We start from the raw sequence: 72089 nt of genomic DNA on the forward strand, positions 1-72089 counted from the left end.
CCTCATCATCATCATCATATATAGCGTGAAGCTACTGCCTGATGCCCATTGATTTCAAGTCTGCCCTTGCTTTCGGCCCATCTTTGGTCCTCTCTGGCATGTTGAGCAGGGTACCAAGCAGACTCTCGCACACGTTCTTCGTGATATGCATGACATCAAGGCTGTGAGGCACATGGTGGATCTTCCAGTACGGCAAGTCCCAGAAAACAGACCTCGTTTTCCATACCTTCAGCAGCGGCTCTGGCGCCTTTCGCTTCTTTCCCAGCTCTGGCGCCTTTTGCTTCTTTCCCGGCAGTGGGCAGTCTTTCCAATTTTTCAACAGCTCGTCTATTTCCTCGCCGCTCCTCGTACGCGGGCGTCCTCGGGGTTCGGTTTCACCATCGAATAGATCCTTGCGTTTTCTCCACGGGTCATCGTCGCGAAGCCACCTTCGATGTCCCATGAACACGGTTTTCGAAGACCCGGGATCTCTATCTAGCTGGCGATACGTTGTGTCATCCATGCACCTGACGCATCCAGAAAATCCGTGGACCACCTGCCCCGCGAGATATCCGTAACCGAGATAGTCGTGCACCGTCGTGAGCAGCGCGGCTCTCATAGGGAAATATTCTTTCTCTGCGGCGTCCCACGTATTGGCTAGCGTTTTCCACAGCGTGTCAAGCTCCTCTTTCAGCAGCCCCAGATACAGATTGATGTCGTTCCCTGGTTGTTTCGGTCCTTCAATTAGCATACTCATGTGAATGTACTTCCTCTTCATGCACAACCAGGGGGGAAGGTTGTACATCCACACAAACACAGGCCAGGTGCTATGTGTGCTTCTCTGGCTGCCAAACGGATTGACTCCATCGGTGCTCGCACCCAGCACGATGTTCCTTGGATCGTTCCCAAATTCTAGGTCTTCGAAGTTCAACGCTTGCCACTGGCTCGCATCCTTAGGGTGACTCAGCATCTTGTCTTTTTTATCTATCTCTGGATCATTTGCGTCATCTTCTCGCTTCTTCTCCTCCCTATCCGCGTGCCAACGCAGGAGCTTTGCTACCTTAGGGTCCGCGAAATACCGCTGCAGAAGAGGAGTGATCGGAAAGTACCACACCACTTTTCGAGGAGCTTTCTTCCTCTTCTTGTATCGAGTGACGCCGCACACCGGACATATGGTAGACTCCGCGTGCTCGTCCCGATAAATGATGCAATTGTTCATGCACACATGGTATTTCACGTGCGGTAAATCCAGAGGACACATGATTTTCTTCGCCTCCTCCAAACTGGTCGGGCACTTGTTCCCCTTGGGAAGACGTTCGTGCCAGAATGACATGTTCTCGTCGAAGCATGCGTCGGTCATTTTGTGTTTTACCTTCATCTCCAGAGCCATGAGCGTTACTTTCAGGCGGGTATCCTCGGGCCTGCATCCTTCATACAATGGAGTAACCGCGTCTAACTCAAGTTGATCCATCTTGGCTTTCTCTCGGGCGGCAGCTCTTGCGTTATCCGTCTGCTTGAGAAGCAGCTCTTGAATATGAGGGTCCTGCACCCAGCCCATCGATGGTCCAGCGTCGTCTGCTCCGCCGGCATCATCATCTTCATGATCATGCCCGTCGTCTGCTCCGGCATCTTCCTCATCATCATGTCCTGCATCTTCTACATGATGACTGTGTACAGCATCACCGTCGTGATCATCTCCTGGGGATTCTTCGTCTTCTCGCCCGCCCGAGCCGCGGTGGTTGTCTTGCTGCCCTTCCTCATTTCTTGCCCGGCCCCCATGGACGACTTCGTAGTCATCTTCATCACCTTGCCACCGATAGCCATCCATGAAACCACGCAAGAGCAGGTGGTCCCGCACCTGCCAGGATTCCGGGTCCGCAATAAGGCTCTTCAGCTTGCATCTTCGACACAGACATCTTATCTCCGTCTCGTTCTTTTGAAGCATCTCGGCCTTTGCGGACCTCAAAAACCTATTCACGATGCCTTCGGTCATCATGCGGACCATGATCGCCTGCGGGGTAGAGCAAAACGATATTTTAGAACCAACAAAAAATTTAGCATGACTTTCCCTAAAAATAGGACCAAAAAGAATGCTTAATGCCAAAATTCTCGCCGAAACGGAAATGAATCAACATTCCGGCAAAATATTGGCAACTATCGCATTTCAAATACCGGTACACCTCCAAACACAAACACATATGCAACACCACAAACATATGCAACACCACGAACATACATAGATCTAGCTAGGCCATAAAAAGTGCATGTGCACATTGTTGTAGGGAGAACAATATAAATATAGCTTCCCCCCTTACTTACCTATCAAAACAAGGTAATTTAACCACTTAAATTGAATGAATCTATGGTGGAAATGAGGTGAAAAAGAGGAGGCACCCGAGACAAGGAGGAGGTGGAGAGAATGAAGTGGGGAGAAAGTGAGTGTGGGTAGGAGAGGCTGTCCAAATTATCTTGTTGCTGCCCACTTACTAATGGCGCACCAACTCTAGATGCGCCATTAGTAATCCAGGTTACTAATGGCGCACCTTCTGGTGGTACGCCATTAGTATGTTTGGACAGGCGCACTAGTTAAAAAAAACTTTTTATACTAATGGCGCACTGTGTCTGGATGCGCCATTAGTATGTTTGGACAGGCGCACTAGTTTAAAAAAATTGATACTAATGGCGCACCCTGGGACAGGTGCGCCATTACTAGTTACAACTAGTAATGGCGCACTGTGTCTGGATGCGCCATTAGTATGTTTGGACAGGCGCACTAGTTAAAAAAAATTGATACTAATGGCGCACCCTGGGGCAGGTGCGCCATTACTAGTTACAACTAGTAATGGCGCACTGTTTCTGGATGCGCCATTAGTATGTTTGGACAGGCGCACTAGTTAAAAAAAATTGATACTAATGGTGCACCCTGCGCCTGGTGCGCCATTAGTAGTTTCAACTCTAATGGCGTATCAGAAGGTGGTGCGCCATTAGTATATACTAATGGCGCACCGCTTGTCTGGTGCGCCATTAGTGTCAATCCCATCTATAGCCCTTTTTCTAGTAGTGTCCCTGAAGGGCTTATACTTCCAAATCCAAAAGCAAATCGCAACAAGTTTTGTATAAAACTTCATAAGTCACTATATGACTTGAAATAGTCGAAAATCATATGGTGCTACCGACTAAATGAGTTCTTTCTTCAAAAGGATTACTCGAATAGTGATGATTGTTTATGTGTTTTAATAAAGAAAGCAGAAATTTTATTTCCTTACATCACCTCAGTGTATATCGATGATTTCGTCATCAATGTCTCTAAAGGACCTAAAAATACATAAAATCATCACAAGACGGAAAATTTGGATTCAACCAAATTTAACTTAAGCTTACAACTTGAGCATTCTCTCAAGAATACATATATCAATCTACATATATCCAAAACATATACAAGAAGTTCAATGTGGATATATCATATCAATAAAAGACATGTAATATGGTCATACTACCCCTGATAGGGTACAAATCCATTCATACCTAGGGGTGTTAATGAAGTGATATCAGGACCTAAAGTTCTATATCTCACTAATGTCAAAGCACTCATATAATTGCAAACTACGTCAGGCCTGACACTGTATTTGCTATCTTTGTTCAGAATGCAACCCCCAACAAAAGGTATATGGTCGATATAAGAAATATCAGCTTATATCTCAAGCTCACCATAAATCTTGGAAATTTCCATCAGGAAATACAAGATATGGCCATGATATGATATAATGATATTGGCTCTTTCTTTGATCCCAACAATGCCATGTCAATGACTGAATTTGCTGCAATAGCCTTCATATGGAAGTCATCTAAATGGGCTTTAATGGCTATTTCCAATTATCATTCTGACATAATTGCTCTATCTAAAAGCATTGCAAAATATGCATGGTTTAGCAGAATGATTAGCCACACTCAAAATCATGTGGTTGAGATTCAGCAGAATCACACAACTTGATTTATCAAGACGCTGCCACTTGTGTTACTCAAAAAACTACATGTTATATGAGGAGCAATATCATAAAGTACATTGCTCGAAAATTACTTATCTCACAAATTATAGAAAGTGAGGAAATAATATGCAAACAACATACATTGAAAATCCTACAAATTATTCATAATGTCATGATCATATCAATGGAATTTGTATTACACATTCTCCAGGTTTGCAAAGTTCAGGGGGAGTAATTTCCCAAATCTATAACCTATTAACAATCCTAAGATTGCATATATTGTACTCTTTTTCCCTTCATGAGTTTTTCCTAATGGTTTCTCATAAAGGTTTTTAACGAGACAATATAAACACAAGTGCCCGTATATGTCATACACTTTCTCCTTATATTTTTCCCACTCGGTTTTAAAGGAGTTTTCAATGGCATATCATATCGCACTCTTTTCCCTTATGAGTTTTCTATCAAAGTTTCTCATAATGGTTTTTAATGAGGCAATATCTTCTCAAAGATCATATGTCATACTTTCTATTTTCCTTATCGAGGTTTTTAAAGAAAGTACTCAAGACATATTAATTGTTCTCTAACTCACCAATGAGTTTTCTCCTTCTTCAAAGGTTTTCTCATACGAGTTATCAAGAGAAAATAATCATTATATGTTGTATCATTTTCTCCTTATTTTTCCCACTGGGTTTAAAGGAGTTTTAACAACATATCAACTACTATCATCCTCATATTTTTTCCCACAGGGTTTTTGGAGGAGTCTTTCTCAAGATGGAATGATGAACATTCTCAAGGACGAAGCTATTTCTAAAGAAGTCCTTATCAAGAAGATGGCTATTTACAAGATCAAGAATTGATTAGGGGGAGTGTTAGGAATAATTAATATCTAGTAATTATGTAATTAATCAATGCTATGTCGGTACCTTTTTGGCAACCACCCCTTTTGTAAACTGCCATGTACTGGGTATAAATACCCCTAATTTCCATCAATGAGAAGATGATCGTTCATTCCAATCGTTTGCTCCTCTCTCTCTTTCTTTTCCTCTTCACAGCTCAATTGATGATCTTCCTGTACGTGGCCAAGGCCTACTAGACTTTACGCGGCGTATGAGCTGACATGGCTAAAACTTGAGGTCTCGCCGTGTTGGGCAAGTCTATCTATCTAGTAGCTGCTTCTGTTTAGGTCGGAAGTTTTTCCCGAGGAAAAAAAGATGCCCACAAGGCTCTCCTACTACTAGCTTTCAGTTTACAGAACGCGCAAGAAATAATTAACTGTGGCATGGCCAGAGCTAGCTGCCAGAAGAGCCTTGGCTTAGCTAGCTAGCCGTATCATCATATCACCTGCTTGGATGTTGTCCCGATCGAGCTGCTGCACTCCAAGCTAGGTTCATTGGACTTCGTCTGTCTCTCGGTGATCTGACTGCGCCCGCCGGTCGATACGAGAAATTAAGGCGCAGCTAGAGCTGTCGTATACATTGACTTATCGTCCTTGAGTTGGCTATATCGTGCAACTTGTGAGCGCAGTGACAATTAGCTAAGCACGTCATGCATCCGTTTCATGGACTTATCGTCCTTGAGTTGGCTATACCATGGGTGGCCATGTATAACTCTCCTCCTAGTCCCCCGGATGGCTCACATTGTCACCACGATTCTTGTTATCGCTCATGGTTTAGCTTGTCGAACAACTCTCCACAGCTGGGAGTGCTACGGACTGAGATTATAATAACTTTCTGGTACATCGAAAAGAATGTCTAGGGACTCGACAGTGGCGGAGCTATGGCAGGGCCAAACATGGCTATGGCCCGCCCAGCTAAACAAGAGTTCAGTGTAGAGTGGAGCTAATTTCGGGCAAATTTTCAGGCGCATATCTTAATCTAGCCCTTTTTGGCCCGCCCAGTGATGTGTGTAGCTCTGTCACTGGTCTCGATAGTTAAAGACTGAGATTTGCTCCTCTAACGATGAAGAGATACTTCTCCGGGCCCTCTCGGTACTACGGTATCCATCATCGACCAAACCATATGTCCGTGTTGAAGGACATCCCCTGACCGGAGGGTCAATTTTGCTTGGCTCCACAAGATGACACAAACTTTTAATGGAACTCTTGTATGCCACAACTTAGTCCATTGTTGAGCACCCCTTACAATTGTGAACAAGCCAATGCTCGACCTGCATGCCACTAGTGAGCCCAATACTATTATATTGTTGCCGAGCCTACGCTAGCTATGACTTGGATGAACAAGCACCCCCTATCACCCATCATGCATGCCAACTAGATAATTTTGCTGAGATGACATGTCTAATCAGAATAAATGATGTATTATTATTTGTTGTGGAATGATAAGAAAGTCCGGTCGTGGCCTATACTAGCTAGACATGCATATGCGTTGAGGTCTATTGAAGCGTACGAACATGGGTCACTGTTGCTTATTGATGTTCATGTATGTGGCCATGGCCTATACTAGACTTTCCGCGGCGTTTGAGCTACATGCATGGCTAAAACTTGAGGTCCCGTCGTGTTGGATATCTAGTACGTACCAGCTCCTGTTTAGACCATGCCTACTAGGCTCCTAGTAGTAGCTAGCTTCTGTTTGCACAACGCAGGAATTAATTGTGGCATGGCATCTCCGGCTAGAGCTGCCAACATTTTGTTCAGCCTCTGCTTAGCCGTCTCATCGTACCACTTGCTAGAGACCCCGTCGTCGCGCTGCTATGGATGCTGTCCCGATGGAGCTCGTAGGTTCAATGTACCCCGTCCGTGTCTCGGTGATCTGACTGCACGTCCGGTCCGGAGGAGAAATTAAGGCGCAGCTAGCGCTGTCATACATGGACTTTATCGTCCTTGTGTTGGCTATATGTGCAACTTGCAAGAGCAGTGACAATTAGCCAACAATAATGCTACACGCACGGACCTGTGACGGGCGTTTTACGAATTGGTTAACGCTAATTGGCCTCCCCCCTGATTTTCAGGGGATGGGCCCCTGTCTCTCCCTAATTCCAATTAAAAAATACCACCTGTGCTGGTCCGTGAAGTACATAAAAACTTCTCCGTGTGTGTAGCATCTCTCATTAGCCAAGCACGTCATGCTCATCCGTAGTATATATATATATATACAGATATTGTGACTCGTGCGGTTCGCTATAGGAGTATCGACCTTTCACGTGCGGGGGCCAAAATTAGTGCATATGTAGTCGAGACAAGAGAACTTCGATATCGAAAATGTATGTGTACAGAATACAAGTGGTGAGCCCTACAGATTTTGCCCTGGCCTGGACGGTACCGGCGACCGACCGACCGACCGCAAGTCGACGATAAGCACGGCCGCCGGAACGCGGTGCAGCCTTAGGCGCCAGCGCCAGCGCTGGCCGCCGCCCGCACAACCACGGGGTGCACTGTAGACGGTCGCTCTCCGGCGAGTGGTCGCACGGACTGCATTCCGGCAGCCTTCGCGAACGCGACACCGACTTTTATCTCGATCTCTCCTTGTGGACACCGTGCAGTAACAGCTTTCTTTCAGCTGCCGGTAATCCACACGGTATCTTCTTCCTCTGATTTGCTACGACGACGAGCATGTGGAGTCAGGGAGAGGAGGAAGGGCGTGCACATGCAGTTCCGTTGGGTTGGCTGAAAGCTAATTTGAAGTCAAACCACAAACGGCGCCGACGACGTACACCAGAAGAAGGGATTGTGTATTCGGGCTGGCTTAGCTCCATCGTTGACCACCCCACGCACCGGCCGTCTGCATGCTGCTCGTGTGAAGTCAAAGTCGAAGCGCCCGTGCCGCCATGAGCTGCATGCACGCGCGCACCCATGACCCGTGTGATGGCTGCCACGAGCTACAGATCTCACCTAATTTACGTCGGCGTGTACCGTTGCGTGTTGTGCAAGTGTACATACACACGTGGGAGTAGATTTGAAACGTACTCCCTCCGTTCGGAATTATTGTCATAGAAATGGATGTATCTAGACATTTTTAGTTCTAGATATATTCATTTCCGCGACAAGTAATTCGGGACGGAGGGAGTAGGAGGTTGCGGGAGGATGGCTTCCGCTGCCAAAAGATGCCCGCCAATTAGCACGAATCTCACCGTCAACCACAAATGAAGTAGCGCGAGATGACTTAGCTCAGCGCAGTTTATTTAGACCGAAATAGCTGCATTTCAGTCGACTGAATTTTCGTAGTTCGGTTAGTCGATTTTGATCGAAGGAAGAAATAGTCGGAGGGGAGGAAGAAGCTCGTTCGGCAGGCTACCCCGGTGTCTATCTTAGGGTTCAGGGTGGGGCGGTGGTGGACGGCGGTGGTGGGGGCGATGGTGCAGCGGTGGTGGGGGGATTCACCGGAGAAAAAAGTCGGTGCGGCGGGGCCTAGAGGGATGGCCGGGGCAGTGGGAGACAGGCGGTGGGGGGTGGTTCTGGGGAGGCCGGGGCGGCGAGAAGGCGCGGGAGCGCCGCCGGCCGCGGGCGACGGGGGCCAGCGGTCCGGCCGGTGGTCCGTGGCGGCTGCTGGGTAGAGATTTGGGGGAGGAAGAAGAGAAAGAGGTGGAAGATGATGCTTGGACATTGGATCTTGATCGGATGGCTGGAATGAAATTGACTGACCACTTCAAAGTTTCAGTCGACTGATCGGAAGCCACTCCCTATTTAGACACAAGTTGGTCTCCAGCCAAGTAGCACTCAGCATTATGCATCAACGTACGGCCACCTCCTCGGACGCTCGCGGCGCTTCATCACCATCGTCGGAGTCTGAGCTATGCGTCTCGGCCATTCTCTGCTCGATCGTAGTCGTCGCCGCGGCCATTCCCTTGCTTTTAGACCAAACTCCGGATTCGAGTCCTTATGTCGCGCGAAATATTAAGCGAAGATTAGTTTGACAAAAGATCAACTCCAACATATCCTGTTTTCGTAAAAAGCCTACACCTATTCGGCGCCTTAAGAGCCGCTTAAAGGCAATTTCCTAGCGGGTTGGCCCATATTCTTCCTGCTTTGATATTTTTTTTACATTTTCTACTGGGTTTTTCTCTGTTTCCTTTCTCCTTTTTTCCATTTCTTTTTACTTTTTTGTAAAATTCGAATGTTTTTTCAAATTTGAGAGCTTTTCTCAAATATGTGTACCTTTTCAATTTCACAAAGTTTTTTTCCAAATCTCATGATTCTTTTTTAAATTAGTGAACTTTTTTCAGTTTTTGCTAACTTTCTAGTGAACTTTTTTCAAATCCATTGACTCTTTCACTATTTTTCAAAATTTTCCGTAAAATTTTTGGTCAAAATCTGTGAACTTTTTCAAATCCGTGATTTCTTTTAGAAAAATGATGAACATTTTTCAAATTCATGAACTGTTTTTAAAAATGTGCAAAAATATTGATGAACACTCTCAAAACCGTAAATTGTTTTTTCAAATTTGTTAACTTTTTTCAAAATTCATGAACTTTATTTTATTTTGCAAATTTTTCTCAAATCCATGAACTTTGTCCTTTTTTGTTATTTTTTTTCTTTTCCAAAAGTCAATTGTTGATCGATCAAATGGCCAACCGTGACGAAGCGAACCAAGGCGCGTCCTAGGCGAGCGACCTCATCACCATGATGTTGGGCCCGCCCAGAAATGCGGCCGCGTGGGCGCTGGTTTCTCCAAGTCAGGGAGTACTTATATTAGAGGCGCCTTTTTCTCAAAAAAAAAAACTTATATTAGAGGCGCCTGCTAGTTAGAAAATGACAGGTTAATTCCTGACTCCCAAGCTATAGTGGGATCAAATTTGTCGAGGCTCGTGCTATAATTTATGCCTGGGCAGCTTGTATAAAAACTTGCATAACTTTTGCTTCTGTAATTAATTTGGTTTAGGTGGGAAGTAGCAGCGGAAAAATTGATATAGATGATGGTTCTGCCCACAATTTTTGAGCTAGCAACCTCACTCGTACACTAGCACCATTAGAGAATCTACAGTCGGGCATCCCATACCGCCGTTCAACGCCCGAGTGGACGACTCGGCCAGTGACCGGTAAAAAAACCCGACCTAGACAGGCACCTCAAACGGGTCTGAAACGCCGGGCTGACCGGCACCCCTCATATCCAGCCCAAGTCTGAAGTGGACATGAGGAAGCCCAGGCACGTTCGTCACGTCGGACTGACAATAAGGTCCCCCAGAAAAACACTTCAATTTCTGGCGGTCCAAAACTCATCTCCACTATCGAATCAACGGCACCATTCCGGCGCGACGCGTAGTTCCCTAACCCGGCTATTTAAGCCGACCATCGGCACCTATGTCCGTCTATATTTCATCCTTCCCGTCCGTCACCGCCGCCACTTTTCACTCGCGGTCCGCCACCAGCCATGCCACCACTAGCACACAACGACAAAGGCATACTGAACAATGAACAAGCGAGTGGGTTGCGCAGCTGAGTGACAACGGGTCGATCCGATAGGATGACGAGAAACCCCAATCTCTACACGCAGGTGAGCAGGTGTCCGTGTCACTTTCTCCAAGCCGGGATTAAACATATCAATCCATCACCGTCACGCGCCACTACTTCGCCGACGCACAGATCCACCGGCGAAGCGTACGTTTCACTCCTCACCCAACGCTGCCGAAATCGACCTTCCAAGAACAGCGTGCCCGGATCACCGATCGACCGCGAGCACTCCGTCGGCTGCGCCTGTTTGACGCGGCGATGAGTTCGGAGGCGCACCAGCTGCGGCAGCCGCACGCGGTGCTGATCCCGCAGCCGGCGCAGGGCCACGTCACGCCGATGCTGCACCTCGCCAAGGCGCTGCACGCCCGGGGCTTCCGCATCACCTTCGTCAACTCCGAGTACAACCGCCGCCGCCTGCTCCGGTCCCGCGGCCCCGGCTCGCTGGACGGCGCCGACGGCTTCCGCTTCGAGGCCGTCCCGGACGGCCTGCCGCCGTCCGACGACCACGGCGACGACGTCACGCAGGACATCGCCGCGCTCTGCCTGTCAACCATCAAGCACAGCGCCGCCCCGTTCAGGGAGCTGCTGGCCAGGCTTAACAACAGCACGCCGGTGAGCTGCGTCATAGCCGACGGCGTCATGAGCTTCGCGCAGAGGGTCGCCGAGGAGTTGGGCATCCCGGCCTTGGTGTTCTGGACTACGAGCGCCTGTGGCTTCATGGGTTACCTCCACTTCGCCGAGCTCATTAGAAGAGGCTATGTGCCACTCAAAGGTGTGTGCCGAGTACTATATGGCTAGTACAGATTGACAGCTCAATCTGACAGCAGATGATTCTTCTTGTTCTGTAAATTTCGCAGATGAGAGTGACCTGACTAATGGGTACCTGGACACTCCAATCGACTGGATCCCCGGAATGGAAGGCATCCGTCTGAAAGACATACCCAGCTTCATCAGAACGACCGACCCGGACGACGTGATGCTCAACTTCGACGGCGGCGAGGCGCAGAACGCGCGCGGCGCCCGCGGGCTCATCCTCAACACGTACGACGCGCTGGAGCAGGACGTCGTCGACGCGCTCCGCCGCACGTTCCCGCGCCTGTACACCGTCGGCCCGCTGGCCAAAGCCGCCGCGGGAGGCGCCGAGACCGAGCTCGACGCGATCGGCGGGAACCTCTGGAAGGAAGACACGAGCTGCCTCCGCTGGCTGGACGCCCAGCGGCAGCCCGGGTCGGTGGTGTACGTCAACTTCGGCAGCATCACGGTGGTGACCGCGGCGCAGCTCGCGGAGTTCGCGTGGGGGCTGGCGAGCTGCGGCCGGCCGTTCCTGTGGGTCGTCCGGCCAGACCTCGTGGCCGGCGAGAAGGCCGTGCTTCCGGAGGGGTTCGTCCGGGAGACCAAGGACAGGGGAGTCCTGGCGAGCTGGTGCCCGCAGGAGCGCGTCCTCTCGCACCCGTCGGTGGGGCTGTTCCTGACGCACTGCGGGTGGAACTCGACGCTGGAGAGCGTGTGCGCCGGCGTGCCGATGGTCTGCTGGCCCTTCTTCGCCGAGCAGCCAACCAACTGCCGGTACGCGTGCGCCAAGTGGGGCATCGGGATGGAGATCGGTGGCGACGTGGCGAGGGAGGAGGTGGCGCGGCTGGTGCGCGAGGCCATGGACGGCGAGAGGGGCAAGGCGATGAGAGCGAGCGCGACGGCGTGGAAGGAAAGCGCCAGGGCAGCGACGGGGGCAGGTGGCTCGTCGAGCGAGAACATGGATCGGCTGGTCGAGTTCTTGCGTGCCGGGTGTGATGGTGCTACCTGAATGAGTTATACGGGTGTGTTTGGTAGCATGCATGGACCTAGTCTAGTTGTTCTTCTCTGATACATGTTGAACGTAGACATGCTCAGTTCATGTATACTAGATCGTTATCACGCCTTGGCGCGAGGGTGCCGGTCCAACCGACATGACCAAGCGATGGAAGATCAAACCACATGATGCATTAGCAAAAAGCATTAGTAGGAACGCATGATGCACAACCGATTTTTTGTTCAAGGAAAAGAATAAATATTTCAAAAGAGTAACATAATCAAGTTCAACAAAGTGATGAGGTTATAAAAACTAACCCGCCCCAAAAGTAATGCAACATCAAGTTCAGTGCAGTCATGAGAATACAAAAGCTAATTAGCTGACATTAAGTTCAGTAACACGAGCAGGAACATAAGAGAGCAAAAGCCAACAGTGGCAATGGAGGCGATAAAACTACGAAGCCGTAGTTACACACACTAATAGATAGCTTGGTTCAACTTCCTCCATGAGTGCCATTCCATATGAATCTGATGTGAATAGTTTGTAAGATAGATGACCACATAGTGGTTTTGTATAGAAAATGCACTTGTGATTTCCTTCTAAAGCATATATGTACAGTGAGCTATGGTTTCCCCTTCTAATGTTGAAGGCGACGGCCCATATCTGACTATATGTTCTTCTTTTATTCCTGCCGCCTTGACAAAGTCTGACCAATTGGTATTGTGGCCCTCTTAACCGTAGGAAAATGTTCCAGAGTAGGCGTAGGCCTGAAAATGAGCGCACGGAAAATAATTAGTGTATTTTTGGGTGACATTGTTAAACATGACTTCATCTCTTAATCATGAAATACAGAGAACTTTGTTGATCCGGTTATAAAAGACGATTTATCAAGAAGAGTATGCCTAGCTTTCAATTTGAGACCTCTTGAGCAAATATATTAGCAGCATTAGTATGAGAATTCTATATCTTAAGGAATTTCAATGATGGTGATGCCTACAACACATGAACTAAATTATATTGGTAGAATAGGACCAGTGTATTTTTGCTAATAGTGAGACTTCTTTCTGTTAAAGGTGCTAAATACCTGATGTTAATAAATAACAGTCCTCGTACTCGAAAAGACTTCTAATGTCTTCCATTAAAATTATCACTAAGAATGCTAGGTTGAGATACAAATTTTGAAGTACAAAATATAACAGAAATACAAAACATGATATGAACCATTAATTTCTGATATGCGATGGAAAACACTAATTTAGAAGATATGAGCTAAAAAACATCCACTTCTTGTTGATATAATATGCTAAGACGTAACATCTAAAACTATTATGAGAGCAAAAATATTTAGCGGCTCCGAAAATGAATAACAAAGAGGTTGATGGTCAATACCTTCTTGTTGGAAGATTCACCTCTACTATTGCCTTTTTTTATGTTTTCTTCTTATGGGGCAACATGGCATTAGCAATTAGAACCCAACTAACATCAAAACTGGGGCTATACGGTACTTGTAGCTGGCCGCAATCTAAATGGTATGCCAATCAAGAGAACATATAAATGAGGCAACGAATACTGAAAGCATAAATGAAGAACACCAAATGCACAAACCATATGACCTTCAGACCTTGTAAAATCCAACAGCAAGGCATTAGCAATTAGAAACCAACTAATACAAAGGTAAATTGGGGCCATGGTCTATGTAGCTGGCCGGAATCTAAATGGCGTGCCAATGAACAGAACATATAAATGGGCAGTGAATATAGGAAGCATAAATGAAGAACACAGAGAAAATCTCACTGTATGTTCACTAATTTATGCTTCCTATATAACAATTATATTTTGAACATTGGTCCATGCAACATTAGTAGAGCAAAACATAACCCTCCCTAGTCTGTCCATACACTGACAAAATCATTCCAGTTTTCGCAGGTAACATCCGCGAAGTATCTATAACCAATCTCCGGAAAGTGAGGAAAAGATTACAAAATTTAAATACATATTAACATTAAGAACAATCAAAATTGACTTGTTGCCTCTTGTAGATAAGATTTCACAATAAATGAATAAGAAAATTGATCTTGGTTGCGCGGACAAAAGCATTATGCAGAGATTTATAGCTTTGCGGTCAACAACACCCATAGTCTGATGCAGTTGATCCACTGAAGAACATACAGTAAAAGCTGATAGAAACACACAGGTGTGGCTAATCTAATATAAAATCTAACAGGTTAACGAAGCTCGCTTCCAATTGATAGAAAAGTTACACATTATGCATGTATTTTTTTGAGCAAAAAAATAACATTTATTGAACAGAGAACTTCGGGTCAAAATTAAATTTAGATATACCTCGAAGGAAAAATGAATTGGCAAAGGCGATGGATACTATAAAGCAAACAAAGAATCGTTTCGAATCAGCAAAATCAATCAACAAAAGGCAGGAATCATGCGGTCTTCGAGAGCAGAGCAGCATCCTTCTCTCTATTATCACACTTGATTCTATTTCCCACCTGATAGAAATAGACTACTTTCTGAGGCTTCATAGATGAATTCTGATAGAAATAGATAAATTGAGAATCACATTTGTGCAAAATTGAAAATGACTACGAAAAGAATACATGAATACTGTGAATTAGGGTATTGCTAAAGGAAGTTTTGTCAAATAACTAAAAGGTCTAGGGGGGAAAACACAATCATGTTGCTTCTGTTTATTGATTCACAGTATTGCTGCGTAATTAGTTGCCACCAAGAAGAGGCTAATTCATACAGCCCCAACCAAACCATGTTCCGGCCGCCATCAGATCAAGCAACCTCTAACAAAGAATGTAAGCAAGCAACACCACAGCGGAAATCAGTGTAATCTCTCTAGGGGTGCTGTAGCTACTACTCTGCCTCTGTTTTCAGCAAATGGAGTTTAGATCTTTTCTGTCCATGCCTATAGAATCACAGGTCTATTTATCTCTACTCTTTCACAAAATTGGCAACTTTCAGCATCAAGCAACTTCTTATGTGATTAGTGTTGGACAGAGATTACACTACTTAGCAGGAGGTGATGTAGATACATCTTAGCCTGCTAACACACATGCTGGATCAATTTTTAGGTATCGGCGTAGATCAAAAACCATGAAGTTTCTCCAATATGCAAGTACTTGGTTTGGCCTGGTACAGATTGTGTCGTGCTCCTAGGAAAATAAACGATAAGATTATAAGTATGAAGAAAGTATTATTTGTTCATTGACTCGACAAAAAGGATAATGTACTTCTCGACGACTCTGTGTAAAAACAAAACCAACAACATCCTCTTTTATAATCATAGAAAGCCTAGTTGGACTACAAATTTGAATAGTATTTTCAACATGTTGCTGAACTATTCCTTTTGGTAGGCACATACTGAAGAAACAAGAACATAAATGCATTATTTATTTTCTCCACCCACCAACCACCACTTTTGGTATGTGTTAGAAAGATAAGACATATAGAAATTGGGGATATGTTAGGCCAAGTAATTACCAGGTTCTTGCTGCAGACCCCGTCAATACCCATCAAACATACTTGGGCTCATGACAACGACAGTCGTGGAGGAGAGAATGACGGCACAACGAAAGGGCATGCTCCAACTTTAGATCGCGGCTCCACCGTCAACCTAGATGGGCAGCATGACAGACTATTATGAACATGATGGTGATACAGCTCCTTTTAATCATTTTATCAAGAACCCTTTGAACAAGACCATAGTCATGGAGTAAAACTATATATAGCTATATAATACACAGAACAACATAAACATGCAACCATCGTTTCTAGGAAAAAACACATGGATATACAAATGGAGAAGCTTACCACTTTGCCTTATCTTGCAAGAAATAGAAATCTTAAATGAAAAAATGCACATTGCCAAACTTTTACAGAGTATACAGCGCACAAAAATAATCCACGCATCAGCGACGAATGGACAGAACTGGGAAAGAAACAGGACGTCAATGCATTGTTTAGAGCAAGTAGAAACTAATAATAAAGAAAATAGTTCACGACTGAAAATTTAGTTGTTTTGATGACATACACTAAAGAGCACATCATATACAGTCACTTAGTAATTAGTAGTTGCTATTCTCCAGAAACTTTGGAAACAGTAAACAACTAAAAATGTGAAATGGAAAGTATGATAAGAATACAGAGGCAAAAAGATCGTGTTAAATCATCACATATATAAATAAACAACAGGGTGACTATAACATAGACATGTTAACTGGTAAGGACTCATGAGAATTATCCGGTGGTGCTAATTACGGTTCAATATACTACTCCTTCGGAACACCACGCAGAAAAAATTAGTACAGACTAAACAACATCAATGAGCACATTGTTCTTCCAAAAGAAAAATTGTTGCAAGCAAATAACTATGCAATGGATTGTTCTGCCCTATCCCGACATCAAACAGAAATCTCATCCTTCATCTTGAACCTCTCCCTCTCACCTCAAAATAGAATTATTTTTTTGATCCATAAGATGAATATGTTGAACCTTGGTAAATAGCTAAAGTGAATCTAAATCAGGAACGGGTGCAGATCTTGATATCATGAAGATTGATAATTGTACTCATCTGAAGAACATGGTACGAACAAAATTGAGACATAAAGCAACTAACATTTATTTCTATTGCCTGACATATAGCCAGATGTAAACTCAGAATCAGAACATATAGATTAGGGCTTAGGACAAGCACCACCTTCGTTGCTTCATACTCAACTATTCTCTGAAACAAAAGGTATAAGTTTTCAGTGCTAAATGAACACTTTCTATAGCTTTGTAATTGTCTAAATTTATCTGTTGCAAGAGGAGGGCATGAAGCCATCAGATGACACTAAAAAGGATCAGTCGTAAAAAAATTAATGAGAAAATGTTCAAATATCACGTCTATTGCAGGGCCATGGCCTCATGGGCAAGATGGGGAGGGGGAGGGTGTTGGGGAACGTAGTAATTTCAAAAAAATTCCTACGCACACACAGGATCATGGTGATGCATAGCAACGAGAGGGGAGAGTGTTGTCCACGTACCCTCGTAGACCGAAAGCGGAAGCGTTAGCACAACGCGGTTGATGTAGTCGTACGTCTTCATGATCCGACCGATCAAGTACCGAACGCACGGCACCTCCGAGTTCAGCACACGTCAACTCGATGACATCCCTCGAACTCCGATCCAGCCGAGCTTTGAGGGAGAGTTCCGTCAGCACGACGGCGTGGTGACAATGATGATGTTCTACCGACGCAGGGCTTCGCCTAAGCACCGCTACGATATTATCAAGGTGGATTATGGTGGAAGGGGGCACCACGCACGGCTAAGAGATCCAAGGGATCAATTGTTGTATCTATGGGGTGCCCCCTGGCCACGTATATAAAGGAGTGGAGGAGGGGGGAGAGGGCCGGCCCCTATGGCGCACCCTGGAGGAGTCCTACTCCCACCGGGAGTAGGATTCCCCCCCCCCCCTTCCAAGTAGTAGGAGTAGGAGTCAAGGCAAGGGAAGAGAGAAGAGAAGGAAGGAGGGGGCGCAGCCCCTACCCCTAGTCCAATTCGGACTAGGCCTTGGGGGGGCGCGCAGCCTCTCCTCTCTCTTTCCCCTAAAGCCTAATAAGGCCCATATACTCACCGGCGAATTCCCGTAACTCTCCGGTACTCCAAAAATACCCGAATCACTCGGAACCTTTCCGATGTCCGAATATAGTCGTCCAATATATCGATCTTTACGTCTCGACCATTTCGAGACTCCTCGTCATGTCCCCGATCTCATCCGGGACTGCGAACTACCTTCGGTACATCAATACACATAAACTCATAATATAACCGTCATCGAACTTTAAGCGTGCGGACCCTACGGGTTCGAGAACTATGTAGACATGACCAAGACACATCTCCAGTCAATAACCAATAGCGGAACCTGGATGCTCATATTGGCTCCCACATATTCTACGAAGATCTTTATCGGTCAAACCGCATAACAACATACGTTGTTCCCTTTGTCATCGGTATGTTACTTGCCCGAGATTCGATCATCGGTATCTCAATACCTAGTTCAATCTCGTTACCGGCAAGTCTCTTTACTCGTTCCGTAATACATCATCTAGAAACTAACTCATTAGTCACAATGCTTGCAAGGCTTATAGTGATGTGCATTACCGAGAGGGCCCAGAGATACCTCTCCGATAATCGGAATGACAAATCCTAATCTCGAAATACGCCAACCCAACAAGTACCTTCGGAGACACCTGTAGATCACCTTTATAATCACTCAGTTACGTTGTAACATTTGGTAGCACACAAAGTGTTCCTCCGGTAAACGGGAGTTGCATAATCTCATAGTCATAGGAACATGTATAAGTCATGAAGAAAGCAATAGCAACATACTAAACGATCAAGTGCTAAGCTAACGGAATGGGTCAAGTCAATCACATCATTCTCCTAATGATGTGATCCCGTTAATCAAATGACAACTCATGTCTATGGCTAGGAAACATAACCAACTTTGATTAATGAGCTAGTAAAGTAGAGGCATACTACTGACACTCTGTTTGTCTATGTATTCACACATGTATTATGTTTCCGGTTAATACAATTCTAGCATGAATAATAAACGTTTATCATGAAATAAGGAAATAAATAATAACTTTATTATTGCCTCTAGGACATATTTCCTTCAGTCTCCCACTTGCACTAGAGTCAATAATTTAGATCACATCGCCATGTGATTTAACATCAATAGTTCACATCACCGTGTGATTAACACCCATAGTTCACATCGTCATGTGACCAATACCCAAAGGGTTTACTAGAGTCAATAATCTAGTTCACATCGTTATGTGATTAATACCCAAAGAGTACTTAGGTGTGATCATGTTTTGCTTGTGAGAGAAGTTTAGTCAACGGGTCTGCCACATTCAGATCCGTATGTATTTTGCAAAATTTCTATGTCAACAATGCTCTGCACGGAGCTACTCTACCTAATTACTCCCACTTTCAATATGCATCCAGATTGAGACTTAGAGTCATCAGGATCAGTGTCAAAATTTGTATCGACGTAACCCTTTACGACGAACCTTTTGTCACCTCCATAATCAAAAAATTGAAGGAAATATGCCCTAGAGGCAATAATAAAGTATTATATATTTCCTTATATCATGAGAAATGTTTATTATTCATGCTAGAATTGTATTAACCGGAAACATAATACATGTGTGAATACATAGACAAACAGAGTGTCACTAGTATGCCTCTACTTGACTAGCTCGTTAATCAAAGATGGTTATGTTTCCTAGCCATAGACATAAGTTGTCATTTGATTAACGAGATCACCTCATTAGGAGAATGACGTGATTGACTTGACCCATTCCGTTAGCTTAGCACCCGATCATTTAGTATGTTGCTATTGCTTTCTTCATGACTTGTACATGTTCCTATGACTATGAGATTATGCAACTCCCGTTTACCGGAGGAACACTTTGTGTGCTACCAAACGTCACAACGTAAATGGGTGATTATAAAGGTGCTCTACAGGTGTCTCCAAAGGTACTTGTTGGGTTGGCGTATTTCGAGATTAGGATTTGTCACTCCAATTGTCGGAGAGGTATCTCTGGGCCCACTCGGTAATGCACATCACTATAAGCCTTGCAAGCATTGTGACTAATGAGTTAGTTGCGGGATGATGTGTTAGGGAACGAGTAAATAGACCGGCCGGTAACGAGATTGAACTAGGTATCGAGATACCGACGATCAAATCTCGGGCAAGTAACATACCGGTGACAAAGGGAACAACGTATGTTGTTATGCGGTCTGACCGATAAAGATCTTCGTAGAATATGTGGGAGCCAATATGGGCATCCAGGTCCCGCTATTGGTTATTGACCGGAGACGTGTCTCGGTCATGTCTACATAGTTCTCGAACCCATAGGGTCCGCACGCTTAACGTTACGATGACAGTTTTATTGAGTTTTGATGTACCGAAGGAGTTAGGAGTCCCGTATGAGATCGGGGATATGACGAGGAGTCTCGAAATGGTCGAGACGTAAAAATCGATATATTGGACGACTATATTCGGACTTCGGAAAGGTTCCGAGTGATTCGGGTATTTTTGGAGTACCGGAGAGTTACGAGAATTCGTATTGGGCCTTAATGGGCCATACAGGAAAGGAGAGAAAGGCCTCAAAAGGTGGCCGCACCCCTCCCCATGGTCTGGTCCGAATTGGACTAGGGAAGGGGGGCGCACCCTTCCTTCTTTCTCCTTCCCCCTTCCCTTCTCCTACTCCCACAAGGAAAGGAGGAGTCCTACTCCCCCCTATGGCGCGCCTCTCCCCTTGGCCGGCTGCCTCCCCCTTGCTCCTTTATATACGGGGGCAGGGGGGCATCCCAGACACACAACAATTGATCCTTGAGATCTCTTAGCCGTGTGCGGTGCCCCCTCCACCATATTACACCTCGATAATACCGTTGCGGAGCTTAGGCGAAGCCCTGCGTCGGTGGAACATCATCATCGTCACCACGCCGTCGTGCTGACGAAACTCTTCCTCAACACTCGGCTGGATCGGAGTTCGAGGGACGTCATCGAGCTGAACGTGTGTAGAACTCGGAGGTGCCGTGCGTTCGGTACTTGATCGGTCGGATCGTGAAGACGTACGACTACATCAACCGTGTTGTGTTAACGCTTCCGCTGTCGGTCTACGAGGGTACGTGGACAACACTCTCCCCTCTCGTTGCTATGCATCACCATGATCTTGCGTGTGCGTAGGAATTTTTTTGAAATTACTACGTTCCCCAACAGTGGCATCCGAGCCTGGTTTTATGCGTTGATGCTATGCACGAGTAGAACACAAGTGAGTTGTGGGCGATATAAGTCATACTGCTTACCAGCATGTCATACTTTGGTTCAGCGGTATTGTGAGATGAAGCGGCCCGGACCGACATTACGCGTACGCTTACGCGAGACTGGTTTCACCGTTGCGAGCACTCGTTGCTTAAAGGTGACCGGCGGGTGTCTGTCTCTCTCACTTTAGTTGAACCGAGTGTGGCTACGCCCGGTCCTTGCGAAGGTTAAAACAGCACCAACTTGACAAACTATCGTTGTGGTTTTGATGCGTAGGTAAGAACGGTTCTTGCTAAGCCCGTAGCAGCCACGTAAAATATGCAACAACAAAGTAGAGGACGTCTAACTTGTTTTTGCAGGGCATGTTGTGATGTGATATGGTCAAGACATGATGTGATATAATGTGTTGTATGAGATGATCATGTTTTGTAACCGAGTTATCGGCAACTGGCAGGAGCCATATGGTTGTCGCTTTATTGTATGAGATGCAATCGTCATGTAATAGTTTTACTTTATCACTAAGCGGTAGCGATAGTCGTAAAAGCAATAAGTTGGCGAGACGACAACGATGCTACGATGGAGATCAAGGTGTCGCGCCGGTGACGATGGTGATCATGACGGTGCTTCGGAGATGGAGATCACAAGCACGGTGCTTCGGAGATGGAGATCACAAGCACAAGATGATGATGGCCATATCATATCACTTATATTGATTGCATGTGATGTTAATCCTTTATGCATCTTATCTTGCTTTGTTTGACGGTAGCATTATAAGATGATCCTTCACTAAATTATCAAAGTATAAGTGTTCTCCCTGAGTATGCACCGTTGCGAAAGTTCTTCGTGCTGAGACACCACGTGATGATCGGGTGTGATAGGCTTTACGTTCAAATACAACGGGTGCAAAACAGTTGCACACGCGGAATACTCAGGTTAAACTTGACGAGCCTAGCATATAACAGATATGGCCTCGGAACACGGAGACCGAAAGGTCGAGCGTGAATCATATAGTAGATATGATCAACATAGTGATGTTCACCATTGAAACTACTCCATCTCATGTGATGATCGGACATGGTTTAGTTGATATGGATCACGTGATCACTTAGAGGATTAGAGGGATGTCTATCTAAGTGGGAGTTCTTAAGTAATATGATTAATTGAACTTAAATTTATCATGAACTTAGTCCTGATAGTATTTTGCAAATTATGTTGTAGATCAACAGCTCGCGTTGTTGCTTCCCTATATTTATTTTGATATGTTCCTAGAGAAAATTATGTTGAAAGATGTTAGTAGCAAAGATGCGGATTGGATCCGTGATCTGAGGATTATCCTCATTGCTGCACAGAAGAATTATGTCCTTAATGCACCGCTAGGTGACAGACCTATTGCAGGAGCATATGCAGACGTTATGAACGTTTGGCTAGCTCAATATGATGACTACTTGATAGTTTAGTGCACCATGCTTAACGGCTTAGAATCGGGACTTCAAAGACGTTTTGAACGTCATGGACCATATGAGATGTTCCAGGAGTTGAAGTTAATATTTCAAGCAAATACCCGAGTTGAGAGATATGAAGTCTCCAACAAGTTCTATAGCTAAAAGATGGAGGAGAATCGCTCAACTAGTGAGCATGTGCTCAGATTGTCTGGGTACTACAATCGCTTGAATCAAGTGGGAGTTTATCTTCCAGATAAAATAGTGATTGACAGAATTCTCTAGTCACCATCACCAAGTTAGTAGAACTTCGTGATGAACTATAGTATGCAAGGGATGACGAAAGTAATTCCCGAGCTCTTCGTGATGCTGAAATCGACGAAGGTAGAAATCAAGAAAAACATCAAGTGTTGATGGTTGACGAGACCACTTCAAGTGTTGATGGTTGACGAGACCACTAGTTTCAAGAAAAGGGCAAAGGGAAGAAGGGGAACTTCAAAAAGAACGGCAAGCAAGTTGCTACTCAAGTGAAGAAGCCCAAGTCTGTACCTAAGCCTGAGACTAAGTGCTTCTACTGCAAAGGGACTGGTCACTGGAGGCGGAACTGCCCCAACTATTTGGTAGATAAGAAGGATGGCAAAGTGAACAAAAGGTATATTGGATATACATGTTATTGATGTGTACTTTACTAGTGTTTATAGCAACCCCTCGGTATTTGATACTGGTTCAGTTGCTGAGAGTAGTAACTCGAAACGAGAGTTGCAGAATAAACAGAGACTAGTAAAAGGCGAGGTGACGATGTGTGTTGGAAGTAGTTCCAAGATTGATATGATCATCATCGCACACTCCCTATACTTTCGGGATTAGTGTTGAAACTAAATAAGTGTTATTTGGTGTTTGCGTTGAGCATGAATATGATTTGATCATGTTTATTGCAATACGGTTATTCATTTAAGTTAGAGAACAATTGTTGTTCTGTTTACATGAATAAGAACCTTCTATGGTCATACACACCAACGAAAATGGTTTGTTGGATCTCGATCGTAGTGATACACATAATCATAATAATGAAGCCAAAAGATGCAAAGTTAATAATGATAGTGCAACTTATTTTTGGCACTGCCGTTTGGGTCATATCGGTGTAAAGCGCATGAAGAAACTCCATACTGATGGGATTTTGGAATCACTTGATTATGAATCACTTGATACTTGCGAACCATGCCTCATGGGCAAGATGACTAAAACGCTGTTCTCCGGAACTATGGAGAGAGCAACAGATTTGTTGGAAATCATACATACAAATGTATGTGGTCCGATGAATATTGAGGCTCGTAGGAGGTATCATTATTTTCTGACCTTCACAGATGATTTGAGCAGATATGGGTATATCTACTTAATGAAACAGAAGTCTGAAACATTTGAAAAGTTCATATAATTTCAGAGTGAAGCGGAAAATCATCGTAACAAGAAAATAAAGTTTCTACGATCTGATCATGGAGAAGAGTATTTGAGTTACGAGTTTGGCCTTCAGTTAAAACAATGTGAAATTGTTTCACTACTCACGCCACCTGGAACACCACAGTGTAATGGTGTGTCCGAACATCGTAACCGTACTTTATTAGATATGGTGCAATATATGATGTCTCTTACCGATCTACCACTATCGTTTTGGGGTTATGCATTAGAGACAGCTACATTCACGTTAAATAGGGCACCATCAAAATCCGTTGAGACGACGCCTTATGAACTGTGGTTTGGCAAGAAACCAAAGTTGTCATTTCTTAAAGTTTGGGGTTGCGATGCTTATGTGAAAAAGTTTCATCCTGATAAGCTCAAACCCAAATCGGAGAAATGTGTCTTCATAGGATACCCAAAGGAGACAGTTGGGTACACCTTCTATCACAGATCCAAAGGCAAGACATTCGTTGCTTAGTATGGATCCTTTCTAGAGAAGGAGTTTCTCTCGAAAGAAGTGAGTGGGAGGAAAGTAGAACTTGATGAGGTAACTGTACCTGCTCCCTTATTGGAAAGTAGTTCATCACAGAAATCTGTTCCTGAACTTCTACACCAATTAGTGAGGAAGTTAATGATGATGATCATGTAACTTCAGATCAAGTTACTACCAAACCTCGTAGGTAAACCAGAGTAAGATCCGCACCAGAGTGGTACGGTAATCCTGTTCTGGAGGTTCTGTTACTAGACCATGATGAACCTACGAACTATGAAGAAGCAATGGTGAGCCCAGATTCCGCAAAATGGCTTGAGACCATGAAATCTGAGATGAGATCCGTGTATAAGAACAAAGTATGGACTTTGGTTGACTTGCCCGATGATCGGCAAGCAATTGAGAATAAATGGATCGTCAAGAGGAAGACGGACACTGATAGTAGTATCACTATCTACAAAGCTAGAATTGTCGCAAAAAGGTTTTCGACAAGTTCAAGATGTTGACTACGATGAGAGTTTCTCACTCGTATCTATGCTTAAGTCTGTCTGAATCATGTTAGCAATTGCCGCATTTTATGAAATATGGCAAATGGATAAACAAAACTGCATTCCTTAATAGATTTATTAAAGAAGAGTTGTATATGATGCAACCAGGAGGTTTTGTCAATCCTAAAGGTGCTAACAAAATATGCAAGCTCCAGCGATCCATCTATGGACTGGTGCAAGCATCTCGGAGTTGGAATATACGCTTTGATAAGTTGATCAAAGCATATAGTTGTATACAGACTTGCGGTGAAGCCTGTATTTACAAGAAAGTGAGTGGGAGCACTACAGCATTTCTGATAAGTATATGTGAATGACATATTGTTGATCGGAAATAATGTAGAATTATTCTGCAAAGCATAAAGGAGTGTTTGAAAGGAGTTTTTCAAAAGAAAGACCTCGGTGAAGCTGCTTACATATTGAGCATCAAGATCTATAGAGATAGATCAAGACGCTTGATAAGTTTTTTCAATGAGTACATACCTTAACAAGATTTTGAAGTAGTTCAAAATAGAACAGTCAAAGAAAGAGTTCTTGCCTGTGTTACAAGGTGTGAAATTGAGTAAGACTCAAAGCCCGACCACGGCAGAAGATAGAAAGAGAATGAAAGTCATTCCCTATGCCTTGGCCATAGGTTCTATAAAGTATGCCATGCTGTGTACCAGATCTATTGTATACCCTACACTGATTTTGGCAAGGCAGTACAATAGTGATCTAGGAGTAGATCACTGGACAGCGGTCAAAGTTATCCTTAGTGGAATAAGGATATGTTTCTCGATTATGGAAGTGACAAAAGGTTCGTCGTAAAGGGTTACGTCGATGCAAGTTTTGACACTAAATCTAGATGACTCTAAGTCTCGGTCTAGATACATATTGAAAGTGGGAGCAATTAGCTAAGAGTAGCTCCGTGCAGAGCATTGTAAACATAGAAATTTGCAAAATACTTACGGATCTGAATGTGACAGACCCGTTGACTAATATCATCTCACAATCAAAACATGATCACACCTTAGTACTCTTTGGGTGTTACTCACATAGCGATGTGAACTAGATTATTGACTCTAGTAAACCCTTTGAGTGTTGGTCACATAGAGATGTGAACTATGGGTGTTAATCACATGGTGATGTGAATTATTGATGTTAAATCACATGGCGATGTGAACTAGATTATTGACTCTAGTGCAAGTGGGAGACTGAAGGAAATATGCCCTAGAGGCAATAATAAAGTATTATATATTTCCTTATATCATGATAAATGTTTATTATTCATGCTAGAATTGTATTAACCGGAAACATAATACATGTGTGAATACATAGACAAACAGAGTGTCACTAGTATGCCTCTACTTGACTAGCTCGTTAATCAAAGATGGTTATGTTTCCTAGCCATAGACATAAGTTCTCATTTGATTAACGAGATCACCTCATTAGGAGAATGACGTGATTGACTTGACCCATTCCGTTAGCTTAGCACCCGATCGTTTAGTATGTTGCTATTGCTTTCTTCATGACTTATACATGTTCCTATGACTATGAGATTATGCAACTCCCGTTTACCGGAGGAACACTTTGTGTGCTACCAAACGTCACAACGTAAATGGGTGATTATAAAGGTGCTCTACAGGTGTCTCCAAAGGTACTTGTTGGGTTGGCGTATTTCGAGATTAGGATTTGTCACTCCAATTGTCGGAGAGGTATCTCTGGGCCCACTCGGTAATGCACATCACTATAAGCCTTGCAAGCATTGTGACTAATGAGTTAGTTGCGGGATGATGTGTTACGGAACGAGTAAATAGACCGGCCGGTAACGAGATTGAACTAGGTATCGAGATACCGACGATCAAATCTCGGGCAAGTAACATACCGGTGACAAAGGGAACAACGTATGTTGTTATGCGGTCTGACCGATAAAGATCTTCGTAGAATATGTGGGAGCCAATATGGGCATCCAGGTCCCGCTATTGGTTATTGACCGGAGACGTGTCTCGGTCATGTCTACATAGTTCTCGAACCCATAGGGTCCGCACGCTTAACGTTACGATGACAGTTTTATTGAGTTTTGATGTACCGAAGGAGTTCGGAGTCCCGGATGAGATCGGGGATATGACGAGGAGTCTCGAAATGGTCGAGACGTAAAAATCGATATATTGGACGACTATATTCGGACTTCGGAAAGGTTCCGAGTGATTCGGGTATTTTTCGGAGTACCGGAGAGTTACGAGAATTCGTATTGGGCCTTAATGGGCCATACGGGAAAGGAGAGAAATGCCTCAAAAGGTGGCCGCACCCCTCCCCATGGTCTGGTCCGAATTGGACTAGGGAAGGGGGGCGCACCCTTCCTTCTTTCTCCTTCCCCCTTCCCTTCTCCTACTCCCACAAGGAAAGGAGGAGTCCTACTCCCCCCTATGGCGCGCCTCTCCCCTTGGCCGGCTGCCTCCCCCTTGCTCCTTTATATACGGGGGCAGGGGGGCACCCCAGACACACAACAATTGATCCTTGAGATCTCTTAGCCGTGTGCGGTGCCCCCCTCCACCATATTACACCTCGATAATACCGTTGCGGAGCTTAGGCGAAGCCCTGCGTCGGTGGAACATCATCATCGTCACCACGCCGTCGTGCTGACGAAACTCTCCCTCAACACTCGGCTGGATCGGAGTTCGAGGGACATCATCGAGCTGAACGTGTGTAGAACTCGGAGGTGCCGTGCGTTCGGTACTTTATCGGTCGGATCGTGAAGACGTACGACTACATCAACCGCGTTGTGTTAACGCTTCCGCTGTCGGTCTACGAGGGTACGTGGACAACACTCTCCCCTCTCGTTGCTATGCATCACCATGATCTTGCGTGTGCGTAGGAATTTTTTTGAAATTACTACGTTCCCCAACAGAAATATATCCTTATTCCACTAAGGATAATTTTGACCGTTGTCCAGTGATCTACTCCTAGATCACTATTGTACTCCCTTGCTAAACACAGTGTAGGGTATACAATAGATCTGGTACACAGCATGGCATACTTTATAGAACCTCTGGCTGAGGCATAGGGAATGACTTTCATTCTCTTTCTATCTTCTGCCGTGGTCGGGCTTTGAGTCTTACTCAATTTCAAACCTTGTAACACAGGCAAGAACTCTTTCTTTGACTGTTCCATTTTGAACTACTTCAAAATCTTGTTAAGGTATGTACTCATTGAAAAAACTTATCAAGCGTCTTGATCTATCTCTATAGATCTTGATGCTCAATATGTAAGCAGCTTCACCGAGGTCTTTCTTTGAAAAACTCCTTTCAAACACTCCTTTAATACTTTGCAGAATAATTCTACATTATTTCCGATCAACAATATGTCATTCACTTATTTCGAGAGAAACTCATTCTCTAGAAAGGATCCATTCTTAGCAATAAATGTCTTGCCTTCAGATCTGTGATAGAAGGTGTACCCAACAGTTTCTTTTGGGTATCCTATGAAGATTTACTTCTCCGATTTGAGTTCGAGCTTATCAACCACAGTTCATACGGTGTCATCTCCACGGATTTAGGTGGTGCCCTATTTAACGTGAATGTAGCTGTCTCTAATGCATAACCTCAAAACGATAGTGGTAGATCGGTAAGAGACATCATAGATCACACCATATCTAATAAAGTACGGTTATGACGTTCGGACACACCATTACACTGTGGTGGTTCCAGGTGGCGTGAGTAGTGAAACTATTTCACATTATTTTAACTGAAGGCCAAACTCGTTAACTCAAATATTTTACTTCTGCAATCATATCGTAGAAACTTTTTTTCTTGTTACGATGATTCTCCACTTTACTCTGAAATACTTTGAACTTTTCAAATGTTTCAGACTTGTGATTCATTAATTAGATATACCCATGTCTGCTCAAATCATCTGTGAAGGTCAGAAAATAACGATACCCGCCGCGAGCCTCAACACTTATTGGACTGCATACATCGGTATGTATTATTTCCAACAAGTCTGTTGCTCACTCCATTGTTCCGAACAACGGAGTCTTAGTCATCTTACCCATGAGGCATGGTTCGCAAGCATCAAGTGATTCATAATCACGTGATTCCAAAAGCCCATCAGCATGGAGTTTCTTCATGCGCTTTACACCAATATGACCTAAACGACAGTGCCACAAATAAGTTGCATTATCATTATTAACTTTGCATCTTTTGGCTTCAATATTATGAATATGTGTATCACTACGATCGAGATCCAACAAACCATTTTCATTGGGTGTATGACCATAGAAGGTTTTATTCATGTAAACAGAATAACAATTATTCTCTAATTTAAATGAATAACCGTATTGCAATAAACATGATCAAATCTTATTCATGCTCAACGTAAACACCAAATAACATTTATTTAGGTTCAACACTAATCCCGAAAGTATAGGGAGTGTGCGATGATGATCATATCAATCTTGAAACTACTTCCAACACACATCGTCACTTCACCCTTAACTAGTTTCTGTTCATTCTGCAACTCCCGTTTCGAGTTACTACTCTTAGCAACTAAACCAGTATCAAATACCGAGGGGTTGCTATAAACACTAGTAAAGTACACATCAATAACATGTATATCAAATATACCTTTGTTCACTTTGCCATCCTTCTTATCCGCCAAATACTTGGGGTAGTTCCGCTTCCAGTGACCAGTCCCTTTGCAGTAGAAGCACTTAGTCTCAAGCTTAGGTCTAGACTTGGGCTTCTTCACTTAAGCAGCAACTTGCTTGCCGTTCTTCTTGAAGTACCCCTTCTTCCCTTTGCCCCTTTTCTTGAAACTAGTGGTCTTGTTAACCATCAACACTTGATGTTTTTCTTGATTTCTACCTTCGTCGATTTTAGCATCGCGAAGAGCTTGGGAATTGTTTTCATCATCCCTTGCATATTATAGTTCATCACAAAGTTCTTAGTAACTTGGTGATAGTGACTAGAGAACTTTGTCAATTACTATCTTATCTAGAAGATTAACTCCCACTTGATTTAAGCAATTGTAGTACTCAGACAATCTGAGCACATGCTCACTGGTTGAGCTATTCTCCTCCGTCTTGTAGGCAAAGTACTGTCAGAGGTCTCATACCTCTCGACACGGGCATGAGTATGAAATACCAATTTCAACTCTTGGAACATCTTATATGCTCCGTGGCATTCAAAACATTTTTGAAGTCCCGGTTCTAAGCCGTAAAGCATGGTGCACTAAACTGTCAAGTAGTCATCATACCGAGCTTTGTCAAAACGTTCATAATGTCTGCATCTGCTCCTGCAATAGGTCTATCACCTAGCGGTGCATCAAGGACATAATTCTTCTGTGCAGCAATGAGGATAATCCTCAGATCACGGACCAAGTCCGCATCATTGCTACTAACATCTTTCAACATAGTTTACTCTAGGAACATATAAAAATAAAACAGGGGAGCTAAATGTGAGCTATTGATCTACAACATAGATATGAAAATACTATCAGGACTAAGTTCATGATAAATTTAAGTTCAATTAATCATATTACTTAAGAACTCCCACTTAGATAGACATCCCTCTAATCATCTAAGTGATCACGTGATCCAAATCAACTAAACCATGTCCGATCATCACGTGAGATGGAGTAGTTTCAATGGTGAACATCACTTATGTTGATCATATCTACTATATGATTCACGCTCGACCTTTCGGTCTCAGTGTTCCGAGGCCATATCTGTTATATGCTAGGCTCGTCAAGTTTAACCTGAGTATTCCGTGTGTGCAACTGTTTTGCACCCGTTGTATTTGAACGTAGAGCCTATCACACCCGATCATCACGTGGTGTCTCAGCACGAAGAACTTTCGCAACGGTGCATACTCAGGGAGAACACTTATACCTTGATAATTTAGTGAGAGATCATCTTATAATGATACCATCAATCAAAGCAAGATAATACGCATAAAAGATAAACATCACATGCAATCAATATAAGTGATATGATATGGCCATCATTATCTTGTGCTTGTGATCTCCATCTCTGAAGCACCGCCAAGATCACCATCGTCACCGGCGCGACACCTTGATCTCCATCGTAGCATCGTTGTCATCTCGCCAATCTTATGCTTCTATGACTATCGCTACCGCTTAGTGATAAAGTAAAGCATTACAGGGCGATTGCATTGCATACAATAAAGCGACAACCATATGGCTCCTGCCAGTTGCCGATAACTCGGTTACAAAACATGATCATCTCACACAATAAAATTTAGCATCATGCCTTGACCATATCACATCACAACATGCCCTGCAAAAACAAGTTAGACGTCCTCTACTTTGTTGTTGCAAGTTTTACGTGGCTGCTACGGGCTGAGCAAGTACCGTTCTTACCTACGCATCAAAACCATAACGATAGTTCGTCAAGTTAGTGTTGTTTTAACCTTCTCAAGGACCGGGCGTAGCCACACTCGGTTCAACTAAAGTTGGAGAAACTGACACCCGCCAGCCACCTGTGTGCAAAGCACGTCGGTAGAACCAGTCTCGCGTAAGCGTACGCATAATGTCGGTCCGGGCCGCTTCATCCAACAATACTGCCGAACCAAAATGTGACATGCTGGTAAGCAGTATGACTTGTATCGCCCACAACTCGCTTGTGTTCTACTCGTGCACATAACATCAACGCATAAAAACAGGCTCGGATGCCACTGTTGGGGAACGTAGTAATTTCGAAAAATTTCCTACGCACACACAGGATCATGGTGATGCATAGCAACGAGAGGGGAGAGTGTTGTCCACGTACCCTCGTAGACCGAAAGCACAAGCGTTAGCACAACGCGGTTGATGTAGTCGTACGTCTTCACGATCCGACCGATCCAGTACCGAACGCATGGCACCTCCGAGTTCAGCACACGTTCAACTCGATGACGTCCCTCGAACTCCGATCCAGCCGAGCTTTGAGGGAGAGTTCCGTCAGCACGACGGCGTGGTGACGATGATGATGTTCTACTAACGCAGGGCTTCGCCTAAGCACCGCTACGATATTATCGAGGTGGATTATGGTGGAAGGGGGCACCGCACACGGCTAAGAGATCCAAGGGATCAATTGTTGTATCTATGGGGTGCCCCCTGGCCACGTATATAAAGGAGTGGAGGAGGGGGGAGAGGGCCGGCCCCTATGGCACGCCCTGGAGGAGTCCTACTCCCACCGGGAGTAGGATCCCCCCCCCTTCCAAGTAGTAGGAGTAGGAGTCAAGGCAAGGGAAGAGAGAAGAGAAGGAAGGAGGGGGCGCAGCCCCTCCCCCTAGTCCAATTCAGACTAGGCCTTGGGGGGGTGCGCAGCCTCTCCTCTCTCTTTCCCCTAAAGCCCAATAAGGCCCATATACTCCCCGGCGAATTCCCGTAACTCTCCGGTACTCCAAAAAATACCCGAATCACTTGGAACCTTTCCGATGTCCGAATATAGTCGTCCAATATATCGATCTTTATGTCTCGACCATTTCGAGACTCCTCGTCATGTCCCCGATCTCATCCGGGACTCCGAACTACCTTCGGTACATCAATACACATAAACTCATAATATAACCGTCATCGAACTTTAAGCGTGCGGACCCTACGGGTTCGAGAACTATGTAGACATGACCGAGACACGTCTCCGGTCAATAACCAATAGCGGAACCTGGATGCTCATATTGGCTCCCACATATTCTACGAAGATCTTTATCGGTCAAACCGCATAACAACATACGTTGTTCCCTTTGTCATCGGTATGTTACTTGCCCGAGATTAGATCGTCGGTATCTCAATACCTAGTTCAATCTCGTTACCGGCAAGTCTCTTTACTCGTTCCGTAATACATCATCTCGAAACTAACTCATTAGTCACAATGCTTGCAAGGCTTATAGTGATGTGCATTACCGAGAGGGCCCAGAGATACCTCTCCGATATTCGGAGTGACAAATCGTAATCTCGAAATACGCCAACCCAACAAGTACCTTCGGAGACACCTGTAGATCACCTTTATAATCACCCAGTTACGTTGTGACGTTTGGTAGCACACAAAGTGTTCCTCCGGTAAACGGGAGTTGCATAATCTCATAGTCATAGGAATATGTATAAGTCATGAAGAAAGCAATAGCAACATACTAAACGATCAAGTGCTAAGCTAACGGAATGGGTCAAGTCAATCACATCATTCTCCTAATGATGTGATCCCGTTAATCAAATGACAACTCATGTCTATGGCTAGGAAACATAACCATCTTTAATTAACGAGCTAGTCAAGTAGAGGCATACTAGTGACACTCTGTTTGTCTATGTATTCACACATGTATTATGTTTCCGGTTAATACAATTCTAGCATGAATAATAAACATTTATCATGAAATAAGGAAATAAATAATAACTTTATTATTGCCTCTAGGGCATATTTCCTTCAGAGGGGGAGGCTCATCTTGATTCAATGCCCTTCACATCCCTGCTGCTGCGACCTCTAGCAATGATGGAGGAGTGAGCCTTGCATCCAGCGCCTGCGGCAGGCACTCCTCACACAGATGATGCTGCCATCGCCACTCCCGAGTCATAACTAAGCACATAAAATGATATATATGCAGGAAATCAGTGAGCAAATATATTTGGAGCCAGATAAGTTAACTATAAATGTTGAGTCGGTGACCTGGAACTCGAATATGTCAAACACAATGTCCTTTTTATCCACCTTAGTCTTTAGATCCTTTATATTTCGATTCTTCACACTGACACTGCTCGAAAGGTACTTCATCTCGGTCTTAATCTTCTGCATTTTAGGGCAATCAAATTCAATATTCATGGTGTCTTGAAGTTGCTGCAAGCACCGAGCAGCAGCATTCTGCATGGGCATCAGCAACATCCACAGCTAGTTCACCATGGATGGCCATATGCACTGATGCCGTAGACAAGCGCAACTGTGATGGCCATAAGTAAATAGTAGCCCCGACACGGACACGGTAAGATGCGTAGGTCTTGTACTTCACTTTGGGTAAACCAGCTTCAGCAAGAACATCGTTAAGCACAGCCTTTGGCCTAACCATAACAGAACGCTTCATCTGTCAAAACATGCAAAGGGGAAAATGACTCACATGAGAAAAACAACAAAAAAGGAACGCATAGATATACCAAATGAGCAAAGGCACAAGCAACACCAAGGACCACTCTGGTCCAGGCAAAAGAACAAAGGAGATAAACGAAGCAAATAAAAAATGCGAGTGATTCTACACAGCAAGAAAAGCTAAACAGAATAATGCATACTTGTCCATGGACTCAACATGGCAGAACTAAATTGGCAAACACTCGATACAAAGAGGATATGCTATATCAATGGAGGTAAAAAATTAAGTAAACTGTAAAAGTATACCCATAGTCTCATACCATGATTTATGATTTATTAGTGTCGAACCCAATAAATAGTCTAAGCAGATTCTGTTCAATCCCTACACATTAGCACACACATCATAAAGTAAAATCCAGGAAAAAAACCATGAGAGGTATACAATAAATATACATGATATGCAAACTTCAAAACTATATAGCAAATGAGCATATTGCAGAGAGATAAATGCAGATTTGGAAGCAACACATTCATAGATATGCGGAGTCTAATTGTAGCAGCATATCCTTATGAGACGGATACACCTTCTGAACTTCTCTCTAGCCTACACATGTAGTCTAACGGTATAGCAGCAGAGTCTAATAAATGTAATGCACATTCTGAACTTCTCTCTAGCCTACACAAGTAGTCTAATTGTAGCAGCAGAGTCTAATAAATGTAATTAGAAGCTTACTAATTTGTCTTATCTTGCAAGGAAAATATATTCTTCGTACTTGAAGCACGAGTCAATTTGTCTTTCTTGAGCCCTCTACAGAGATTAGAAGAACTATATTCCATTAGAACTCAAAACCTCAACCTTTGTTGACTTACCAAACACACAAAATTAAATTGCAGAGAAGAAAAATTTACGTAACCAAACGACACAGGCTATGAAGACACATTATGGAGGCATATGATTAATAAGAGGAGGGGTTGACTGTATTTTCCTTCAAAGTGGAGAAAGAGATTTATTAAGTTCCCCACCAACCACAATGGCAACTATAATTAGCAAGCAACAACAATGAAAAGGTGGTATACTGGATCCTGGAACACATACATGTATTTCTCCCAAAGCACTAACCTGAACAGGGCTAACCTGAACAGGTATTGCAATGCACAGAAAACTGGGCACGCCCTACAAACATCGATATAAAAAACCAAAATACATATATCCTATCCAGAGCACTAAGTAGGAAACCACCTGGACTAAGATTGATATGCAGAAAGATACATCTGAATGGCATAATTGACTTGGTTTCCATTATTCGGCATTTTTATTGCAACATTTCACATACCACTTCAGCCCAACAGTTGCCAAACAAATCAAAAGAAACAAAAAGGAAGTGAACATGCATCTATCAAGAGAGCTATATATTTCATAATTAGCAGAGTACATCAAACACAAGCACACCTCATGAGATAGATATGTCAGTTCTAGCTAGTGCTCTTTCCCATACAAGAAAAGAAAGATTGCATCTACATATGAAAAATTAAGTTCAACTGCTTTCAGCATATGGATCAAATCAACAACAAGCTATAACAAACTTCAACATAGGCCAGCAGTGAAACAATAGGGGATTTTTTTTACCAAAAACAACAGCATCAAGCTGCTTGCCGCATGGCTTGTAGGATTAGGAACTTGACTCATACATACTTCAGGTGAGCAGGAAGCAGCGCATGGGCATGGAGGTGGCAAAGCTTTTACTTCCTCTTTTCCTCCTGCTCCATTCTTTTTCCACATCCGAGGAACAACATCCACGTACCAAGAAACGACCCTGGCATGAAACCCTAACCACCACAATGTGCAGCCGAAAATAACAACCAGGCGTGAGCCACGTATATGTGCACAACAGCAGGGAGATTGAAAGATCAAAAAAAGGAAGGAAGAACACACCTTTCCCATGGTGGCAACCGAGCAAATGGCAGACGGCGTGCGGGGTCAGATCCGGAACCAGAGGTGGAAGGCGAGGAGGAGCAGCGCCGAGGCGACGGTGGAGACGACGAGAAGCCGCGGCCGCGCTGACCCCCTGGGCCATGCCGCCCGCGCCGCGTGCCATATGCCGCCGCCTTTGCCTCGCCTCGCCATTCCTCCTTCCCTCCCGTGGGAACTGGGGCCGGGGCGGGGCGTTAGGGTTTTGGAGGCGCCAGATCGGAGGGGTGGAAGGAGGAGAACGCGAGGGGAGGAGGTCGGGCGGCGGCGGGGAAGGAGGCAGTGATGGCGGCGCTAGGGGCGAGAGCAGGAGAGGAAGGCGCGGGTGTGGGCGGTGCTAGGGGGAGAGGAAGAGGAGAGGGAGGCGGGGGTGCGGGAGGAGGAAGGCGGCGGCTAGGGCCCCACGGCGGAGTGGCTGCAATATGTACATGTAAGTGAAATTACTAAAATGCCATCGGTGGGGCATGGAAATTACACGCGGTGGCACGAGACGGGAGATCCGACGGCCGAAATACATTGCTTCATCGCCGGCTCTTGATCCAGCGGCCCAGATCTGTCCATCGCGAGATCCGACGGACGAAATCGCTTCAAGGAATCGATCGGACGGCCAGGAGGCCCAAATCGCTGAGAGAGCTCAGGTTTCGCCTCCTCTCGTTTTTCTGGATGTTGTTGTTTGGCAGCGGTGTGTGCGTTGAGACATGCTGAGCCAAAACTTTGTTTGGCAGCCTGCATGTGTTTAGACATCCTGAACAAGTTCGAATTCCGAATAAATTTTTTGAATGATGAAGAAAATTGAAAAAACATGAACAAAAATTTAAACATATTTTGAAATTCTAAACTTATATTGAAGTTGTGAGCAAAATTTCAAATTCTAAACTTTTTTGTAAATTTGTGCTAGGGTACGGCTGTCCAGTCCGACGTGGCGGACGCACCCGGGCACCCCCATATCCGACCTACATTTGGGCTCGATATGGGGGTGTCGGTCAGCCCGGGCGTTTGACGCCCGTTTGAGGAGCCCATCTGGGTCGCTTTTTTGTGACCGGACACTGACCGGGCCGTCTGTCCGGACATTTGAGGTGGGTTTGGGGTGCCCGACTGTAGATGCTCTAAGCAGTCAATCAGTTGATCTATGCCGACCATTAGCCAGGTCGACGGTCGTCTGATCAGCTTCTTTGTAACCGTTGGATTGCGTCAACACAACTTCCTTCGTACGCCTCGCCATCTTCCTCATGCATCTCACCGTGTGTCTCCCCACATGCCCCCCACCCAAACTCGCCAAAGTAGACCCCTTGCAGCATCGGCATCGCCGCTTTTAGCTGAGGCGGCGACCCCCGTTGCAACACCGGTGGCTCTCTGTTCCGTGGCATCGGCCGGTTGCATCACTGGCAGCGTCATGCGGCGCCGACAGAGACCCCCTTGGAGCACCTTCGACCCCCTTTGCAACATGGCGATTGACATGTTTCAACACCTTTGGCGTGTTTGTCGCATGCAGTGCCGAAGATGACAACCCTTGTCCAATGACGCTCTTGGAGCACGGCTCGACACCCTCGCAGTACTATGTCGGTCTCGTCGACTCGCAATAATGCTCACATGGTGCCTGTAGCATCGGGCGGCGATCATTGAAGCACCCTTGTAGCATCGTGCAACCGGCTCGCAACAACGAGTGATGTGTGGTGGCCCACTTGTCACACTCGACCAACACACAATGCAAGCTTCGAGAATGGCAGAGAGGAACAATGATTGTTGCAACCTTTGGCTTGTGACAACAATGCCACACACGACTGATAGTGTGGTTGGTTCCGAGTTTCAGAAATGGTGCAGGCAGCGAGGCAACATGGAGAGAGAGAGAGGGGAAGAGAGTGACGAGAGAGAGAGAGGGAAGGAGGAGAGAGAGACGAGGCTAGTGAGTGACGAGGAAATGGGTGAAAAAGATGCCCGAGAAGATTAAAAATTAAGACAAAAAATAGTTACAGGGAGCCGGGGAAAACGGTGTGCAGGACCACACGATGTCGCACGAGCGAGGGGACTGCTTTCTCCTTGCAATCAGTGGGCTACGTATAGTATTTTTCCTTCATATAATGATAGCACGTACAAGTCAATTATCTAGAAATGTTTCATCTTTCGGTAGATTTGACGGAGCCTATGGATTGCTCTTTCTTCTTCCTCCCCCAACTTGGCATGGTTCATCTTCTTCCTCCCTGCATCTTCTCCCACGGCGATGTCCTGGCGTACCGCGTCATCTTCGCCTCCAGTGATGTTCTAGTGTCCCAAGCTCGAGCTCGCTTGGCTATCCAATCCGAGCGGCAGCAAAAACGAAAAAGCCCCCACCCGGACTAGTCAACCCTCATCGTCGTCTTTGCCGACAAACTGTTTCGTCCCTTTCTCTGGCAAGGTCCTGGCTTGTCCTTACCGGGGATGCCACAGCGGTGTCATCCCTATATTCTGCTTTCGTATCTGCACCCAAATCGACTAAGCGCTTGGGACCTCCTACTTGATATACTCGGTGTCAAAATAAGAGCGTGACACACATGGTAGACAAAACTAGGCCGTCCCATTGGGTGGCACCGCAACGAGCGGATGTACATATCGCCAAATGTGCGTGCTTTTTCAAAATTTCTTTGGAATAAAAAAATACTTGTCTTCAAAAAATGTCAGGAACTTGGAAAAAAGTTTACCTTTTTAAAAAATTTGTCCAAAAGATTTTTTAAAAGGGACTAAAATTAGAAATACCAATCAAAATTTGAAATGATGAACATTTTTCAAAATTCCCAACAATTTTTGAATTTGTGAGAAAATTTTGAAATTCCGAACAATTGTGAAAACACAAAGTTTTCGAAAGGTGAATGCTTTTTAAAATTTGCGATTTTTTTGAAAAACAGGAGATTTTTTGAAAATTCAATTTTTTGGAAAAATAAAATTAAACTTGAAATATACAAAAATAAAACAAAAAAGTAATAAAACCTGTTCAGGTTCCTGAAACCGGTAAAAACCTGGGTTATAACCTTCCAAAGTTTCCCAAAACCTGTTGCATTGATTGGTTTGCTGTCTAAAATTGGCCGGCCCATGTCGGTCGCTGTTGTGCGAATCAACGACAACTTGACGCTTGCGTCAAATAGGGAATTCTTAAGCACTTCTCAATTTAATCAGGTGAATGAGAAATTTTAAACAGCGTAATGGGCCAGTTTTCAACTGACCGGGAACCATCTTTTATCAGAATGGGCCGAGGACATGTATGTTCGGCCGTCTTTATAGTGGGCAGATTTTTTTTTTTTTTGACTTGTGGGCTGATTCATTTCTTGCAAACTGGTTGTAGTATGCTTGTCTTTCTTCTACTCAGAGATGCAGACCATAATTCAACAATGTCCCGTCAATCTGCTGATGTTTTACGTGCCGTAAACATGTCGGAAAAGCGTCAGCAGATAATTGTTACACCTCGATCGGCTTGGCAGAGATCCCGATAAGGATGTGGCACCAGGGCACGAGGCAGTAGTTTTCACAAGATACGTGCATGTGTAAACAACGGCAGCGCTGAACCAGTACGAGGAGTGACCACTCCAACGAAGGCGATCGATCCTCCAATCCACATGCTACCAGGAAATAAGACAAGCATGCATGGTCGATCGATCCTCCAATCCACATGCTACCGGAAAAAAAAAACGTTGCAATTGCTGTAAGCACGCAACGAACGCTTCGTCGCGGCTCTATCGCTGCGAGGGCGACGCGCGGAAGGAACGATAGAGAAATCAGCACATATATTGAGGAGATTGGCGTCAACCATACAATAAAAAGCCTTGGAGAAGCAAATGTATGACAGAGCTAATCATACAAGCAACACCTCGCCATACAATCAAGTTTATACACGGTACATCCCTTTGAATGTTTTTGCTTGACATTCCCTCTAAATTCACTAATAATTTTTTTGCGGGAAAATTCACTAATAATTAAGCGGTGTATAAGACATAGTTTCAGTGACATTTTTGTACTTCGACTGTGACCATCACTTCTAGAGTTTTATTGTTTATATTAAAAGCCTAGGAACCAAATATATAAATCTTTGTCTCAAATTTTCCAGGGTTTTATGCCTATACTAGTGCATTTTCAGAGTCATTTATCAAAGCTAGTACATCTTAAGAGTTGTGTCATTGCCCAAAACATGCATCACTTATTTCTGAACCAGGACGTAACTTTCCATTATTATATAATCTCTCCTTTGTGCCGGTTCTTCCCACGTGTCTAGCTTAATGAGAAGATAAACCTGGTCCCGTAGGGACTTTTTTTTGTCAGGAACATAATTGGAAAGGTGAGTTTGTATATATGCTCCCCACGGATTATCTTTTTAGTTTTAGTCCAACTTATAAGTTTTCACATGGCCAGCAGATGGCATCCATTATCTGAATATCAAATGAAATTTATGCATGCTGGGGAATCATCTGAAATGGCAGACACATAGACAGCAACAACACAATCAAAAAGCAAATGGTAATTAGTTCCATCCAATCCAAGTGACAATACTGGCAAGGTATAGTACCTTCCAGCTTCCCTTTTCTTGATATAGTTCTTGGTGGCAATTGCATTATGCTGAATTAACCACACCCATGTCTTTATCTTCCAAGGGAATTATGCTTTTCAAATTTTGTTTGATGGGCGTATCAGGTTTGCATTTTAAAATGCGAGCATATGTATGCTCTTCAGTCCTCACGGAATACTATCTTTTATATTTGGCCAACTTATATGTTGACATATACTGTAAAATCAAGAACGGCTGTATATATATCACCCTCTTGTCCCGGCCGTTTGGTGCCACGACACATAAACCTTGTAGCCACCGGCGTCACCCAGCCATGAGCCGCCCGCACGCGGTGCTTATCCCGTACCCGGCGCAGGGCCACGTCACGCCGCTGCTGCACCTCGCCAAGGTGCTGCACTCCAGGGGATTCTACGTCACCTTCGTCAACTCGGAGTACAACCACCGCCGCCTGCTCCGGTCACGCGGCGAGGACTCGCTCGCCGGCCTCGACGACTTCCAGTTCGAGACCATCCCGGACGGGCTGCCGCCGATCGAGAACGAGGACGTCACGCAGGACGTCCCCGCGCTCTGCACGTCCTTTGCCACGCACGGCGCCGCGCTCTTCAGGGACCTCCTGGCGAGGGTCGACGACGGGAGGCCGCCGGTGAGCTGCGTGGTAACGGACGGGGTGATGAGCTTCGCGCTGGAGGTGGCCGGCGAGAGGGGCGTCCCGGCGTTGGTGTTCTGGACCACCAGCGCGTGTGGGTTCATGGGGTACCTCCACTTCTTCGAGCTCATCGAGAGAGGCTACGTGCCACTCAAAGGTACCACACTCACTACGTGCTCCATGGAGTTTGTGATCGGCTGCAAATTATAACTGCGCTGCACATGTCGTAGACGAGAGCTGTCTGACCAACGGATACCTCGACACGGCGCTCGATTGGGTGGCCGGGATGCCGGGCATAAGGCTGCGAGACTTCCCCAGCTTCGTCCGCACGACCGACCGGAACGACGTCATGCTCAACTTCGACGGCGGCGAGGCGCAGAACGCGCACCGCGCCCAGGGCATCATCCTCAACACGTTCGACGCGGTGGAGCAGGACGTCGTGGACGCGCTCCGCCGCATCTTCCCGCGCGTGTACACGGTCGGCCCGCTCCCGGCGTTCGCGGTCACCGCGGCGCGGGCGCGGCCGGAGCTGGACGCGATCGGCGGCAACCTCTGGAAGGAGGACGCGAGCTGCCTCCGGTGGCTGGACGACCGGCAGCCCGGCTCGGTCGTGTACGTCAACTTCGGCAGCATCACGGTCATGTCGCCGGCCCACCTCGCGGAGTTCGCTTGGGGCCTGGCGCGCTGCGGGCGCCCGTTCCTGTGGGTCATCAGGCCGGACCTCGTGGCCGGCGACAAGGCCGTGCTGCCGGAGGAGTTTCTCGCCGAGACGAAGGACCGAGGGATCTTCCTGAGCTGGTGCCCGCAGGAACAAGTCCTGGGGCATCCGGCGACCGGGCTGTTCCTGACGCACTCTGGGTGGAACTCGACGCTGGAGAGCATCTGCGCCGACGTGCCGATGGTCTGCTGGCCCTTCTTCGCGGAGCAGACGACCAACTGCCGGTACGCGTGCGCCGAGTGGGGCATCGGGCTGGAGATCGATAGCGACGTGAGGAGGGAGGAGGTGGCAAGGCTCGTGCTGGAGGCCACGGACGGCGAGAAAGGCAAGGACATGAGAGCGAAGGCGACGATGTGGAAGGAGAAGGCCGAGGCGGCGGCAGAGGCCGGCGGGACTTCGACTCTTGGCATCGACCGCCTCGTCGCATTCTTGCTTGGAGGGACCGATGATCCTAAAAGCTGAAAACGTTGTTGTCCTGTTGAATCAGCCCCCTGATCAGTGTGATGGGTATATGGGGTTGGAAACTACAGTATGATGTAACCATTTCCCCCTGTTTAAAACCGTTGTGCGTCCATATCAACAGTATGCAAGATAAACTATGCTTCTACAATGTTGTTTTCTCGGTGCTGTACGTATTTTCACCGGTCTTTCTGAAGAACATTTGTCTATCCTGTAACAGTAATAGTGTCGAGTGTCGCAGGAACAAAAGAACACCATTCATACTCGTAGACATAGAGAAGACGACTACCAGCAGAGCATGCCTCCGGGACTTATTCTGGCGAATTCCATTTTCTGGCGTGAAATTCAGTTTCGCAGTACAATGGGTTCACCAAATAAATGCAGTGCAGAAATAGGAAAAGAATCAGAAACAATGAAAGAACAAATATTTGGATGCTATTTTTTTTCCCAGTCAAGAAACGAGTATTTTGGTACTCCTTTGCGAACCACTAATAGTCCAGTCCAGATCGGCATCAAATCATTTTGGCGGAGTTTTCAGTTCAGCGAGTCAGTTGGAGGTGTTTTCCTCTGAATTTGATCTTTCAACAGGCGCTGACGCTTCTTGGTTATCTGTGTTTGTAGCCTCAGCCTCCGGTACTGTCTGAGTTGGTTGTGAGCCTGCAACATATAGCAGCAGAAAGCCATGAGTTTACTTCAAAGTTCGATCAAATAAGATGGGAACATAGTCGCTTATTCGACATATGAATAGCATGAGTATGACAACAGCAAAATGCTTATTTATTTTGGTGGTCTGAAAACTGAGGGTGACATACCGGATACATCATCAGACTGCCTTGAGATTGCACGAGGGGGCAACTGGAGTCTGAAATTAGGAGGGAGCGAAGGCGCTGCCTGGAAAGAACCCTCGGCCGGCTGCTGAAAGAACGGCGGCCGCGCAGCTTGCTGCTGCAATGGCGAGAAGCCGGCCCTTGGATTCTGGCCACTTGTCATGTACCCCATGTATGGGTATGGTGATGTTGAAGGGGATGTTTGGCCATACTGCTGAGAGTAGTATTGCTGCATTTGATTGTAAAAGGCCTGCATAAAAAATTTCAGACATTGCATGAATTCAGTCAGTTCTAACATAAGTGGGTCTGTATTGTGCTAGTGTCTGACTTTGGTCGACAATTTGTGTCACTTGTGATTTGCTAATTCCATTGGAAATCCAATGCAGCTATCCACAAGATTCAATGTTGAAGATTGCTGGTATTCAAACTTTCAAAATTAAGGGGTGACTAAAAAAATCCTGATTTCAGATTATTTACACTCATACAGTGCAATTTCCCATACTTCTATATATATGTATGTTGGGCACTGCTGGTATTTTAAAGAGCTGATATACAAAGGAGCAGTCGCATGTGGTGGAATAAAACAAGAGAAATGACAAAATTGAAAGAGATGAATATAGTGCTTACCTGCTGGTATTGATAATCAGGTGGGTACCAGTACCTGCAAAAGTTTACATAACTTCATCAGCGCCTTACTAAAAAGATCGATATGGTCAAGCCAAGCACGAGCTCACTATTATCGATCAGAGACATATGTACCAACAACCATGGCTGTAAAGCTCAAACTTCTTATATCAGACACTAAGGTATGTGTCCAGCTAAAACTAGGACCATATCAAACGAACACTCCTTCCTCTTACTTCCATTTTTTGCAGTACAATACTGGTATTAGAGCAACTCCAATGGGGCGACCCATTTCGTCCGCCCGCGTCCGTTTGGGTCGGCGCGGACAAAAGTGGCGGCCCAACGCGCCGACCCAAACCCATTTCACGTCCGTGTCGCGTCCACGCCGACGCATTTGCGGCCCAAATTTGCGCCTGGAATGCGTCGGCGCGGACGCGAAGCGGACGCGCCGCGCGTCTCCTCGCCGTCCGCCGCGTCCCCACCTGGCGGCCACCCAACCGCCACCGGTCGTCTTATTTATGACGACCACCGACAGCGGGCCCACGCGTCAGCCAGTGCGCGCGTCCTTTTTTAACCACACGTGCGGCGGGGTCGGCCTCATGCCGATGCCGCTCATGGGGCGGGCCTTGACGCTCTCAAGGGTGGCGCAAAACTTGTTGCACTCTTGTTGGATCACCCTCCACCGCTTGAAAATGGAAACCCACCCGCGCGTGCTCACAAATTGGTAAGGTGGAAACTTCTTGCGCTCATGGAACTCTCGGTGCACACGAGTCCAAAAGGTCGAATGCTTTTGCTCGGCGCCCGTCTTCGGGTCTTGTCCAATGTCGCGCCAACACTCGCAAAGAAGCTTGTCTTCGGCCGCCGTGTACGCCTTCGTACGCTTGCTCTTGCGCTTGGGCTTAGGACCGGCGGCTTGGTTGGCGAGCTCGTCCTCGAACAAAGGCTCCACGTCGATGTCGCACTCGTCCTCTTCCTCTAGCCCGTATTCGTCCGGGAACTCGTGGTCGAGGGGGAAGCCGTCCAGGTCGACGCCGACCTGATCACGCATGAAGGCCGCCTGGTCCGGATCATAGCCAGCGGCCGGCGTGAACGCCCCGCGGCCGTCCTGGCTTTGTGTCTCATCGGGATCGTAGCCAGCGCCTGGCGCACCGCTCTCGAAGATGAGGTTTTGCATGAAGTCCTCATCGACGGCGGCCGGCATTCCCTCGAACAGGTTACGGGCGTCTGGGAGCCCGTCGGCCGGCGTCTGCCGCGCGCGTTTCCTCGTGCCGCCTGACGACGAGCCACCAACCACCGGGGTGGCGTTGAGGTCGATGGGCGCTGGCGCAGGCGTGGAAGGCGCAACCACGCTCACGTCGGGTGAGCACTCCCCGGAGAGGCGGGAGGCCTGCGGGTAGACGTGGAAGCCGGGGAGTGGGTTGCAAGCCGACGCGCAGGGTGACTCGGGCAGCACCATCCGAGGAAACGCCGACGAGCCGGTGCTGGCCGCGGCGACGGCGGCTTGGACGAGGCTGTGCTGGCTAGGGTTTACCCCTAGCATGTAGAGCGCCTCCCTCGTTGCCGCCGCGACGCGGGCATTGGTGAACTCCTGCTGCGCCGCGGCGGCGGCGGTGGCGGCGGCCTCATCCCTCGCGTCCGCGGCGTGCCTCCTGCCCTTCCTCTTGGCCGACTCCCTTGCCCGCTGTTCGGGCGTCAGCGCCTTCTTCGGCTTGGTCGCGGCGGCGGTCTTGCGCGGGGCACGAGGCTTGCCTTTCCCGGAGGGGGCGACGGCGCCGGACGAGGCGAGGGAGGCGAGGCCGGCGGCGGCGTCGAGGTCGAGGTCAAGGTCGATGGCGTCGTCCATGGTTAGGGCGGGAGCGAGCGCGCGGACGGGACCGTTTTTGGGGAAAATGGTGGTGGCTGCCACCGACCGGCGGGCCCAGGGAGAAGAGTAGCCGCGCGCGCGTCCGTCTCGTGTCCGCGCCGACGCAAATCAGGCTCAAAATTGAGCCGGGAATGGGTCGCCCGCGAACGAAAAACGGACGCGCGTCCGTTTGGGCCGCCACTTTTGTCCGTGCCGACCCAATCGGACGCGGGCGGACGAAATGGGTCGCCCCATTGAAGTTGCTCTTAGCACTCCCGTTTTCATTAAAAAAAAGTGCTTGCTTGCAAGAATCTAAACACCACTGGTTGGCTAATCACAGGTCCAAGTAAAAAAATGGCCCAATAAAATAGCACTAAAGAAAAGGGATATGGCCATGCATATGTGAGTAGAAATGCAGAAACCTCATGCTATTTGTACTTTTTCCTTGCCACTCATCTACTTGTTCCGGGACAGACCGGTCAAGGAATCCTGCGCCAACGATCTGTACTGCAGGCTGCCCATTCCAATAAATTTCACATACGGGGTACGTCAACCGCAACCCAACAGCAGTGCTGCACCAAAAATATAGCCAAGTGGCACCAGGGATCTGGACGCAGGCACGCATTAAACTCTCGAGGCCTCTAAAACTCTCCCAGCAAAGCAAGCCAACGGAGCGCAGAGAGCGTTCGCAGGCAGGCATGGCCACACCCCATGCCCATGGTGGTCTAGACTAGGAGAAGTCAGCAGATGGTGAGACGGTGGGCCCCACCGGGGTTGAATGGCCGTCGCCGAGGCCACATTTATGAACGGGCCTCCCATGGGGGCCCAACGCGCGGGCCCGGCCGTGCTTCCTTGGTATCCGAAAACCCATCAGTCCAGTCAAGGAAGCGGCAGCTGAAGCCGAAAGCTGCGGCGCGAAAGCAACCCGACCTGAGTGCTGACCTGACCTCGCTCGCTCCGAGCAGCAGCAGCGTCTAGTCAGTCAGTCGGGTTCGGTAACTGCCCCATCAGATACTACAATAAAGAGCAACTACCAACAACGCCTACGACTACGTAGTGTGTTCTTCTTCACTTCAGCTAACCGACCGGTCGTGGTCTAGGAGAGTAGGTGCCTATCACCCAGCCGTATCAAACTGTTTACCTCAGGATGAGCATATCTCTGCACCACAAAAATGAAACCAGGAACGTCTATGTTGCTTCTTCACTTCAGTTAACGGATCAGTCGTAGTCTACTGTCTAGGACTAGTTGCCCATTGTATTACACCACCATATCAGACGCCGAGACACAAACTAATTTACCTCAGGGTCAGCATTTTCTCTGAACCACGAAAAATACAACCACTGTGACGTGGGGCCGTCGCTACCAAACCATGCTTTGCACCCATCACTGTGTGAGTTATTTTTCAACTAGTGCTACCTTATTACGAAACTGGGACATTAACAACAGGTCTTGCACCTGCCCAAGTGAGGGTTCAGAACTTGCAGCGCACCCAGACCCCACGATGCGTAGTGTACGATGATGCATTGCGATTTTAAAGCGGAGCTGACAGTGATACATAGAGTAGACAGTAGTACATGGGGATATGGCACTCACCCGTACGGTGAAGGGTTGTAGAACATGGCGTGAGGCGGGGTGGGCATCTGCTGCTGCTGGTGGTGCATCCTGCCGCCCATGTATGGCTCTGGGCCCGAGTGCTGCTGATCCGGCCCGCGCGGGGCCCGCCCTGCAGAGGCACAAACAAATAATTTAGACATTTTTGTCTCAAATTTTTTTTTACACATTTTACACTATTCTTGGACTGCATTGTCTAAAAAAAAGAACTATTGTTGGGCTGCAGAGGAAGCAACTCACACCCAAACAAACAAACAAATAAATGTGCTGTGAAGAGGCAGCGGATCACGCATGTATTGCAGGCAGGACGGGACGGCAGGGGGGCCACGCGGCCAGGTGTTGCAAAACAGTTGGATGGATTATGCACCGGGAGGGAAAATACCATCTGCCCTACTACGTTGTGCCGGGACACACATGCATGGATGGATGGATGATTTCCTACGCTCCTGTATCTTTTCCTCAGGCTAATCAATTGCCTGGCTAAAACCTTTCGGTTTTTCATGAAAGAAAAACGATAGGGCGCCAGGTGTGCACCTCTGTCTGCATTTGGCCAATTCTTCACTTTCAAATAAAAGAATCTTCTCAAAAGAATAATAATAGAGGAATTGTGGAGATTTCTTTATGTACACATTGTAGATTAGAGCAGTGCCAAATAATGCAAGACTTTTCTTAGCTAGCTTGCACTACAACCTACGCCAGTCTGGTACTGGTGTGCTGTACTGCACTCTAACCATACATTTTTTTGAAAATACTATTAAAAAACAGCATGCAAACCCAGCTATTATTTCTGCGAGGGAAAAGTCAATTGTTATATCATGAAAGAAAAGAATGAGAAAAGTTCAGTGCAACACTGCCGTTCACCCAATCATTTGGAATTCAGAAAGAAAACTCCCAAATCAATATCATGAGAGACCAATTCAAGCAAACGCAGCGAGCTGAAGCAATCCAAGCAACATGCAGCATCTATACATATATATTCCCTCAGAGTCGTTGACAACCACCAAACTAAACCCTGTCAAAGGCAAGGTACGAGATTTGTATATGCAATGGAACTCTTTTCCGATGCCGTGCGCTGATCTTGACCAGAAAGGCAAAGCGGCCGGGTTCCTGATTCTCCCTCCAGCGATAGCTAACATGCACCACCCCCCTTTACACCGCATTCCCGCTGGAACGCTTCATCAAATCAAAGCCAATTCTTTCCCAATATGCAGCAACAGCAAAATGCTAGCTCAGACCCGTCCATCATAACCACCATTTGATGCTCCCCAAAAAAGATCAATCCGTAATGGGTTTCTATATCAATGTTTCTATACTTTAACCATGAAATTGGCATATGTTTGACTATGTCTAGAGAATTCTAGTTATATCTTCATTCAGGCACAAGACTGAAAACAGAAAATCACAGTCAAAATCTTCAACTGAAGAAGAAGAGCTATATATTTGTGGAGGCCGGGGTGGTAACTGATAAGTAGTCAAAATCAGTACTTCGATCCCCGCTTATCATGTCGCGGTTATTACTGCTAATTAGAGTACTGTATAGCAGTAACTGAATGCAGAGGCCAGGCTGGCGAAGCACGACCCAACCCAACCCAGCAGAGCACAGCCATGAGGCATGAGTGTGCATGTCTGACAGCCTGAGCATGCCGCCCCTCCCAATGCAGGCCAAAGTGCTCCAAGTCGTCGTCCTGCTTCGCCTCGGCTGGCGCCCCAGTCTTTTTAAAGCTTTCAGCAGCTGTAGCCGGGCCCCGCCCATCCGCCCATTAACGCAATGTTAATGGATCATCTTATCCTAACGTGCTGGCTAACACGCAAGGAGAAGAAGGAGAAGGAAAGACGCGAGCCCTAATCAAGCTTATCCTGCTAATTACGTACGGCCGATCCCCGCTGATCATGTCGCGGTTATTACTGCCATGCACATGCGGGGGAGAAGAAAAAGGAAGGCATTTATTCGGTGTTTTTTTTTTCACTGTTGCTCACCTCTCTGCGGCGACGGCCGCGGCGGGCCCATAGACGCAATGTTGCAGTTGGCGCGCCGGCCGGCGATCATCGGGTTCGGGTTCTGCACCGCCTGCTGCGCCGACTCCGGGTCCCGGAACGTCACCTGCACACACAGAGAAGAGAAGATGGGAACCCGCCCGATGAGGACAACGGACGGATCGCCGGCGATGGCGTATGTATCGGCGAGAGGGAGGGAGAGGGGGGAGGGAGGAGGACGTACGAATCCGTAGCCCTTGGATCGGCCCGTCTCGCGATCGGTGATGACGACCGCCTCGAGTATCTCGCCGTACTCCCGAAAGTGGTCGTGCAGCCCCGCGGACGGCGTCTCCCAGGCCAGCCCGCCAACGAACACCTTGGTCAGCGTGGTGTCGCCGAACCGCGACCGGTGGTACGGCACGCCGCCGCCTCCTCCTCCTCCACCTCCACCCGGCGCCTGGGTCGGCGACGAGGCGCCGCCAGCCGGGGACGACGACGATGCCGCCGCCGTCGCCGCCATCTCTTCCAACTGTAGCTTGCTAGGACGCAACCCGCGAACGCGCAGCCGAGTCGACCCTCGTTCCTCCGCTTCTCCTCGCTGTTTGGGTCTTGGGGAGGACCCAAATATTGCTGGGATCAAACTATTACACGGATAGCTGAGCTAACCTGGACTCTGCAGGAGACTTTACCCGATTGGTCCGTCCGCGGTCAGCCTAGCACTGGTTTTGGCCGGGCCGGTTTGGTCCGATCCGGAAGGCTCTCTTGCACAAACACCTCCCGGCTATCTCTCTTAATCGCTCGATCCGGGTGGAAAGCTGCTCTTCCATAACCCAGCCGCTGCGCCTCGGAAGAGATGGGGGAGGGGAAGGATATCACAACTGGGAGGGGAGGGAAGGGGGCGGCCGTGCGCTGGACGAGAGGGTTCCGGGGTGGGATGACAGCTGCATGACCCTTTTCTAGCCCTCGTTTCCAATGGCTCCCTCCTGGTTGTATTCCATTGCGTTCAAATTCAATTCTTTTTCTCGATAGAGAGATAGAGGCGCTGGAGTCGTATCATCATCGTAGCGCCAGCCACCTTCCCCCACTTGGGCGATTCGCGCTGCCCCGACCTGTCCCTCTCGCGCCTCTCGGCCGATCGATCGATCCAGGCAACAACGGAGTAGTACTACGCCTACTGATTAGCGCGCCAAGCGGCGGCACGTCTGCTGCTACGGGCGCGCGCGTGTGGTGCGCGAGCTAGGTGCACCACCTCTTGGGTTGCGGTTGCTTGCGGGCTTGCTTCTCTCCTCCGGCTTGCCCGCGTCGGACACGCCACTTTTATTTTCGCCTCGTGCGGAAAGGCCCCACACGCTAGCGCCATCGGACGGTACTGCGGCGAGATTGGCCGGGGGGAGGAACCAACGCCGACCGTGCGTGCCTACTTAGCTGTACTACTAGCTACGCATTGGTTTGCTATAATGGGAGTCTAGCTGATTAAACACTAGTAATAAAAGCGCGGTGATGTATACGGAATATGTACTCGGGGTTACGTATACGCGTACGTGTACCGGTCGTCATTTGTTGGCTATATGTATATGATAATTAGTGGGAAGGGAATTTGTGTGGAAAGAGCAACCAGGAGCGAGCTGTCGTGGATATCACTAGGGGGGTTGTCCATGCATCGTTGGCGACTCTTCTGGCGTTGACCGTGGAGATGGTCGTTTCTCTCCGGCTGGCAGGGCGGGGAGGAAGGTACGTCGTTAGTTAGTCGTTATTATCCACGAGACGAGATTAGCAGCGAGCCATCGGGGCGATGTCAGTGGCGCTTCCGTCCGCTGCGCTAGCTGGTGCATTGCTGCCGTGGACGCCATTAAGAGATTATCAAGGGGCGTTCGCCTTGGCCTCTCGGCCAAACCTTGATCCACTGTGGCTGCTCTAAGACAAATGTGTAAAATTCCTACTTCTATACTACTCCCTTCGTCCCGTGATGTAAAGATGTTTTTACAAGCTTAGTCTTATATTATTGGATGGAGGAAGTAGTACTAGTTTGTATGTCGGTTTGTGAGGAAAATGTCCTAATAGGATCAGTGAAATCCCATTTGAGAGCTTATGCAAAGGTTTTTGGTTTGAATAAAAAAAAGTTCTTGGTTCGGTATATATATTCCAGCTGAGAGCTTATGAAATTCCACCTGCAATCTCTTCACACTTATTCTATGCCACATCACTAAAAAATTCCTATGCAGCAATTATTACCACAACTATTGAAGATGCTCTAGACGGCCAAAGTACCTCCTCAGGGTCGTTCTACAAAAAAAAAAGTTGCACAGAAATATTGTAGTCAACGTTAGGTGTTGCACATTTCTGGACACTTCGCCGCATAATTTTGAAACAAGTATCTAGACAGCATATGAAAAATCCAGGCCCAAAAAGAATTTCTAGTGGCAAATCGCCAAGAATCTTTGAGTCGGGAGTAGCCCCTTGAGGCTACACCATCTTGTTCTTCTTTATAAGTGTTTCTCAACATTCTTTCTTTATATGTGAATGACAAAATGCATGCTGTTTCCACGAATAAAAATATATCCAATAAACGGGCATTCGGTACATAGTCTTTTAGCAACCTAATGCTCCATTGTCGTCATATGGGACTAGGTGATTGGCAGTAGGAGAAAGAAGAGGGAAGAACATGGAAATAGCAAAGAAGGAGAAATGAAGAATAAGAGGGAGGAAAATAATTGATTGGCGACGACAATGACGAAAACAATGACTAGGGATGAGTGCCCCATCGAGATTAAGTGGCACGGCGAGGCATTAGGAAGTTGACTTGACGTTATCAAAGGCGACTAGAGTTGGCGGTGGCATCTAGTCCATAACAACATCTGTTGGGGGAGGAAGCTTGTCGAATGGGAGATACAAACTAGATAAATAATAAGTGAAGGGGGTGTGGCGAGGAGGGGAGGAGTCGAACTATGTAGAGAAAAAAAGGAGAGGATGCGGAGTCACAAGATGATAGGAAAGAAGGGATCAGTTGTGTCACGGTTGGGAGAAGGTACACTCATGTACGGCTAAAGCATGGATCCATCCTAGCATTGTCCATTTTAAACACATATAACCAGTGGCGGAGCCAGAAAATGTGTATTAGGGGCCAAGTGTTGTCAAAATTGGTTGCCGGGGGTGGGGTGTTGGAGAATATGTTTTTATCGGCAAATAACCACCAATTTGCCATTGTTCATAGCAAATTGTGAGAAAATTCCTAGCGTTCGGGGGGTCTAGGGCTCCTGCTGGCCCCCTGTCTCCGCCACTGCATATAACTACCTAATTTTTGTCTGATAAAGAACCAGTGGTCGAGATTGCCTATGAAATACAATATTATCTTGTTGCGTCCATTCACTCACAGTCAAGGTTGAGTATATACATCATACCACTCACTCATCACGGGGAAACCTGCAAACATGATGCAACCACAAGGGGCAATACATTGAATGTATTGGCAAGTTTCAGTAGTAAGTATAACATACCTAAATCATGCTTCTGGGACAAGTGTAGAGTCATTTTCTTTTTGCGGAAAGCAATGTATGTTGTATTCTATCTTTGTAATAGATGGTTCTACTCTAACATAATGGATAAATTGTAAAAACAACAACCCTAGGCATGCTGGCACAATCTCAATGGAGGTCCTCCCCATTGTCATACCAATAGAGGCAATATTCTCGTGTTCAACCCAACAAGTCTTAGTTAAGGAAATTATGGTGATGAGACCTTTCTTCCCTTTCATGGCCAAGTTAGTCAAAGTTGTCCATAAATAAGGACACGTCTAATCATGATCAATATTTACACTCTTGAGAGGTTTTACTTTATCCGCAAGACCTTGCACTACAAAAAAAGACACATCCGTGACATTTTGGGTCGAACGATTTTTTTCTGTCATGCTTATGACACTTCCATGACGATAATTGTGACAAAACCCGGTATCATCATAGATGTGGTGGGCTCCTACTTCTATGACAAAAAATCATGACAGAAAATAGGCTTTTCGTCCTGGGCGGGCCGGAGACGCACCTGCATGACATTCTTTGGGCCGTCCATGACGGAAAAAACCGTGGTACAAGCGAGGGCGAGGAAAATATCGGGGAGTTCCCGGTTACGGTGGGTGGTCGGGGCCGAGCGATGCACGGAGGGATTGCGCGTTTCTCTCGTACACGTACGCGCGTGGTTGCGAGGCGTTGGGCTCTAACTGAACCCGAGCGAGGCGTTCGCCTAATTGAATCCGAGCGATTGCACTGCAGGCTACGCGTTACTGAACCCGATCGAGCGGTTCCTTCGCTACTGCTGCTAACTGAAGCCGATCGAACCTGCTGCCTCTTGATGAACAGTGAGCGTTGTTGGGGGTTGGATGAACAGGACCCCATGGTAGTAGAGGCCGTTGCCGCTGGATGAACAGGACCCCGATCGAGCCGGTTGGGGGTGGACGAACAGGACCCCGTGGAGGGCTGGATGAACAGGACCCCGTGGAGGGCTGGATGAACAAGACCCCGTGGAGGGCTGGTTGAACAGTAGCCGGTGGAGGGCTGGATGAACAGTAGCCCGTGGAGGGGTGGTTGAATAGGACCCCGTGGAGAGGGCTGGTTGAACAGTAGCCGGTGGAGGAGCGGTGGAGGCTGGATGAACAGGAGCCCGTGGATGAACAGTTGCAGGTGGAGGCTGGAGGAGGTCGACGGTGGATGAACAGTAGGCATGGAGGCTGGAGGAGGTCGATGGTGGAGATGAACAGTAGCTCGTGGAGTCCTGTTTTGCGGTACGCCACACCCCTCCTGTTGGGGATATAACTACTGGTGTCACCCGCCCAGGAGGGGCCGGGTTACATTGAGACGATCATCGCATGAAGCCTAGAATCAAGCTCGAAGATGGCGGGTCAGTAATGGGCTTAAGGCCCAGAGGCGGCTTAAGGCCCGTAGTGGTAAACCGCCGTAAGGCGTGACTTGTAGTGTAAGGCAAGAATAGTTAAGAGTCCGAGCCGGACGCTCTTTATAAGCCGGCCGGGACTCTGAGAGCCGCTGGGCGTTAACCTCTCTATATAAAGGGACGACCCGGCGGCGGTTTAGGACAAGGAAGATCAGATCGATAGCCAAGCAGAGCGGTTTAGCTCCTGGTCATCGAAACCCTAAGCAATACCACCTCAACTGGAAGTAGGCTTTTACCTTCAACGTAAGGGGCCGAACCAGTATAATATTCGTGTCCTTTGTCCCGTTTAACCCCTTTAAGCTTCCTAGCGGCGATGGCTCCACGACTAAGTCCTTGCTCGAGGACATCTGCCGTGACAATTCCACGACAGTTGGCGCCCACCGTGGGGCCAGCGCACGGTGGATTTGAGTTCTTGAAGGGCAGCTTCGAAGGGCTCAAGGGATACGCTGTGGGCCGGATGACCAAGAGTCATCGCGGCAAGCTCTACATCGACGATGCAAGCTGGGGCCCCGACGCCGGCTCAATCGAGTACGGGTACCGGGTCCCCTTCGGCGGAATCCACATTTTTATTGGCAAGATTGGCGAGCCGGGCCCTGAGCCAGACCTCTGCGCCGACCTCATCGAGACGGCTCAGCGTGCGAGACCCGCCCGGACTCTGCCTGCCTTGAGGCGTGCTTTCGTGGGATGCGTCCATGGAGGACTCTCCGAAGGATCCGGATCTGGCGATGAGACGGCCGCTCGCTCTGATGACGAGTCGTCCACAGATGAGACCAACTCGTTATATCAAATTCAAGATGGCAGGCTCAAGGGTTGTTCTGATGGCGACAGTATTCCGGACCCCTTTGAGCCGCCCAGCCGGGTTGGAATCTTCATGGCCGGCGCACAACCTGTTCAAAACCCCGCTGCTGGGGCAGGGGGCCCTGCGCACTTGCCGGCTCAGGTGCTAATCGATCTCACAGATAAGATGACGGCCCTGTTAACCGCTACGGTTGTCCCAGCGGATCAAGCTCAGCATGATGCGGAGGTGGCACAGTTAAAGCTGGATATAGCGAGAGCCAAGGAAGATCTGGCAGCGGAAGGGATCAGGATGGCTGCAGAGCGGGCGACTCTCGACGCCCAGACTTAGCTGATTCAGGCGCAGTCTTTCCGGCTCACGATGGATCAGAACGCATCCAATGAGATCATGAGAAGGAGGCATCAGAAGGCTCAATCTCGACTCCCTCCGGTTTACGATCCTCGAAACCTCTTCAACACGCCTGGTGCCGGGCCCAGTAACCCGCCAGAGATCACGGCACCCGGGGCTGGAACGCCGATTCAGCCGCAAGTGATGGGGCCTCCCCGTGTGAACACTACCCCGCCTCAGTACGTGCCAATACCACCAGGTCATTATGCCAACCCGTTGGAAAACATGGTCGCCGCGGCGGCGCGACTGGCGGCTCTCCCAATCGAGGGCGACTCTCCAACGGCGGTCGAAACCCGCCGGGTCAGAGAACTTCTTCAGATGGCTCTGGCGCAACAGGAGGCATATTCATATAGCCGGGACAGGATTCATTCAACCCCTCGTCCAGGCCGGAGCCCGAGTTATAGCAGACACATGGTTTCAGCGACCGGCTCAAGCAACGTCCGGCGCCGTGACTTGCCAGCTGGCCACGGCCCGGCTCATAATGGAGCCTTTAACACGGCAGACCCAGACAGAGCACGGGAAGAGGCGGAGCATATGCCTCAGTTGACGGCTTACCAGCCCCTCCCGGTTTATCCGACGGCTTCTATCGAGGCGGGTATGCCTGCGAGGACCGGAGGTGTCCCTTGTCTGGTGCCGGCTCTCCGTAATGAATGTCTGCCCAAGGATTTCAAAGGACCTAGGAAGGTACCTAATTATACGGCTGATTTACAACCCGGAGCATGGATCGAGAGCTACGAGATGGCTATGGAGTTGCTAGAGGTCAGCGAAGCGGCAATGGCCAAATACTTCACCATGATGTTGGATGGGACCGCCCGCACTTGGTTGAAAGGACTGCCGCCTAATTCTATCGGGTCATGGGCAGAGCTAAAAGCCCGGTTCATCCAAAACTTCAAAGATACATGTAGGCAATCTATGTCAATTGTGGATTTGCGAGTCTACGACCCATTGGGTTCGCGGGGTCAAAGAGATAATACATTAGTCTGATAAGATGGATGCCGGCTCTGCAGTTTTAATGTTGGAGCAAAATTGTTGTTTTGCGCCCCTGAAGATGAAGCTCGGGCGGCTCAAGCGCGATTGCAATGATATGGGTACGCTGATGGCGGCTCTGGTCAAGTACGCCGACTCTGATAGTACCAAGGATCCCGCGTCGGATGATGAAAGGACAGGGAAGGGATAGAAGAACGGCAATGGCAAGGGCCCTCAGCATAACCCGGCGAACCAGGGAGGTAACAAACGTAAGGCTGATGGCAGTATGGAGTTTGTGGCCAACGCCAATGCACAGGGTAACAACCACCGACGTAAGGGGAGACCACCTCCCCGAGCCGGCGGGTCAGGCCCGACGCTTGAGCAGTTGTTGAATGAGCCTTGTCCAAGGCATGGCTCTAGGGAGAAGCCGGCCACTCATCTGTGGGAAGACTGCGAATCATGAAAGCCTTCAAAAATTCCAACGCTTTTAATGGCAACAATGGGCAGGGCGGCGGCTCAGGCGCCGGCGGCTTTCATGGCCCGGGCGGCGGCTCAAATTCCAATTCTCAGAGTTTTCAAGGGGGTTTTAATCAGTAATCTGGCCAGGGTAATCAGCAGCAGCAGTAGGGGGGATACCAGACCAATCCAAAGCAGCTCAATGGTGGACAGTATCATGTGTTCACTACCAGTCTGTGCAAGCGAGACCAGAAGCTTCATAAGAGGGCTGTAAATGCTGTTGAGCCGGCGGTTCCCCGCTATTTAAGATGGTCTGAGCAGCCTATTGTATGGAGTAGGGAAGATCATCCTCCCCGGGTTGATAATCCTGGTCACCTGGCCTTGGTGGTGGCTCCTCAGGTTGGGGGGGGGTATAAATTCACTAAAGTGCTCATGGACGGAGGCAGCAGCATCAACATCCTCTATTATGAGACCTTCCGTCGTATGGGATTAACTGATAAAAACCTTAGCCAGTCCAACACTGTTTTCCATGGGGTGGTGCCCGGTAAGTCGGCGTATCCAGTCGGTAAGATCGAGCTGGAAGTAGCCTTCGGAGATGAGTACAACTACAGGGCGGAAAAACTAACCTTTGAGGTGGTTAAAATAAGAAGCCCGTACCATGCTTTATTTGGGCGGCCGGCTTACGCCAAGTTCATGGCACGGCCGTGTTACGTGTATTTGCAGCTCAAGATGCCGGGTCACAATGGGACCATTACGGTTCATGGCAGCCGAAAGATAGCCTTGGAGTGTGAGGAAGGTGACGCTGCTTACGCTGAATCTGTTTGCGCAACAGAGGAGTTGAAGTTTTACAAGGATAATGTTGACCCGGCAGATATGACGTCTTTGAAAAAGCCAACCACGGAGCATGAGCCGGTAATGAAATTTAAGTCGGCCGATGAGACTAAACTTGTTGACTTTGTTCCCAGTGACTCATCTAAGCAGTTCAGCATCAGTGCCAATCTGGATCCGAAATAGGAAGGCACGCTCATCGAGTTCATCCGTGAGAACAGGGACATCTTTGCATGGAAACCTTCTGACATGCCGGGTGTACCAAGAGAACTCGCTGAGCACACTCTCAATATTGATCCGAAATTTAAGCCAGTCAGGCAATTCCTCCGGCGGTTTAATGAGGAGAGGCGGAAAGCCATTGGTGAGGAAGTAGCCCGGCTCTTGGCGGCCAGGTTTATCATTAAAGTCTTTCATCCAGAATGGTTAGCTAACCCGGTGCTCGTGCTCAAGAAGAACGGCACCTGGCGTATGTGCGTGGATTATACGGATTTAAACAAGGCTTGTCCGGCTGATCCTTTTGCTCTCCCTCGTATTGATCAAATTATTGATGCTACGGCGGGTTGTGAGCGTTTGAGTTTTTTGGATGCGTATTCTGGTTACCATCAGATCAAAATGGCTGTTAAGGACCAAGAGAAGACGACGTTCATTAATCCTTTTGGAGCCTTCTGTTATGTGTCTATGCCTTTTGGGCTCAAGAGTGCACAGGCGACTTACCAGCGTTGCGTGCAGAATTGTCTTCATAATCAGATTGGGCGCAACGTTCATGCCTATGTGGATGATATCGTGGTCAAATCCAGAAAGAAGGAGACCTTGATAGATGATCTGAGAGAGACCTTTGATAATCTCCGGGTCTACAAGATGATGCTTAACCTGGCCAAGTGTGTCTTTGGTGTTCCTGCAGGCAAGCTCTTGGGTTTTCTGGTTTCTCACAGAGGCATTGAGGCTAACCCGGAGAAGATCAAGGCAATCACCTCTCTGGCTAAGCCGGCGTGCATAAATGACGTCCAGCGTCTGGCGGGTCGCATCGCTGCTTTGAGTCGGTTTATAAGCCGGTTGGGTGAAAAGGCCATGCCACTGTATCAGATGATGAAGAAAACATATGACTTTGTCTGGAATGATGCTGCTAATGCTGCTTTCGAGGATTTGAAAAAACAACTAGCTGAGCCGCCAGTCCTTGCTGCTCCTGTCGACAAGGAGCCTTTATTGCTGTATGTCGCCGCTAACATACGAGTCATCAGTGTAGCTGTGGTGGTGGAGCGTAAGGATGTGGGTAAGGAGCATCCGGTTCAGCGGCCGGTTTACTACGTCAGCGAAGTACTCATTGAGTCCAAACAACGGTATCCACATTGGCAGAAGCTTGTTTATGGGGTGTTCATGGCAAGCCGGAAGCTTAAGCATTATTTCCAGGGCCACCCTATCACTGTGGTCAGTTCTGCTCCCCTAGGAGATATCATCCAAAATAGAGAAGCCATAGGAAGAGTTGCTAAGTGGGCTATAGAACTTGGGCCTCATGGTCTAAAATACGTGCCACGCACTGCTATCAAATCTCAAGCGTTGGTGGATTTCATCAACGATTGGACAGAGCTGCAGGTGCCTGAAGAGAAACCGGATAATACATACTGGACTATTCACTTTGACGGGTCCAGGCAATTGGAGGGCTCGGGGGCTGGAGTTGTGTTAGCTTCCCCTCGAGGTGACAAGTTTCGTTATGTACTACGGTTGATGTTTCCCTGTACTAACAATGCAGCTGAGTACAAGGCCTTGCTCCATGGTCTTCGGATGGCTAAGGAGATGAGCTTAAGCCGGGTAAGGTGCTTTGGCGACTCAGATTTAGTGGCCCAACAAGTATCAGGCAAGTGGGATTCCAAGGATCCCCTCATGGCGGCTTATCGCCGCGAAGTTGATGCCATTGCTGGACACTTTCAGGGTTACCAAGTAGAGCACATCGATCGCAGAAAGAACGAGGCAGCTGATGCATTAAGCCGGCTGGGCTCTCAGCGAAAGCCGGTGCCGCCTAATACTTTCTTGGATATTCTACATAACCCTTCTGTCAAGTTGCCTACAGAGGAAGACTTGGCTGTTCCTGACCCAGAAGCACAGTTGGTGGCGGCTCTCCATGTTATCCCAGATTGGACAGTGCCATACTTAGCTTACATGACCCGGGGAGAATTGCCTGAGGATGAAACTTTGGCCAGACAAATAACCCGGTGGTCTAAGTCAATGATAATTATCAATGGCGAGTTGCATCATCGCAGTGTCACTGGAACTTTTCAGCATTGTGTTTCCTCTGAGGAAGGTCAAGCAATTTTACATGAGATTCACGAGGGGGATTGTGGCCATCATGCTGGCTCAAAATCCCTTGTGGCCAAGGCTTTTCATCATGGTTTTTATTGGCTGACGGCTCTTGCTGACGCAGAGGACTTAGTCAGTAAATGTGACGGTTGTCAGAAGTTCTCAAGACGTGCTCACGTGCCGGCTTAAGAGTTGAGGATGATTCCAATCACTTGGCCGTTTGCAGTCTGGGGGCTTGATATGGTTGGGCCTTTCAAAAGGTCCAAAGATAAGAGGACCCACCTCTTGGTGGCGGTTGACAAGTTCACAAAGTGGGTTGAGGCAGAGCCCGTTAGTAAGTGTGACGCAGCCACGGCGGTTCAGTTCATGAAAAAGGTGATATTTCGCTTTGGTTTTCCACATAGCATTATAACTGACAATGGTACCAGTCTGTCTAAAGGCGCCATGGAGGAGTTTTGTCAACGAGAGCATATTCGGCTTGATGTTTCATCAGTGGCTCACCCTCAATCCAATGGTCAAGCTGAGAGAGCCAATCAGGAAATCTTGAAGGGCATCAAGCCCCGGCTTTTGGTCCCTTTGCAACGGACGCTGGGTCATTGGGTGGAGGAGTTACCCTCCGTGTTATGGAGCATCAATACTACTCCTAACAGGTCTACGGGTTACACGCCTTTCTTCATGGTTTATGGAGCGGAGGCGGTCCTCCCTAGCGACATCCGTCATGACTCGCCTCGAGTGGTGGCTTATGTCGAGGCGGATAATGAGCAGGCGCGTCAAGATGCTCTTGACTTGTTGGACGAACAACGTGACGTAGCAGCAGCTCGCTCGCCGATGAACAGGACCCCCGTTTCGACCGTAGCGCTCGAACACAAGTCCGTTTCCTCCGTTTTGCGGTACGCCACATCCCTCCCGATCAACAGGACCCCGTTTCGACCGTAGGAGGTCGAAGAGAAGTTCGCTTCCTCCATTTTGCAGTACGCCACACCCCTCCCGGTGAACAGGATCCCGTTTCGACCGTAGGCGGCCGAACACAAGGCCGTTTCCTCCGTTCTGCGGTACGCCAGGCCTCGTTTTGATCGGCTGTTTTGTCCAAGCCAGTTGGCTCCCGATGAACATCACGCGTTCTGTTGCCTCTCGATGAACACGATGACGCAGTTTCTCTGTTTCGACCCAGCCGGTTGGCTGCCGATGAACATGACACCGTCGCTGCCTCTCCATGTATATGAGCCCTGGCCGTACGTATGAGCGAGTAGGCGTTCGAGACCCCGCCCGTATGTACGTACATGGCCGTATTTACTTTCTTGCATCCTGGCTGTACGTACGTGTACATGCTACATGCGCACCTCTACTATGACACGTGCCCTTCCTTACTCGGCCACGGTTCATCGCTGCAGCCTGCAGACAGACCGATCGACCAGTACGTACGTACACGTTCGCGACCAGAATGACAACACTACATACGCTTTGACCACGTGGGTCCCGACTGTCAGGGAGGATAAGGAGGCACTTCCTTGCGTGCGAAGATGTAGCTGGTGGGTCCCAGCAGTCAGGGGGGAAATGTTTTTTCGTGAAATACGGTGGCCCGTCCGGTGGGTCCCTGCTGTCAGGCGGAGGTGGTGGGCGTACAGGTCGAAGGTCGAGCATCCAGAGGATAACGAATCGATCGAGTACGGTGTGCCGTTCGTGAGGGTGCAGAGCCAGCCGGAGCCACAGGAGTATTCGTTCTCCCATCACAAGAGGAGGCCGGATGGCGCGACGTCACTTCCCCGCTGTTCTCCACGGTTCCCTCGACGCTCGCCTCGTTTCAACGACGGCGGTAGGGTTTAAGTTAAGCTTCGCACTAACCTAATCTTCCATCTGCTCATGCTTACAATCAATGTGACGGCTAATGAAAATCATGCTTACAATCAGTCTCCGAGTACTATGCCAATCACCCTAAAATAGCTCTGGACCTTTGGGTCAAAGTTGTGACACTGTGTACAAATAAAGAAAAATAGATTGGTGCTTCTTTCAGAAAAGAGTACTCCCTAGAAAACTGCCAATATAAGCTACTAGTATTTGTTTAGAGGATTTGTTGCCGAGAAAGATCCGTCCACAGAGAGCGCCACACATCCCACTGGTGGTGGTGGATGCCAATGCGTGCATGGAGCATGGTTGGTGTCGGTAATTTTTACTTGGCACACCTCGCACTCTGCATATATGCCGGTTCCATCCGTACATTTGTGCAGTTCCACCAAAATGCAGCTGAATAACCCTGTTTGCATAGATAATGAAAAGGCATGATTACATTATAGTGGCACTAGTTGATGAAACATACACTAATAAATAGAAGAAAATATTGCGATAGTATCATAGTATGCCATGTTGCGAGGGCGAGATGGGCCCTGCGACGCCTCATACGGTTGGCCTCATAGTGGAAATCGACCCAATTCTCCCCGATACACCTTCTGCCAGTGATGAACATCAGTGTACAACGGTAGTGCAAGGAGGGGCTTTGAGACATTCCAATCTCTATTTTTGTGCAGATCAACTAAAATTAAGCACCCCAGCTTGCAGAAACACTTAAACATTAACAATGGGACTAATTGATGAAACATATACTGAAAAAGAGAAGAACTTTCTTTATCTACATTGGAAATGAAATGATAGAGAGGACACTCGCTCTATTTTAACTGTATTATTACTTCATTTTATCAGTGGCACTAGGGTCGAGCAGGTGGCAAGCGAGGTGTACCGTGCGTCGCAAGGATGGAGGCCGGGGGTGCTTAGTCTGGGATGCTGAAGTTGGCTATCTTTCAGTCCCTATTTTCCCCCCTAATGTTTCTGTGAGCATTTGGGTTGTAATCCAAACTTGGTCGAGCTGGTGCTGCGTCCCCCTACCTGCCTAGCTTATGTGGCAAACTTGTCTCCTGCTAGTACTCAGTCCGTTCTAGTAGTAGTTGCATAACTATCCGTTTACACTGAGATGTTGTAGGATAATGGTTCTCTATGGTGCTTTAATGAAATCGGAGGAACCCCCTCTTTCGATATATAAAAAAAATCAGTGGCACTAGCGGTGCCAAAACATTGCCTCAAATTAATAGTGCCACTAGATTAAGGTGCAAAATAATAACATTACTGCTTTATCATGGCAGTGCCAAAACAGTAGCACAAGAGCAGACTCAACATGCAGGATCTTTGGCAAATGGTTGGACCAAAAAGGAACATACCTCGTGATGGGAACCATATCCGCAGTCAACGCCAGCCATCATAGAAGGGATGACACCAGTCACCAACATGGATGATTCAATTCATGGGACCTTTTTGTGCAGTTCACCGAAAATGAAGCAATGTCCCATGAGCTTGCAACTTCTTCTTCATTAGTTGCAATAAAATTGAGCAACATCAAGGTTTGTTGTGAAGCTCGTGGAATGTTCAACTATAATTTGGATATCATTTGTGCAGTTCAACTAAGATCAAGCGTGAAATGTATATCTCTGTTTGCACAAAAAGGTGGAAAGGAGGGTGACTAACAAGTGATGAAACATACATCAAATGAAAAGAAGCATGTTCCTTATCTGAATGGCAATCCTACAAGGACAGTAGCAATTTCTAAAGCAGCATCATTGCTAGATATTAGTGTGGGCATTAGGATTAACTATGACAACCGTTAAATATGACATTACTTTAATGGTGCCATTGCTTCATTTTACCAGCAACATTACATTAACATCTGCTACAGAGTTGGTATTTGGGCACGGAAGAGTAGGCGGACTAGGACAGTTGCATTTGTAACGAAAAGAAGCAACTTATCTTAATGGGAAATTTAGCAGGACATGAAAAACAGTGCCATTGATTCATATTACTGGAGGCATTACATTGAAAACAACATTGGTTTAACGTGTCCTCACTTTTAACAGTGCGACTGCTACATTTTACCAGTGGCATTACATAAGAGGGGCTCGGGGCAACAAACATCAGAACAGGATATCGGGGTTGGTCCCATTTTTGTTCGGTATAGCCACCTTATACTGTGTGAGTCTAGCAAATCTAGTGCTGGACATACTCTATTGACTTGTCCCCTAGTCCCCACTTTCTTTCCTTTTCAACCAATAGATCGGGTTTATATCGATTTCGTACTGCGTTTCCCTTTATTTCCCTATTGGACCAAGAGACCAGTTGGATAGCCAGTCTCTGCTACTTTTCGCCCCCATTATTTCCTCTTTCGATCAAGTCCTAGATTCAGGTAACAAATCTTCCCCCACCCCACCCCCTTTCTTCCTTGTTTGAACCAAGTGGTACTAGATTCGAGTGCATGAACCAGTTTTACCTCTTAACAGTAAAAGATTAGGTGGCTTTCGAACAGCCGATCGATCCTATCTACGAGGGGGCCTGAGAAATAGTAAAAGATACAAATGTAGCGACATCAGGAGCTAGGGAAGTAGAGCAAGGCCGGTTTTGAAGGAAGTTATACCTGAGGGTCGCCGGGATGTCGCTAGGTGGGCGGGGGGAGGCCGGATCTGCCCACACTATGACAGTGAGGAAGAAGGGGTCGGAGGCCCTGCCTAGCCGGTGGTGCGTGGGAGAAAATGGCAAGGCACGCTGATCGGGACGCGTCGGCAGTGGGTAAGAGCCGTCACCGAGGACGACCGCGTGAACGTTGCACCTTCTCACCTTCCCCGGCGGAGAGGATCCGGCTGGATCTATGACCAGTGGTGAGCAGAGAGAGAGAGAGTGTGTGTGGCCACCGCTGTCGTGTTTAGATCTGGAGAGGACGAGATAGTGTGAAGAGAGCAACACTAGCAAGCAAGCGCGGAGGCTACTGCCTATATAGTGGAGTAGTTTTCTTTTATCTACCGGAGCCGGCTTGACCTCGTCAATGACTGTCGAGAAGTCTTCATGCACGTACCCCGGAGGCACAGTTGTCATCATTTTGATCTGAAGCACCGGATTAACATATACTCCTAACACGAAAAAATGCCACATGACAAGAAACCATAACCTCACTGCCCCAAGGAGACAACATGAATCCTGACGGACAAACTAGACGAGGATCAAAGCTCAAATTAAAGATAAACTCGTAGAAAAGGGGTCCATCGACAGATGTCCTAATTAACATAGCGGGCTTGACCTAGATGGCAGCCGAGTGGTCTTCGTGCATGTGCCCCCTGTCGGTGTCAAAACCGGCGGATCTCGGGTAGGGGGTCCCGAACAGTGCGTCTAAGGTTGATGGTAACAGGAGACAGGGGACACGATGTTTACCCAGGTTTGGGCCCTCTCTATGGCGCTAATACCCTACTTCCTGCTTGATTGATCTTGATGAATATGATGTTGGAAATATGCCCTAGAGGCAATAATAAAATGGTTATTATTATATTTCCTTGTTCATGATAATTGTCTATTGTTCATGCTATAATTGTGTTATTCGGAAACCGTAATACATGTGTGAATACATAGACCACAACATGTCCCTAGTGAGCCTCTAGTTGACTAGCTCGTTGATCAATAGATGGTTACGGTTTCCTGACTATGGACATTGGATGTCATTGATAACGGGATCACATCATTAGGAGAATGATGTGATGGACAAGACCCAATCCTAAGCATAGCACAAGATCGTGTAGTTCGTCTGCTAGAGCTTTTCCAAATGTCAAGTATCATTTCCTTAGACCACGAGATTGTGCAACTCCCGGATACCATAGGAGTGCTTTGGGTGTGCCAAACGTCACAACGTAACTGGGTGGCTATAAAGGTGCACTACGGGTATCTCCGAAAGTGTCTGTTGGGTTGGCACGAATCGAGACTGGGATCGTATGACGGAGAGGTATCTCTGGGCCCACTCGGTAATGCATCATCATAATGAGCTCAATGTGACCAAGTGTTTGGTCACGGGATCATGCATTACGGTACGAGTAAAGTGACTTGCCGGTAACGAGATTGAACAAGGTATTGGGATACCGACGATCGAATCTCGGGCAAGTAACGTACCGATTGACAAAGGGAATTGTATACGGGATTGATTGAATCCTCGACATCGTGGTTCATCCGATGAGATCATCGTGGAACATGTGGGAGCCAACATGGGTATCCAGATCCCGCTGTTGGTTATTGACCGGAGAGTCGTCTCGGTCATGTCTGCATGTTTCCCGAACCCGTAGGGTCTACACACTTAAGGTTCGGTGACGCTAGAGTTGTAGAGATATTAGTATGCGGTTAACCGAAAGTTGTTTGGAGTCCCGGATGAGATCCCGGACATCACGAGGAGTTCCGGAATGGTCCGGAGGTAAAGATTTATATATGGGAAGTCCTATTTTGGCCACCGGAAAATGTTTGGGATTTTTCGGTATTGTACCGGGAAGGTTCTAGAAGGTTCCGAAGTGGGGCCCACCTGCATGGGGGGACCCACATGAACGTGGGTAGTGGGGGCAAGGCCCCACACCCCTGGTCAAGGCGCACCAAGATCCCACCTTAGAAGGAATAAGATCATATCCCGAAGGGATAAGATCAAGATCCCTAAAAAAGGGGGATAACAATCGGTGGGGAAGGGAAATGATGGGATTTCTTTCCCTCACCTTTGCCAACGCCCAATGGACTTGGAGGGCAAGAAACCAGCCCCCTCCACCCCTATATATAGTGGGGAGGCGCATGGGAGCAGCACCCCAAGCCCTGGCGCCTCCCTCCCTTCCGTGACACCTCTTCCTCCCCGCTTGCGCTTGGCGAAGCCCTGCCGGGATCCCGCTACTTCCACCACCACGCCGTCGTGCTGCTGGATCTCCATCAACTTCTCCTCCCCCCTTGCTGGATCAAGAAGGAGGAGACGTCCCCGCTCCGTACGTGTGTTGAACGCGGAGGTGCCGTCCGTTCGGCGCTAGGATCATCGGTGATTTGGATCACGACGAGTACGACTCCATCAACCCCGTTCTCTTGAACGCTTCCGCGCGCGATCTACAAGGGTATGTAGATGCACTCTTTTCCCTCTCGTTGCTAGAAGACTCCATAGATTGTTCTTGGTGATGCGTAGAATTTTTTTTTAATTTCTGCAACGATCTCCAACATATGAGTATTACAAGAGTTGATCTACCTCGAGATTGTAATGGCTAAAACCCTAAAAGTATAGCCTGTATAACTATGATATGATTGCCTCTATGGACTAAGCCCTCCAGTTTATATAGACACCGGAGGGGACTAGGGTTGTACAAAGTCGGTTACAGAGAAAGGAATCTTCATATCTAGACGCCAAGCTTGTCTTCCACGCCAAGGAGAGTCCCATCCAGGCATGGGTGATAGTCTTCGGTCTTGTATCTTCACAGCCCATCAGTCCGGCCCATGTCCAACAGGCTGGACGCCCGAGGACCCCTTAATCCAGGACTCCCTCAGTAGCCCCTGAACCAGTCTTTCAATGACGATGTGTCCGGCGCATAGATTGTCTTCGGCATTGCAAGGCGGGTTCCTCCTCCGATTACTTCAAAGTACCCGACTTACAGAGCAGTGTTCGGCTTTCCATTTAATACCACGCCCATCGGCTTCCACGCCTTCATGACTTCAGCTTCCACGTGTCTAACGAATACGAGAGGTCGGGGTATTTTTGCACATAACACCCTGATTACGTAAGGAAGGCGCCTATTTAAAGAGATTGGATCTTAGATCCATTCCACACCAAGCAAGGAATCCTCATATCTCTCTAGGAGAAACCATTCCAACATGGCTAGCGCTCCCAGCTCTTCCTCCCATCCCCACGGCCCCGAAAAAGGCGATTGGGAGAAATGTTCCGTATCCCACAGTCAGCTAGTGAAGCTGCAGTCTCAGGGATTTCTTCCCCCCACGGATCTAGTCCCCGTTCGAGCAGGATTGACTTCCTTCAACGGTGGGGCTCAAGCGGAGAATTTCCCCAATCCATCCAGGGGGAACGAGTGTGCTTCATTCCCTACTTGTTGAGAGGCGTTGGATTTCCAATCCACCCGTTCCTCCAAGGACTTCTGGAGTATTATGGCCTCCAACTGCACAATTTCACTCCCGCCTCCATCCTGCACATCGCGGGTTACGTTGCTCTTTGTGAGCTATTCCTGGGCTGTGAGGCCCATTTTGAATTATGGAGGAAACTATTCTGCCTCGTCCCTCGTAACCAAGAGGGATCAATATTTGAAGTGGGCGGAGCCGAGGTATGGCACATCGCCGGAACTGGGTACCTATCCGGCATGCCGAAGAAGGCATCCGAAGAGTGGCCTTCCGAGTGGTTCTATATTGAGGACGTCGCCCTTCCTGACCCAGTCCGAATGGGTCTGCCCGAATTTTCAAGCGCTCCATTGAAGAAACGCCACAGCTGGCGCCCTCGGAGCCTCGAGGAAGACAGCGCGGAAATCCGTCAATTGATGGGCAAGATAAAGACGCTCACCCAGTTCGGATTATCAATAATCGAGGTAATGGCGACTTCCATAGTGCGGGGGGTCCAGCCACTCCAATACAGAGGGCTTCCCATGTGGCATTATAATGCGGAAGATGATGCCTCACGCTACGGTCGGAAGGGTCCGGACACCCCCGCCGCTCTGGCCAAAATTTTGGCCGAATTATACAAAGGGGAGAAAGAGGAGTTCACTCGTCTTAGACGTCGAGATGGATTTTCCATGTACAGTCCTCCTAGCTGGGTGACTTCCAATCCCACCACTTTACTCAATCCTCTCGCTGAGTCACTTTCAATGGGCTTTAACCCATCAATTTGTAACAGGAATGGCGGAAGATTACCGAGGGGATCCATAGCCCCGCCCCACAGCCAGAGGATCACAACCGGGACCTTGACCCCGGATTCAAAGAGGATCCGGACATATTTGTGGAGCTTGAGGACGGAGTGTTCTACCAGACGAGCTACGACGGCACGGAAGTGGCCATCATCGTCGACTATCCCAGTCTTCTCCCCGCCTCACACATAAGTAATTAGGAGACATGTCCTCTGAAAGAGCTTCCTCATTCTGCCTCACCCACCGCACTGTCTCATGCTTCAAAGGGGAGGCGCTCGGCACGCCATGCTACACCATAGGCAACTCCAAAGAAAGCGGCGCCCACGCCGGGCAAGCCTTTAAAGAGGAAGGCAAACGAAGACACGACTGAGCCTTCATCAAAGAGGTATGGCTTTGTAAATATGCCCCTTGGCAGTCACATCCAACTGTGACATTCTCTATCTGTGCCTTATCAGGAAGAGCTCTCGCCGGACTATGTCCGGGGGTCCTGCCGGTCGTACTCCCAACAGCCAGGTTCCAGACCCTGCCGCAAAGACGGGGGCTGATACGGGAGTGATGCCGGATTGTCCTTTGGTAGAGGATTCAGATGACGTATCCGGCACAAACTCGGAAGTGGAGAGTGCCATGAATCATCGGCGCCGGAGGGCCGCTCTTCGCGACCCAGGCTTTACAAAAGAGGAATTTAATGCCTTCAGCTCTACTGATGCATACATCCGAGCTGCTCGAGATGGGCTTACCAGAGCCACAAACCAACACTTGAAAGATATGCTGGTAAGGTTATATTGTACAAATCTGATAATTATGTACCAGTAGTCCCCGAGACTTGAAGCAGTTGATACAACTGATTTAAGGATCGTTGTATAACCAGGTGCTTACGGAGAAGAACAACATGTTGTCACAAGAACTGGAAAAGTATCAGACCCAGCTAACTGCTGCAACCGCCGAACTGGAGAAATCCAAGAAGGCATTTCCTGGTAATGTTCCCTCCATCGAGAAAATATAAGCATATACCAGCAATGCTAACAGTGTTGTATGTCTCATGGCGTGATCGTCAGATAAACTGAAGGAGGCACTGGAAGTCGTGCAAGCGGGTGAACAAGAAGGCAAGAGGCAACGGGCCGCGGGCGAGCGTATACTGACATGAGTCAGGGAAGAGAAAAACAAACTCCAGGATTCCAACACCCAGCTGGGCGAAGAACTGAAAGATGTGCGGGCCCAACTGGCTGACTCCGTGAAGGGAAATAAGAGGCTGCGAGGCGGCATATTTAGTATGTGTTCGAACTTACCTCCGTGTAATTCCACGAGGAAAGGAACTGATAGAGTTATGTCTGTAGGTATGCTGACTGGCCATCCCGAAGAGGAGATGTCCGGATCTTCAGGCGATCTGCTACAAGAGCTGTCGCAATTGCACGAGCGAGCTCGACAGGCAATGCGAAGTGTTGCCAAGGCCTTATGGTCATCCGCCTCCCCTCCAGGAAGTATGGAGGAGCTTGTACAGCTATTCAGAGGAGCGCGGAGGCATTTCCGATTATGGAAGATATCGGCCTGTCAAGAAGGTGCGCGAGAGGCCTGGGCCATGGTTAAAACACGGTACACCAAGCTTAATCCGAATCATATGGCCCAGGTTAGACCTCTAGGGTCAGATGGGAAAGAAATTCCCGTTAATTTGGTATATGACCAAGTAGAAGTAGCCGCCAAATATTCCCAATAGGACTGTAAGTTAGACAGCCTGTTAGACGGTATAGAGTAGGAAATTTTTTAGTCCAAGTGACTATGTACTTTCCTTGACATATTTGTCCCTAGCCGGATTGTAAATCAATTGTCATGGCAGACCTTTTCGCTTCGACCTATAGACCCGAAGGTGCGGAGTGTTTCCGAATACCTGAGCAGCAAAATAAACCGGGGTATGCGTGGAAACCAGGCGTAGGGGTCATAGTTGCTTGAACAGACAAGTTGTATCCGGCTAGCTATGTTATATTACTTTATTATTGTAAGAAACATCTTCCAGAGAGAATAGTTCCGTTAAGGGTTCCTTTCCCTGGGCGAGCATGCGTGAACGTGCATGTCCGAACCGTGATTGAAAAAATCCCAGTATACGTAACATCTGGGGGTTCATAGTGTAATGAGTAAAAAACATCTTTAGTCCGCCGACCGAATATTCCCTTAAGAACGCTAGCTTTCGGCTTCACCCAGTCTGAGGTACATGTCCATATGACCCGACAGTAACAATCGCAGAGGTGCTCCCTTTATGCCCTAGCCGAACTAACGGGAACGTAGGGCAGAAGCACAGGAGCCAAGCAACCCATCTTGGCCAAAACTTAAGTCATATCGATGCATATAATGGCGAAAAAAGGTACATATGAGGAAAAGACACATATGTGGTGAGCTTGATGCTCGGAAAATAATAATAATAAACTTCTGTACGTGAAGCCCCCAGGTATAATGGACGATCATATTTGAGGATATGTACATCATAGGTGCGCGGTTTAACCACACGAAAGCTTTAAGGCTAAAAAAGCGAGAAGAGAGAAATAAATTATGGAAATAAAAGGGAGAAGGAGACGAACAAAGAGTTCGGTGCTAGGCATAGAATCTTCGGAGTCTGGCCGCGTTCCATGGGTTCGGCTCTAAGCGATTGTCTGATGCATCACACAGGCGGTACGCTCCTCCGGTGAGAACTTCGTCAATGATGAAGGGACCCTCCCACGTGGGCTTGAGTTTGTCCTTTTTCTTCTCCGGCAAGCGTAGAACAAGTTCGCCAACATTATAAGTCTTGGCCCGCACTTCTCTGCTTTGATACCTGCGAGCCTGCTATTGATAAAATGCCGAACGGGCTTTTACGACATCGCGCTCCTCCTCCAGGGCATCTAAGCTGTCCTGCCGATCCAGCTCGGCTTCTCTCTCTTCATACATGCGCACTCGAGGTGAGTCATGAATAATGTTGCAGGGTAACACAGCCTCTGCGCCATACACCATGAAGAAAGGTGTATATCTGGTAGTGCGATTGGGCGTGGTCCGCAGCCCCCAGAGTACGGAGTCAAGCTCCTCAACCCAGTGCTTATCTGAGTCTTTCAAAGACCGCACTCGTCTGGGATTAATGCCGCTCATAATGAGACCATTGGCTCATTCGACTTGACCATTTGTTTGTGGGTGATAGATGGAGGCGTAATCGAGCTTAATGCCCAGATTAGCACACCAGGTTTTCACCTCATCGGCTGTGAAATTGGAGCCGTTATCAGTGATGATGCTATGTGGAACACCATAACGGTGCACAACACCGGATATAAAGTCTATCACTGGTCCGGCTTCGGCCGTTTTAACTGGTTTGGCCTCTATCCACTTAGTGAATTTATCCACCATGACCAGCAGATATTTTTTCTTATGGCTTCCTCCTTTAAGGGTTCCGACCATATCAAGCCCCCAGACCGTGAAAGGCCAAGTAATGGGGAGTGTTTGTAGAGCGGTGGGTGGCATATGGTTTTGGTTGGCGAAAAGCTGGCATCCGACGCAACGTTGGACGAGGTCCTGTGCATCTGCTCGGGCC

General features: G+C 47.6%; 3 protein-coding genes across 4 annotated transcripts; 2 read left to right on the forward strand and 1 right to left on the reverse strand.

The window, feature by feature from the left end:
- The first annotated feature begins 10249 nt into the window (after positions 1–10249).
- Positions 10250–12374, forward strand: LOC109757428 (7-deoxyloganetin glucosyltransferase). The gene is made up of 3 exons (XM_020316252.4): positions 10250–10411; positions 10501–11140; positions 11226–12374. Exons 1-3 carry the CDS (start codon positions 10382–10384, stop codon positions 12167–12169), a joined length of 1614 nt encoding a protein of 537 aa, XP_020171841.1. The 5' UTR covers positions 10250–10381; the 3' UTR covers positions 12170–12374.
- A 28207-nt stretch (positions 12375–40581) lies between these two features.
- Positions 40582–42445, forward strand: LOC109757405 (7-deoxyloganetin glucosyltransferase). The gene is made up of 2 exons (XM_020316227.4): positions 40582–41274; positions 41348–42445. Exons 1-2 carry the CDS (start codon positions 40584–40586, stop codon positions 42295–42297), a joined length of 1641 nt encoding a protein of 546 aa, XP_020171816.3. The 5' UTR covers positions 40582–40583; the 3' UTR covers positions 42298–42445.
- A 160-nt stretch (positions 42446–42605) lies between these two features.
- Positions 42606–50198, reverse strand: LOC109757406 (uncharacterized). 2 transcript variants are annotated; one of them, XM_040392839.3, is made up of 7 exons: positions 49864–50083; positions 49419–49772; positions 49178–49301; positions 47183–47312; positions 43749–43782; positions 43107–43371; positions 42606–42951 (listed from the first exon to the last, which is right to left on the reverse strand). In XM_040392839.3, exons 2-7 carry the CDS (start codon positions 49692–49694, stop codon positions 42842–42844), a joined length of 939 nt encoding a protein of 312 aa, XP_040248773.1. In that variant the 5' UTR covers positions 49695–49772; positions 49864–50083; the 3' UTR covers positions 42606–42841. The 2 variants fall into 2 exon arrangements, with proteins under 2 accessions (XP_040248773.1, XP_020171817.1); XM_020316228.4 differs by having other exon boundaries at positions 49419–50198.
- Positions 50199–72089: the final 21891 nt, after the last annotated feature.

The sequence above is a fragment of the Aegilops tauschii genome, chromosome 6, assembly GCF_002575655.3.
Source record: "Aegilops tauschii subsp. strangulata cultivar AL8/78 chromosome 6, Aet v6.0, whole genome shotgun sequence".
Classification (NCBI taxonomy): Eukaryota; Viridiplantae; Streptophyta; class Magnoliopsida; order Poales; family Poaceae; genus Aegilops; species Aegilops tauschii.

What these genes read in the sequence shown, in the direction of transcription:
- LOC109757428 (XM_020316252.4), top strand. Translation starts at nt 10,382, where the DNA reads ATGACGAGAAACCCCAATCTCTACACGCAG. An exon ending in ACCCCAATCTCTACACGCAG is followed by an intron (nt 10,412 to 10,500) that starts GTGAGCAGGTGT and finishes GCCGACGCACAG; the next exon opens with ATCCACCGGCGAAGCGTACG. An exon ending in AGGCTATGTGCCACTCAAAG is followed by an intron (nt 11,141 to 11,225) that starts GTGTGTGCCGAG and finishes TAAATTTCGCAG; the next exon opens with ATGAGAGTGACCTGACTAAT.
- LOC109757405 (XM_020316227.4), top strand. Translation starts at nt 40,584, where the DNA reads ATGGGCGTATCAGGTTTGCATTTTAAAATGCGAGCATATGTATGCTCT. An exon ending in AGGCTACGTGCCACTCAAAG is followed by an intron (nt 41,275 to 41,347) that starts GTACCACACTCA and finishes CACATGTCGTAG; the next exon opens with ACGAGAGCTGTCTGACCAAC.
- LOC109757406 (XM_020316228.4), bottom strand. Translation starts at nt 49,694, where the DNA reads ATGGCGGCGACGGCGGCGGCATCGTCGTCGTCCCCGGCTGGCGGCGCC. An exon ending in GATCCAAGGGCTACGGATTC is followed by an intron (nt 49,302 to 49,418) that starts GTACGTCCTCCT and finishes CTGTGTGTGCAG; the next exon opens with GTGACGTTCCGGGACCCGGA. An exon ending in TACAACCCTTCACCGTACGG is followed by an intron (nt 43,783 to 47,182) that starts GTGAGTGCCATA and finishes AAACTTTTGCAG; the next exon opens with GTACTGGTACCCACCTGATT.